This window comes from Papaver somniferum, unplaced genomic scaffold, assembly GCF_003573695.1.
Source record: "Papaver somniferum cultivar HN1 unplaced genomic scaffold, ASM357369v1 unplaced-scaffold_118, whole genome shotgun sequence".
NCBI lineage: Eukaryota > Viridiplantae > Streptophyta > Magnoliopsida > Ranunculales > Papaveraceae > Papaver > Papaver somniferum.
In genome coordinates, this window is record NW_020620825.1 from 7811709 (window position 1) to 7883797 (window position 72089).

Genomic DNA, 72089 nt, shown 5'->3' on the forward strand with positions numbered 1-72089 from the left:
GCTATTCGATTTTGTCTTGAACGAGGACTTTTTCTTGCGTCGATTATAGAATTCAAGCTTTCTCGACGACCTTTAGAAAAATTCTCTATGTGCGCGAGACATATGCTGGGTTTTCCTCGTGTTAGAGCCATGTTGGATAGAACGCAGGTGACCAGGGAAATCCAAGCATCTGGAGATTTGTTCATTTTCCATGATGCACGAGGTATTGTAGCTTTACTTGCTCGCTGGTGCATTCCAACTCATACCTTCATATGCATATGGGGAGAGTTTACTATTACTTTGGAGGATGTAGTTGCCTTGTTGCATCTCCCAATCACGGGTAACTTCCCTGAAGAGATTTCAGCAGAGGAGACAACAGTTTCCAACATCTTGACAGTTGAGATGGAGAGAATTAATAAGGCGTGTTGCAAAGGTTGTTACGCCCACTGGTTAACACACTGGTGGACACGAGATACCCCTCTTGACGAACCTGACGGTATGTTATCTATTGTTGCTTTCTTGTGTTTATGGCTGTCCAGGGACGTGTTTGAAGACCTCGGAACTTTGCTAAAGCCATTTGTAATCCCTTTTGCTATTAATATGGCTCAAGGTGAACAACTTCCTATAGGTAGTCTATTCTTCGGTTCTTTGTACTTTAACCTGGACTCCTTGGTTATAGACTCCATCGTTTCGAATGACTTTATGAATGTTGAATGCTACGCCAATACGATGTTTCTCCAGGCCTTGATGTGGGAGCGCTTCAAGAATTATGCACCTATTCCTCGTAATATTTTGCAAGGGCTGAATGCTGCTGATTCTCGTCGTATTTTTCCCGAGAAGTATAATGCCAGGATTATGCGCTGGTCTACAAAGAAACCCCAATCCAAGAAACGTCTCATCGATGTGTTAGACAATGAATCTAAGTTTAATTTACGCCCCTGGGTGCTAATTCCTTCTTATGTTTCTCAGTTGAAAACTTTCAATACTGAAGAAAGCATGACTTTGAAATCTGGTGTTGACTTGAACGATGATGAAAGATCCTTCATGTCGAGTTGTGCCCCAGGTCACTTGATATCATCAATATATGAAGACTTTTCAGTAGAGGAATACAAAATCGATAGAGCATCTCGTCAAATGGGTATGGATCAATGCGTCCCAACTTTTCGAAGAAGGAAACCATCAGTGGAATAACTTAAGACCTGCTTAGATCGCACACGTGTGGAAGGAGGTTCTTACTGGTTTCCTTGTTCTGAACGAATTACATATGTAACTCCAGGTTACATAGACTTCTGGGATCAACAGCTTGAGTGTTTACATGATTTTGTAATGGTTGGCCAACCTTTAGTGAAAGAGCCTCCTTCTGCTGATATGATTCCTCCTCGACCAAGATTGAAACATATTTCTGGCGATGATAAGCGAAAGGCATCTTCAGGATGTTCACCAGTAAGTATCTTTTGCATATTCTTCATAAGATTAAAATAACTGCTTTTGATTGTCGCATCAATTTTCTTTTGCAGAACGGTCGTGCTGTGAGACCTCGAATCGAAGAAAACTTCTCAGAAGCAGAAACAGTCATTCACCGTGGAGAAGGAAGGAACAAGAATTGTAAGTTGTTGCCTAACACCATAAAGTCCCCAGTTGTTTCCTTGGTGAGTTGTCAATACTTTTCCGCCGTGACTTTTTCCTACCCGTATTACTAGGATCGTAAACCAACATTCGTTATTTGGTTACAGAACTTTGCTCCATCAAGTATTGATGGTCTTCAATTTTCTGCTGCTAGGCAGACGGTTTCTGACTTGAGTGTTGAAGAAGAGAGTGATGTGAGTACTCTTCCACATAGCCAAATATGATGCTTCGTAGATAAAATGATAATTGTTTGAGAATATGTCCAGGAGGATGTTTCCATGGAAGTGGAGAGTGCTGATACTCGTTCATCCTCGGAGGATAGAGATAAAGAAAATTCCCAAGGTTCAAAACCGAATGGAAGTAATGAAACTCTTAATATTGACACGGGAAATTCCGATCCTGTGAACGTTTCAGAGACCACCAAAGTAAGTATTTCCCTTGAATTTTATCCATAGAAACATGAAATTGTTGATTTATGAATGAGTGAACGAGAACCCAAAACTTTGCTGAAATACGTCGCCAGAAAATTCTGAACTCAGTCTTTTAGCAAAAACACCATAAAATCTTCATCTGAAGTCGGATTTTCACAATCTGCATATGAATCTTCAAGCACGAAAAATTACCAAGCTTTGGCGAGAAGATTTTTAAGTTTTGAGCACGTTTAGGGCCTGAAAAAGGCGAAACAGTAAACTTCCAGGAGACTTTCAGAACTTTTTCAGACTGTACGTTGCCCAATGTTTTGACCATATCTCCTTGACCTCTTATCGGATTGCTATGAAATTTTGATATGTTGTAGAGAACATACATACAAATAAAATGGTATATAACTCATGCTCATATTCCTTGTAAATTGCTCCCAGTTTGTCATCTTGTACATGGAAGAGTAAAATCTCTTCAGATAAGCTTGCCGCAAAACGTGTTTTTATGACTTTCATGCTATTTGTTCGCATCTTGAGTGCATAATGATGAAATTTTATGATGTTGGACTGATTGTATGCTATAGTTATGATCCTACTTGGTTTCCATGTCTATATTGCTCTAGCCTCATGTAATCTTCGCATTAGGTATCAAATACCGAAGTTGAGGATACTGAAATCAATAATGATAACGCGAGCAGCCCTGAAGTTAATGATGAAGATACAACCATCCCTTTAATTCAATGCCATGAGAGGGTTGTCACTGAAGTTATGGAAACCTCGATTGTTGCTACTCCAGTAGTAGAAGAAACCGAGCTACAAGTAGAGGAAACTCAAGAAACTGTTGCCATGACCGTAGAAGTTGCTATAGTAATCGAGAACCGTATAGTGGTGCATGAATATCCAAGTGCGGGAGTTTCCTTTGATCCTCCATTTGATTCATCGCTCCCATATCATGAACTAGTCGGTGGGTTCAGCGTTCCCATTGGATATGCAGGCTTGTACGAGAAGATATGGAGGAAGTTTGGTCACATCATTGTTACCAGAGACCTTGGACGCGCTTATGCTTTAACAATGCAAGTAAGTGTCATCTTGCGTGTTGTAAGTGATAAATGCACTAGGGACAGAAATACTGTGACTCCAGATGTACTCTTTGATTGGGAGTTCAACTTTGAGAATTCTGAAAGACTTGGCTTCAACGTGAAGTGGCTTCATAAGAAAATAGATGATATCAAGAACTCGTGTGAGAATAACATACCCTTTTCCAATGATCCTGTGATGGAGAAAGAAAACAAGATAGCTAAGCTGACTGAGGAGTTGAACATGGAGAAGGCGGCCTTGCAAGTCTTGAAGGATGCAGAGGAGCGAAAATCTTTCTTTGCTGATTTTCTTTGATTTCCTTTTCATAATATCTTGAACTTCTGAACTTCTGAGAGATGTGAGGTTTTATTTTGGTTTTGATATTGATTGGTTTTGGATTGGTAGATGATTGAGGATTTTCTTTTGGATTTGATAGAGATTTTCTTTAAGCAAAATGAACTGAACTTTGATAAATTGTTGAATTCAAATACTGAACGCAAGTATTGCAAACGTTTTGGAGAAATTGAATACAATGAAAGAAAATCCTAAATGCCAAATCCTAGACGTCATGAATGCTCAAACGCCCAATACCTCAAATGCCCAATAATTTCAGGCGTCAAATGCCTTAAGCCAATTCTCATGGATCACCGGCATGATCCTGCCATATGTGTTGATCAGTTTGTAGTAGCCTCCCGTTAGGGATCATGCAACCATGAAAGGTCCTTCCCAATTGGAGCTCCTTGCAGAATGAAGATTACACTTAGTTTCCTTAAGAACTAAATCTCCTTCCTTGAATTTGTTAGGCTTGGTCGTCCGCGCCTTGAATATCTTCTGCTGATTCGGAATTCTTCGTGTGATGGAATTCCACGGTTGCGGCACATATGGACACTCGTGCAGAGGGGAATATCCAACGTACTGTCTGTCATGCTTTTCCATGTCTTCAGCAATAAATCTTTTGATATAATTCTCAGTTTGAAGAAACTCTATATTCAACCACTTGGTGTAATATTTTCGTGGAGAGGCTATCCACTCATAACACTTTGCGACAGCTAAGTTGTCAGTGGGAAGAAGTCCGCAGACTAGGGTAACATGATTAAACATTGGAAAATAAGTGCATGAAGGGGAATCAAAGTTGCGTGAGTACGGAACCTTTTGATGAAAGAGTGTTCGCTTTATCCAGGTTTCTGTGTAAGTTCTATCAGGGATTTAACTTCTTCCAGATTCTCAAATGGTGGAGCATCCTCTATTTCTTCCGAGTCAGAGTCTTCTTCAATAGTAGAGTGTGCTGAAGGTGTTAGAGCCATCTTTCCAGCATGAATCCAAGTTCGTCCAAAGATCATGTTGTATCCTGGATCTTCCCAGATTATGTAAAACTTGGTCTCAGTGCACACCGAACTTTCTTTGACCTTGAGGATGATATAGCCATATGCGTCTCTGGAAGTACCTTCGTCATCCCTGATTTTCATGGGAGCATGAGTAGCTTCTTGTCGAGTAATGCCAGCGGATCTGAGAGTTTTCAAAGGAATGATGTTGACGGCAGTGCCAACATCAACAAATGATCTCTTGAATTCATTTCCTTTAATATGCATTGTGGTGAGAAGTACCCAGTCATACATTTCCTTTTCAGTGGCTAGAGGTTCCGGAGGACTTCTGGAATCAGTAGATGTTTCCCAGAAACTATGTGGTTCAGAGCCATGAACATGTCTCCTCTATGCTCCTTCGACAGATAGAGCAATTCACATACATGCTCGATCAATGACTGAACTGCTTCTTTAACTGGTTGTTCAGAGATGGAGAAAGTCCTGACTGGGAGAGGATCTCTGTGTACTCCTTTAGTCCCCAAGTTAAGCTCTCCTAATTCAACATTTTTCCTGAATATGCGCTTTAAGACTCTGCAGTCACTTGTGGGATGATTGCCGAACCTGTGGAAGCGGCGGTAATGAGGACTTTCCATGTCTTCTCCAGTTGGTTCTTTATTGACATATGGCAACTTGATAGCACCATCTTGGATCCAAGTATCCAGGAGTTCGATCACCTCTTCAATGGAAAGGGGAAAGTCAGGTGCTTCTTGATCAGGAACTCCTGTGCGTTGGTCAGAGGCTTGTGTATCTTGCTTATCCTTCCTTTGTGTTTTCGAAGGAGCTGAGGTATGCTTGCGCGGTGGTTCGGATTTCCGTTTGCTCCCTTCTGCGAAAGCGTTTGTGGAAGGCTGGAGGTTGTACTTCTTGTTGATCAGACGTCTGCTACCTCGAGCGTCTCGCGGTTCTTCAGCCTTCGTAGATTTTGTTCTTTCTAGTAAAGAGGGTGTAGTAGTTGCCTATCTCTTCGCCACTTCATGAATCTCTGAGAAGGTATGGAAATGAAGATTTTCCAATAAAACTCTGTAGACCTGGATGTCGTTGATACACAAGTCTACAAATTGTTGTTCCGCGACATTTGGATCATGACAGTTCAGAGCCTGGACTCTGAATCTTTTCGCGTAGTCATTGGGATGTTCATTGTTTCTCTGAAACATTCTTCCAAGATTAGAGAGAGTAACTTTCTATGATACAAATAAATACTTTCTGTAGAAGGCGTTAATCATTTTTCCCCAATTGTTGATAGTTCCTAGTGCGATGTTGTTGTACCAGGTGTATGCCCTGCCTTTCAAGGATTTTGGAAATTCTTTGAGGAGAACAACATGGTTATGCTCATGTTCACCCAAGGCTTCCAGGAACCGAGAAACATGCTCCAGAGCATTGCCCGTTTCGTCATATAAAGTAAAGGTTGGAGAGGTATTACCTTTTGGAAGAGGAATCCATTGCATAGCAGCAGGGTATGGAGGTTGGTGACGATGGATATGTGACGTCTTTTCTTTTACATGATTCTCCAAGAGGCGTTCCAAATCTTCCCGAGTAATGAAATTTGATGATTCCTTCGCTGATGGATCATCTGTAGCTTTGCGGACTTCGCTGTCATCCACTGTATGAATTGGAACTACTTCAGGATCAGCATCTGAGGATTTTTCCTTTTCTTCTCCTTTTTCTTGAGTCTTCTCTGACATCTTGTCAGTGAGAGTCTTGAGATAATTGAATAGCTCATTCTGTGTTGCAGCCATGTCAGTTTGATTTTTTGCAAGAGTCTCTTGCACCTTGATGAGATCAGCCATGGTAGGTGGAGGATTCCCCCTGACTTCCTTAGGGTGTCGTCCGAACATGGGATGACCTTACATGTTAGCGTGAGGAGTAATAACATCACCACCATTAGTTTTAGAGGTCAGAATGGTTTCCGGGATATCCTCATTGTTGTTGTTGCTAGTGCTAGCGTCGTTTGTGTTGGAACCTGTAACTAACCCAGACCTAAGACCAGTCATCTTTGTGAATTGAGATTGCAACAGAGAGATTAACCTCCCATTGTGGTCGCCAATCTGTAGAAGGGGAAAAACAATTTGTTGGTTTTTACGGAATCGAGGAGATGACAGTGCAGAGGAGACTCCTTGAACCGAGCAAAAGCTCAACCTCACACAGATGCACTGCAAGAAGGGAGTGCTTTAAGTTCGAGAGATCAATCTGTAGGACTCCGGACTAAACCAAGATAATGGTCGTTCTAGAGTCAATTCGATCACAAGAGATGATGGGTCGATCTGTAGGAGGGAAGATGAGAAATGTGTGCGATCAATGGTGATCGAGATTGTAGAGGTATTGTGTATTCTGCATAAGAAAGTTCTGAATGATTGAATTTACTCAGTTGAGAGTGATTGCTCAGACAATGAGTTTGTGTAGACGAAAGATTTTCTTTATGAACTTTGTCGAGAAATTCTTGCCTGCTTCAATCCTGATTCAGAGACCTTTTATATTGCTGGAATTATAAATACCTTGATCCCATGAAGTGTGACAGTTTCTAAAGTCGAAGAGTGGGGAAGTGGAAAGTCGTGTCAAAACTAGTTGCTCATCGTGCGGAGACTTGGTTGATTTCCCATCCACTACTTTGATAACTCCTCCAACTGATTGCACGACTTGCTCACATTCTCGTCGTGTGTATGAACACACATGTCGTAGACCGTCAGAACAAAACCCTGGTTAATATCCCCCATGTGAAACGATTGACATCTCGTGATTGTGGAGTCAATTGCTGACCTTATAGGACGATGAGTTCTTGTATTGCTGAATTGAACGTGATTTGCAAATGTTCTGAGACTCATGAATTGACCATGCCTGCTGACACAAAAGTATATTGTCGAATAAATGTTGATAATTTTAAGGTGAACAAATGTTGCTGAATTGTTGAATATTGATAGTTGAACCAATATTCCTTAGTCTGAGCAAATATTGATCGAATGAGCAAGTGTTGCTAGTCTGATGAATTGTTGGTGTCAGGATCAGATAAAATAAAATATTAATTTAAGGTACTGGCAGCTAGGCCGAGCATAATAATAAAAGTGTTGATCACGGGATCATCATAAAATTATTAGTATTTGAATCTACTCAGAATTATGTTCTGCAGAGCTCTGGATTCGAAACCCTAATTTTCGATAAATCGATGATTTATTGAAAATCAACCATAGGGTGAAGGAGGGACCGACTACATGGGATGACGAGTCGACCATGTAAAGCCCAGATGCTCAAATGAGAAAAATACCAAAGTCTTCTGAAGACCAGTTGGTGAAAGGATAATTAAATGCTGGTTTAATCATTTAAAATAATGCTCGTGTGAGCGTTAGGTAGCGAAACCTGATTATGGAGAGATGAGGGACCGACCAAGGAGTCATGGGACCAGTTCAAGATGGTCGTTTAGGAAAACTCCCAGTTGTTTGAGAAAAGTTTGGACCCAATATGAGCAATTGAGAAAATTAGGTCAAGATTATTAAAACATATGGGACCGGATATTTGCAAGCCTTAGGGCCGGCCTTGGTCGGTCAAGGAGACATGCCCGCGTCACCATTATTTCCGTGTCTCAGTCCTGAGATCTTCGATATTTCCTGATGCGCGTTTGAAAATATGAAGGATTCAGGGTTTTGCTGAAACTGGGGAATCTTCATGAGATGATGAAATATAATTAATAAAATAGGGATTGCAAGGTGTGGGACCGACCACTGCTAGGGCATGGCCGGCCGTCTAGCAAGCTCGGTCCTGCAGCACCTTTCCCAATTTTATGTATTTTCCATGATGTGATGGAAATACCATGAAACTGAGGAATTTCATGAGGTTAGGGAATTTCCATGAGATTATGGAAATAATAATAATAAAATAGGGAGTCATGAAGTATGGGACCGGCTATGGCCAAGGCATGGCCGGCCGGCCGGCAAGGAGCCTGGTCCAAAGACACTTTCTCTAATTTTATAATATTTTTCATGATTTTAGAGAAATATCATAAAACCAAGGAGTTTGTTGAAACCAAGGAATTTGTTGAAATCAAGGAGTTTCCATGAGATGAGGGAAACATAAAAAAATAATAATAATAAAATAAGGGACGTGTGGGACCGGCTAGGGCATGACCGGTCTACTAGGGCCCGGTCCCACGAGTTTCCCTAATTTTATATTATTTTTCATGATTTGAGGGAAATTTCATGAATTTAAGGAGTTTTCATGAAACGAAGGATATTTGCTCAAATGAAGAGATTTTCATGAGATCAAGGAAAATAATAAAAATATGATAAAATATAAAATTGGGCGTGGGACTGGCCATGACACAACCGACCAGCCGGTGTGCCCCGTCCCTTGGCGCCTCAATTAATATTTTATTATTTTTTATTTCTTCCTATTTTGCATAGGTCCATCGTTCCTTTGTGTTTTGGAATGCTCGTTCGTGCATTCAGGTGCTCGTTTGTGTATTATTGCTGAGTACACTTGCACCATTTTGGTCGGGGCTTACTCGATAGCAGCTCAGATGCCCGTACGTTGAACATTTATCAATAACCCGTGGAATTCTGCTGGGAAGAACCACAAATTGAAGTGACGAAATATTACGAAGAATCGTAGAATATTGCTGAATATTCAGTTAACGATTAGAGATAATTAATTTATGGCTCTATACTAGCAGGAATGCTGTCTAGGAGCATTAATTATCTGAGAATTGAGAAATATGAGCTTGTTGAAACGTCATATCTCTTTTATATAGTCAGGGAAAACCTTGTTGCATCCTGAAGACGTTATTGCTCTATACTAGCAGGCAAACTGTCTAGGAGCCGTCCAATCTTTCGATTCTATATAGGAGTAATTACTGAAATTGCTCAGTATTTGTGAGATATGTCGTTGCCTCAGCTGAGAGACTGCACATCTACAGGTGCTCTGAGAGATAGGATTCTCAGTCAAAGATTTCTACAACACGAGCTTTCATGCTTTCGACGAGAGACATGAGTCTCAATACTCATCTGATTGCTGGATATTAAAATTGATCCTAGACATGCCAAATTTAAACTTGGGCATGTCTAATTTAATCTTCGGTATGGGCATGAAAGCACAAGCCTACGGTCTTGGACATCTCAAAATTGATCCCAGGCATGTTAAAGTTAAACTTTGACATGTCAAATTAAGTCTTGGGCATGTTTTTTTTTTGAATAATGGGCATGGGCATGAAAGAACAAGCCTATGGTCTTGGTCATCTCAAAATTGATCCTAGGTATGTCAAATTTAATCTTGGGCATGTTTAATTTAATCTTGAGCATGAGCATGAAAGCACAAGCCTACAATTTTGGTCATCTCAAAATTGATCCTAGGCATGTCAAGTTGAATCTTGGGAATGTGCATGAAAGCACAAGCCTACGGTCTTAGGCATTTCAAAATTGATCCTAGGCATGTCGAATTTAAACTTGTGCATGTTAAATTAAACTTGGGCTTGGGCATGAAAGCACAATCCTACAGTCTCTGGCATCTCAAAATTGATCCTAGACATGTCAAATTTAAACTTGGGAATGTCAAATTGAATATTGGGCATGGGCATGAAACCAAAAGCCTACGGTCTTGGGAATCTAGAAATTCATCCTAGGCATGTCAAGTTTAAACTTGGGCATGTCAAATTGAATCTTAGGCATGGGCATGAAACCAAAAGCCTACGGTCTTGGGAATCTAAAACTTCATCCAAGGCATGTCAAATTTAATCTTGGGCATGGGCATGAAAGCAAAAGCCTATGATCTTGTTCATCTCAAAATTGAACCTAGGCATGGACATGAAAGCACAAGCCTACGGGCTTGGACATCTCAAAATTGATCCTAGGCATGTCAAATTTAAACTTGGGCTTGTCAAATTTTGTCTTCGGCATGGGCATTAAAGCACAGGTCTACGACCTTGGGCATCTCAAAATTGATCCTAGGGATGTCAAATTTAAACATGGGCATGTCAAATTAAATCTTGGGCATGGGCATCATTGCACAAGCCTACCGTCTTGGGAATCTCAAAATTAATCCTAGGGATGTCAAATTTAATCTTGGGCATGGGCATGAAAAAACACAAGCCTACCGTCTTGGGAATCTCATAATTGATCATATACATGTCAAATTTAAACTTGGGCATGTTAAATTTAATCTTCAGCATGAGAATGAAAGCATAAGCCTACGGTCTTGGGCATCTCAAAATTGATCCTAGGAATGTCAATTTACACATGGGCATGCCAATTTTAATCTTGGGCATGGGCATGAAAACACAAGATTAAAGTCATTAGCATCTCAAAATTGATCCTAAACATGTCAAATTTAAACTTGAGCATGTCGAATTGAATCTAGGAGATGGGAATAAAAGCACAAGCCTACTGTCTTGGGCATCTTAAAATTGATCCTACGCATGTCAAATTTAATCTTGGGCATGGGCATAAAAGCACAACCCTACGGTCTTAGGCATCTCAAAATTGATTCTACGCATGTCGAATTTAAACTTGGGCATGTCAAATTGAATCTTTGGCATAGGCACGAAACCAAAAGCCTACGGTCTTGGGAATCTAGAAATTCATCCTAGGCATGTCAAGTTTAAACTTGGGCATGCCAAATTTAATCTTGGGCATGGGCATCAAAGCACAATCCTATGGTCTTGGGCATCTCAAAATTGATCCTAGGCATGTCAGTTTACACTTGGGCATGCCAATTTTAATCCTGGGCATGGGAATGAAATCACAAGCTTTATTTCTTTAGAATCTCCAAATTGATCTTAGGCATGTCAAGTTTAAACTTGGGCATGTCAAATTTAATCTTGGGCATGGGCATGAACAATTGAGAAAATTAGGTCAAGATTATTAAAACATATGGGACCGGATATTTGCAAGACTTAGGGCCGGCCTTGGTCGGTCAAGGAGACATGCCCGCGTCACCATAATGTCCGTGTCTCAGTCCTGAGATCTTCGATATTTCCTGATGCGCGTTTGAAAATATGAAGGATTCAGGGTTTTGCTGAAACTGGGGAATCTTCATGAGATGATGAAATATAATTAATAAAATAGGGATTGCAAGGTGTGGGACCGGCCACTGCTAGGGCATGGACGGCCGTCTAGCAAGCTCGGTCCTGCAGCACCTTTCCTAATTTTATGTATTTTCCCTGATGTGAAGGGAATACCATGAAACTGAGGAATTTCATGAGGTTAGGGAATTTCCATGAGATTATGGAAATAATAATAATAATAAAATAGGGAGTCATGAAGTATGGGACCGGCTATGGCCAAGGCATGGCCGGCCGGCCGGCAAGGAGCCCGGTCCCAAGACACTTTCTCTAATTTTATAATATTTTTCATGATTTTAGGGAAATATCATAAAAACCAAGGAGTTTGTTGAAACCAAGGAATTTGTTGAAATCAAGGAGTTTCCATGAGATGAGGGAAACATAAAGAAATAATAATAATAAAATAAGGGACGTGTGGGACCGGCTAGGGCATGACCGGTCTGCTAGGGCCCGGTCCCACGAGTTTCCCTAATTTTATATTATTTTTCATGACTTGAGGGAAATTTCATGAATTTAAGGAGTTTTCATGAAACGAAGGATATTTGCTCAAATGAAGAGATTTTCATGAGATCAAGGAAAATAACAAAAATATGATAAAATATAAAATTGGGCGTGGGACTGGCCACGACACAACCGACCGGCCGGTGGGCCCAGTCCCCTGGCGCCTCAATTAATATTTTATTATTTATTATTTTCTTCCTATTTTGCATAGGTCCATCGTTCCTTTGTGTTTTGGAATGCTCGTTCGTGCATTCAGTTGCTCGTTTGTGCATTATTGCTGAGTACACTTGCACCATTTTGGTCGGGGCTTACTCGATAGCAGCTCAGATGCCCGTACGTTGAACATTTATCAATAAACCGTGGAATTCTGCTGGGAAGAACCACAAATTGAAGTGACGAAATATTACGAAGAATCGTAGAATATTGCTGAATATTCAGTTAACGATTAGAGATAATTAATTTATGGCTCTATACTAGCAGAAATGCTGTCTAGGAGCATTAATTATCTGAGAATTGAGAAATATGAGCTTTTTGAAACGTCATATATCTTTTATATAGTCAGGGAAAACCTTGTTGCATCCTGAAGACGTTATTGCTCTATACTAGCAGGAAAACTGTCTAGGAGCCGTCCAATCTTTCGATTCTATATAGGAGTAATTACTGAAATTGCTCAGTATTTGTGAGATATGTCGTTGCCTCAGCTGAGAGACTGCACATCTACAGGTGCTCTGAGAGATAGGATTCTCAGTCAGAGATTTCTACAACACGAGCTTTCATGCTTTCGACGAGAGACATGAGTCTCAATACTCATCTGATTGATGGATATTAAAATTGATCCTAGACATGCCAAATTTAAACTTGGGAATGTCTAATTTAATATTCGGTATGGGCATGAAAGCACAAGCCTACGGTCTTGGCCATCTCAAAATTGATCCTAGGCATGTTAAAGTTAAACTTTGACATGTCAAATTAAGTCTTGGGAATTTTTTTTTTTTTGAATAATGGGCATGGGCATGAAAGAACAATCCTATGGTCTTGTTCATCTCAAAATTGATCATAGGTATGTCAAATTTAATCTTGGGCATGTTTAATTTAATCTTGAGCATGAGCATGAAAGCACAAGCCTACAGTCTTAGTCATCTCAAAATTGATCCTAGGCATGTCAAGTTGAATCTTGGGAATGCACGTGAAAGCACAAGCCTACGGTCTTAGGCATTTCAAAATTGATCCTAGGCATGTCGAATTTAAACTTGTGCATGTCAAATTAAACTTGGGCTTGGGCATGAAAGCACAAGCCTACAGTCTCTGGCATCTCAAAATTGATCCTAGACCTGTCAAATTTAAACTTGTGCATGTCAAATTGAATGTTGGGCATGGGCATGAAACCAAAAGCCTACGGTCTTGGGAATCTAAAAAGTCATCCAAGGTATGTCAAATTTAATCTTGGGCATGGGCATGAAAGCACAAGCCTATGATCTTGTTCATCTCAAAATTGAACCTAGGCATGGACATGAAAGCACAAGCCTACGGGCTTGGACATCTCAAAATTGATCCTAGGCATGTCAAATTTAAACTTGGGCTTGTCAAATTTAGTCTTGGGCATGGGCATTAAAGCACAGGTCTACGACCTTGGGCATCTCAAAATTGATCCTAGGGATGTCAAATTTAAACATGGGCATGTCAAATTAAATCTTGGGCATGGGAATCATTGCACAAGCCTACCGTCTTTGGAATCTCAAAATTAATCCTAGGGATGTCAAATTTAATCTTGGGCATGGGCATGAAAACACAAGCCTACCGTCTTGGGAATCTCAAAATTGATCATATACATGTCAAATTTAAACTTGGGCATGTTAAATTTAATCTTCAGCATGAGCATGAAAGCATAAGCCTACGGTCTTGGGCATCTCAAAATTGATCCTAGGAATGTCAATTTACACATGGGCATGCCAATTTTAATCTTGGGCATGGGCATGAAAACACAAGATTAAAGTCATTAGCATCTCAAAATTGATCCTAAACATGTCAAATTTAAACTTGAGCATGTCGAATTGAATCTAGGAGATGGGAATAAAAGCACAAGCTTACTGTCTTGGGCATCTCAAAATTGATCCTACGCATGTCAAATTTAATCTTGGGCATGGGCATGAAAGCACAACCCTACAGTCTTAGGCATCTCAAAATTGATTCTACGCATGTCGAATTTAAACTTGGGCATGTCAAATTGAATCTTTGGCATAGGCACGAAACCAAAAGCCTACGGTCTTGGGAATCTAGAAATTCATCCTAGGCATGTCAAGTTTAAACTTGGGCATGCCAAATTTAATCTTGGGCATGGGCATCAAAGCACAATCTTATGGTCTTGGGCATCTCAAAATTGATCCTAGGCATGTCAGTTTACACTTGGGAATGCCAATTTTAATCTTGGGCATGGGAATGAAAACACAAGCTTTAAGTCTTTAAAATCTCCAAATTGATCTTAGGCATGTCAGTTTAAACTTGGGCATGTCAAATTTAATCTTGGGCATGGGCATGAAAGCACAAGCCTGTGATCTTGGTCATCTCAAAATTCAACCTAGGCTTGTAAAATTGAATCTTGGGCATGGCCATGAAATCACAAGCCTACGGGTTTGGACATCTCAAAATTGATCATAAACATGTCAAATTTAAACTTGGGCATGTTAAATTAATCTTGGTCATGGCATTAAAGCACAGGTCTACGACCTTGGGCATCTCAAAAGTGATCCTAGGCATGTCAAATTAAATTTTGGGCATGGGCATCATAGCAATCCTATGGTCTAGGGAATCTCAAAATTAATCCTAGGGATGTAAAATTTAATCTTGGGCATGGGCATGAAAACACAATCCTAGGGTCTTGGCATCTCAAAATTGATCATACACATGTCAAGTTTAAACTTGGGCATGTCAAATTTAATCTTCAGCATGAGCATGAAAGCACAGGCCTACGGTCTTGGGCATCTCAAAATTGATCCTAGGCATGTCAATTTACACATTGGCATTCCAATTTTAATCTTGGGCATGGGCATGAAAACACAAGCTTAAAATCGGCATTTCAAAATTGATCCTAAACATGTAAAATTTAAACTTGGGCATGTCAAACTGAATCTAGGGCATGGAAATAAAAGCACAAGCCTACGGTCTTTAGCGTCTCAAAATTAATCCTACGCATGTCAAATTTAAACTTGGGCATGTCAAATTTAATCTTGGACATGAGAATGAACGCACAAGCTTAAAGTCTTGAGCATTTCAAAATTGATTATAGGCATGTAAAATTTAATCTTGAGCATGTCAAATTGAATATAGGGCATAGTAATAAAAGCACAAGCCTACGGTCTTTGGCGTCTCAAAATTGATCCTACGCATGTCAAATTTAAACTTGGGCATGTCAAATTTAATTTTGGGTATGGGCATGAAAGCACAATCCTACGGTCTTCGGCATCTCAAAATTGATTCTAGGCATGTCGAATTTAAACTTGGGCATGTCAAATTGAATCTTGGGAATGAGCATGAAAGCACAAGCTTACGGTGTCTGACATCTCAAAATTGATCCTAAACATGTCAAATTTAAACTTGGGCAAGTCAAATTGAATCTTGGGCATGGGCATGAAACCAAAAGCCTACAGTCTTGGGAATCTCAAAATTGATCCTAGGCATGTCAACTTTAAACTTGGGCATGTCAAATTTAATCATGGGAATGGGCATGAAAGCACAAACCTACGTTCTTGGGCATTTCAAAATTGATCCTACGCATATCAAATTTAAACTTGGGCATGTAAAATTTAATCTTGGGCATGGGCATGAAACCACAATCCTACGGTCTTGGGCATCTCAAAATTGATCCTAGGCATGTCAAATTTAAACTTGAGCATGTCAAATTGAATATAGGGAATGGGAATAAAAGCACAAACCTACGATCTTGGGCATCTTAAAATTGATCCTACGCATGTCAAATTTAAACTTGGGCATGTCAAATTGAATCTTGGGCATGGGCATCATAGCAAAAGCCTACGGTTTTAGGAATCTAAAAAGTAATCCTAAGGATGTAAAATTTAATCTAGGGCATGGGAATGAAACCACAAGCTTACGATCTTGGGGATCTCAAAAATGATCATAGGCATGTAAATTTGAAACTTGGGCATGTGAAATTTAATCTTGGGCATAGGTATGAAAGCACAAGCCTACGGTCTTGGGCATCTCAAAATTGATCCTAGGCATGTCAATTTACACTTGGGCATGCCAACTTTAATATTGGGAATGGGCAAACACAAGCTTAAAGTCTTAGCATCTAAAAATTGATCAGAGGCATGTCAAATTTAAACTTGTGGCATGTCAAATTTAATCTTGGTCATGGGAATGAAAGCACAAGCCTACGGTCTTGGGCATCTCAAAATTGATCCTAGGCATGTCAGTTTACACTTGGGCATGCCAATTTTAGTCTTGGGAATGGGAATGAAAACACAAGCTTAAGTCTTTAGAATCTCCAAATTGATCTTAGGCATGTCAAATTTAAACTTGGTCATATCAAATTCAAACTAGGGCATGGGAATAAAAGCACAATCCTATGATATTCGGCAAATTGATCCTAAGCATGTCAAATTTAAACTTGTGCATACCAAATTAAATCTTGGGCATGGGCATGAAAGCAAAAGCCTACGGTCTCTGGCATCTCAAAATTGACCCTAGACATATCAAATTTAAACCTGGGCATGTCAAACTGAATCTTGGGAACGACATGAAAGCACAAGCCTACAGTCTCTGACATCTCAAAATTGATCCTAGACATGTAAAATTTAAACTTGGGCATGTCAAATTGAATCTTGTGCATGGGCACGAAACCTAAAGCCTATGGTCTTGGGCATCTCAAAATTGATCCTAGGCATGTCAAGTTTAAACTTGGGAATGTCAAATTTAATCTTGGGTGTGGGCATGAAAGCACAAGTCTACGGTCTTGGGCATATCAAAATTGATCCTAGGCATGTCAAATTTAAACTTGGGCATGTTAAATTGAATCTTGGGCATCAGCATGAAAGCACAATCCTACGGTCTTGGTCATCTCAAAAATGATCACAGGCATGTCAAATTTAAACTTGGGCATGTTAAATTTAATCTTAGGCATGGGCATGAAAGCACAAGCCTACGGTCTTGGGAATCTCAAGATTGATCCTATGGATTTCAAATTTAAACATGGGCATGACGAATTGAATCTTGGGCAGGGGCATGAAAGCACAAACCTACGGGTTTGAGTTATCTCAAAATTAATCCTAGGTATTCCAAATTTAAACTTGGGCATGTTTAATTTAATCTTGAGCATGGGCATGAAAGCACAAGGCTACGGTCTTGATCATCTCAAAATTGATCCTAGGCATGTCAAGTTGAATCATGGGCATGGACATGAAAGCACAAGCCTACGGGCTTGGGTATCTGAAAATTGATCTTAGGAATGTCAAATTTAAACTTGGGCGTATGAAATTTAATCTTGGGCATGGGAATTAAAGCACAGGTATACGATCTTGGGTATCTCATAATTGATCCTAGGCATGTCATATTTAAACATGGGCATGTTAAATTGAATATTGGGCATGGGCATCATAGCACAAGACTACGGTATTGGGAATATCAAAATTAATCCTAGGGATGTGAAATCTAATCTTGGGCATGGACATGAAAGCACAAGCCTACGGGCTTGGGCATCTCAAAATTGAACTTGGGCATGTTAAATTAAATCTTGGGCGTGGGCATGTAAACACAAGCTTAAAGTCTTTAGCATCTAAAAATTGATCCTAGGCATGTCAAATTTAAACTTGGGCATTCAAACTATATCTAGTGCATGGGAATAAAAGCACAATCCTACGATCTTGGGCATCTCAAAATCGATCATAAGAATGTCAAATCTAAACTTGTGCAAGCGCATGAAAGCACAAGCTTAAAGTCTTGGGAAATTCAAAATTAATCCTAGGCATGTCAAATTTAAACTTGAGCATGTCAAATTGAATCTAAGGCATGGTAATAAAAGCACAAGCCTACGGTCTTGGGCATCTCAAAATTGATCCTACGCGTGTTAAATTTAAACTTGGGCATGTCAAATTTAATCTTAGGCATGGGCATGAAAGTACAAGCCTACGGTCTTGGGCATCGCAAAATTGATCCTAGGCATGTCATATTTAAACATTGGCATGTCAAATTGAATTTTTGGCATGGGTTTGGAAGTAAAAGCCTACGGTCTTGGACATCTCAAAATTGATCCTAGGCATGTCAATTTTAAACTTGGGCATGTCATATTTAATCTTGGGCATGTGCATGAAAGCACAAGCCTACGGTCTTGGGAATCTCAAAATTGATCATCGGCATGTCGAATTTAAACTTGGGCATGTAAAATTGAATCTTGGGCAAGGGAATGAAAGCACAAGCCCACGGTCTCTGGCATCTCAAAATTGATCCTAGACATGTCAAGTTTAAACTTGGGTATGTCAAATTGAATCTTGGGCATGTATATTAAACCAAAATCATGCGGTTTGGGCATCTCAAAATTGTTCCTAGGCATGTCAAGTTTAAACTTGGGCATGGGCATAAAAGCACTAGCCTACGGTCTTGGGCATCTCAAAATTGATCCTAGGCATGTCAAATTTAAACTTGGGCATATTAAATTGAATTTTTGGCATCGTCATGAAAGCACAAGCCTACGGTCTTGGTCATCTCAAAATTGATCCTAGGGATGTCAAATTTAAACTTGGGAATGTTAAATTTGATCTTGGTCATGGTCATGAAAGCACTAGCCTACGGTCTTGGGAATCTCAAGCTGATCCTAGGGATGTGAAATTTAAACATGGACAAGGCAAATTGAATCTTGGGTATGGACATGAAACCACAAACCTACGGGGTTGGGCATCTAAAAATTGATCCTAGGTATGTTAAATTTAAACTTGGGCATGAAAGAACAAGCCTACGATCTTGGGAATCTCAAAATTGATCCTAGGCATGTCAAATTTAAAATTGGGCATGTAAAATTGAATCTTGGGCATGAGCATGAAAGAACAAGCCTACAGTTTTAGGAATCTCAAAATATTTACTAGGCACGTCAAATTTACGCTTGGGCATGTCAAATTTAATCATGGGTATGGGCATGAAAGAACAAGCCTACGATATTGGGCATCTGAAAATTGATAATAGGCGTATCAAGTTTAAACTTGGGCATACCAAATTGAATGTTGAGCATGGGCATGAAATCACAACCCTACGGTCTTGGGCATCTCAAAATTGATCCTAGGCATGTCAAATTTAAACTTGGGCATATAAAGTTTAATCTTGGGTATGGGCATGAAAGCACAACCCTACGGTCTTGGGCCTCCCAAAATTGATCATAGGCATGTCAAATTTATACTTGAGCATGTCAAGTTGAATCTTGGGCATGGGCATGAAAGAACAAGCCTACAGTCTTAGGAATCTCCAAATTGATCCTATACATGTCAAATTTAAACTTGGGCATGTCAAATTTAATCATGGGCATGGGCATGAAATTACAAGCCTACGGTATTGGGCATCTCAAAATTGATCCCAGGTATGTAAAATTTAAACTTGGGCATATCAAATTGAATTTTGGGCATGGGCATGAAAGCAAAACCCTACGGTCTTGGGCATCTCAAAATTGATCTTAGGCATGTCAAATTTAAACTTGGGTATATCAAGATTAATCTTGGGAATGGGAATGAAAGCACAACCCTATGGTCTTGCGTATCTAAAAATTGATCCTAGGCATGTCAAATTTAAACTTGGGCATGTCAAATTGAACCTTGCGCATGGGCATAAAAAAATAAGTCTACGGCCTTAGGTATCTCAATATTGATCCTAGGAATGTCAAATTTACACTTGGGCATATCAAACTGAATGTTGGGCATGGGAATGAATGCACAACCCTACGGTCTTGGGCATCTCAAAATTGATCCTAGGCATGTAAAATTTAAACTTGGGCATATCAAGTTTAATCTTTGGCATGGGCATAAAAGCACAACCCTGCGGTCTTAGGCCTCTCAAAGTTGATCCTAGACATGTCAAATTTAAACTTGGGCATGTCAAATTGAATCTTGGGCATGGGCATAAATGAACAATATAACGGTCTTAGGAATCTCAAAATTAATCCTAGGCATGTCAAATTTAAACTTGGGCATATCAAATTGAATTTTGGTCATGGGAATGAAAGAACAACCCTACGGTCTTGGGCATCTCAAAATTGGATCCTAGGCATGTCAAATTTAAACTTGAGAATATCAAGTTTAATCTTTGGCATGAGCCTGAAAGCACAACCTTACGGATTAGGTTATCTCAAAATTGATCCTAGGCATGTCATATTTAAACTTGGGCATGTCAAAATTGAATTTGGGCATGGGCATGGAAAAATAAGCCTACGGCTTTAGGAATCTCAAAATTGATTCTAGGCATGTCAAATTTAAACTTGGGTGTGTCAAATTGAATCTTGGACATCGGCATGAAAGAACAAGCCTACGGTCTTAGGAATCTCAAAATTGATCCTAGGCATGTCAAATTTTCACTTGGGCATGTTAATCATGCGCATGGGAATGAAAGTACAATCCTACGGTATTGAGCATCTCAAAATTGATCCTATGCATGTCAAATTTAAACTTGGGCATATCAAATTGAATGTTGTGCATGGGAATGAAAGAACAACCCTACGGTCCTGGGCATCTCAAAATTAATCCTAGGCATGTCAAATTTAAACTTGGGCATATCAAGTTTAATCTTGAGCGTCGGCGTGATGGCACAATCCTACGGTCTTGGTCATCTCAAAATTGATCCTAAGCATGTCAAATTTAAACTTGGGCATGTTAAATTTAATTTTAGGCATGGAAATGAGAGCACAAGCCTACGGTCTTGGGAATCTCAAGATTGATTCTAGGGATTTCAAAATTAAACATGGGCATGACAAATTGAATCTTGGGCATGGGCATGAAAGCACAAACTTATGGGTTTGAGTTATCTCAAAATTAATGCTAGGTATTCCAATTTTAAATTTTGGCATGTTTAATTTAATCTTGAGCATGGCATGAAAGCACAAGCCTACGGTCTTGGTCATCTCAAAGTTGATCCTAGGCATGTTAAGTTGAATCTTGGGCATGGGTATGAAAGCACAAGCCTACGGGCCTGGGAATCTCAAAATTAATCCTAGGAATGTCAAATTTAAACTTGGGCATGTTAAATTGAATCTTGGGAAAGGTCTTAAGTTGAATCTTAGGCATGGGAATGTAACCAATAGCCTACGGTCTTGGGCATCTCAAATTGATCCTAGTCATGTCAAATTTAAACTTGGGAATGTCAAATTTAATATTGGGAATGGGCATGAAAGCACATGCCTACGGTCCTGGGCATCTCAAAATTGATCACAGGAATGTCAAATTTAAACTTTGGCATGTAAAATTTAATCTTGGGCATGGGCATGAAAGCACAACTCTATGATCTTGTGCATATCAAAATTGATCCCAGGCATGTCAAATTTAAACTTAGGAATGTCAAATTGAATCTTAGGAATGTGCACGAAACCACTAGCCTACGGTCTTTGGCATCTCAAAATTGATCCTAGACATGTCAAATTTAATCTTGGGCACGGGCATGAAATCACAAGCCTACGTTCTTGGGCATCTGAAAATTGATCTTAGGTAGGTCAAGTTTAAACTTGGGCATATAAAATTTAATCTTGGGCATGAGCATGAAAGAACAAGCCTACGGTCTTGGGCATCTCAAAAAATTGATCCTAGGCATGTCAAATTTAAACATGGGCATGTCAAATTGAATCTTGGGCATGGGCATGAAATCAAGAGCCTACGGTCTTGGGCATCTCCAAATTGAACCTAGGGATGTCAAATTTAAATTTTGGCATGTCAAATTGAATCTTGGGCATGGGAATGAAAAACAATCCTACGGTCTTGGGAATCTGAAAATTTATCCTAGCCATGTCAAATTTAATCTTGGCCATGGGCATGAAAGCACAAGCCTACGGTCATGGGCATCACAAAATTGATCTTAGGCATGTAGAATTTAAACTTAGGCATGTCAAATTGAATCTTGGGCATAGGCATGAAAACACAAGCTTATGGTCTTGTGCATCTCAAAAATGATCCTAGGCATGTCAATTTTAAACTTGGGCATGGCAAATTGAATTTTAGGCATGGGCATGAAACCACTAGCCTACGGTCTTGGGTATCTCAAAATTGATCCTAGGCATGTAAAATTTAATATTGGTAATGGTCATGAAAGCACAATCCTACGGTCTTGGGCATCTTAAAATTGATCCTAGGCATGTCAAATCTAATCTTTGGCATGGGCATGAAACCAAAAGCCTACGGTCTTGGGCATCTCAAAAATAATCCTAGGCATGTCAAATTTAAACTTGGGCATGTCAAATTTAATCTTGGACATGGGCATGAAATCACAAGCCCACGTTCTTGGGCATATCAAAATTGATTCTACGTAGGTCAAATTTAAACTTGGGAATATTAAATTTAATCTTGGGCATGGACATGAAAGCACAAGCCTACTGTCTTGGGCATCTCAAAATTGATCTTATACCTACCAAATTTAAACATGAGCATGTCAAATTGAATCTTGGGCATGCTCATGATAGCAAGAGCCTACGGTCTTGGGAATCTCCAAATTGAACCTAGGGATGTCAAATTTATAATGGGCATATCAAATTGAATCTTGGGCATGAGAATGTAAGCACAAGCCTACAGTCTTGATCATCGCTAAATTGATCCTAGGCATATAAAATTTAAACTTGGGCATGTCAAATTCAATCTTGGGTATGGACAGGAAAGTACAAGCCTATGATATTAGGCATCTAAAAATTGATCATAGGCAATGTCAAATTTAACTGAAAATAATTAGGATATTCAACTGAAAATAAGAAATCTGGCCTTCCTTCAAAATTACTCCCTTCCCCCTTAGGAAAAAAACAACCTTTTTTCGCCATCATCCGCTGAAAAATTAGCTTCACGGAAGGTATGTTCATAACTAATAGTGTCACAAAGAGAACAAACACCAATCCATATCTGACGAACATACCAAGGAACCATGTTTCGTGAAAATACAATTATAGCACTTTTTGAATCTGAACGAACCAAGATTCTTCTAACACCCCACTTTGATGCCCATTCCAAACCAGCAATACTGCATACAACTCCACAAGGTAATTAGTTGTTGTACCCAGCCCCAAGCACATCGCAATCACTATCACGCGTTATCACACACCGCACCGTCTACACCCGGGTTTTCCCTAGACGCATCATCACCACATAAAAGAATTTCTCCCACATTCAGAGGATTCCAGCTACATTCATCTTGATCAAACAACTTAATTCTTCTATGAGCTACCCGGAAAAAGTTAAAAATAACAATTGTATCATGCATAAAACCATGTAATATGATGGAATATTCATGAATTAAATGAAAAACCCTCTTCTAAAAGAAAAACCAGTTTGCTTTCTTATTATTATAAACAATATCATTTCGTGTTCTCCATAATTCTGATCTAATTACAAGAATTGCAAGCAACCACAGATCCTTGATCATTAGGCTCTTTCCTTTTGCTGCTTTGTATGAATGAATTAAACTTATGTAAGGATGAAGTTTGAAAATACCTGAAATCCATTTCCACGCCTTCTTTGCAAAGTTATAATGCCATAGAAATTCAAAGGCGACAAAAGTAAAATTCCTAAAAGTAGAATTCCGAAAAGTGAGTTTCTACCGAAATTCAAAGGCGAGAAAACAACAACAATAATAGGAGAGGATTTTTCTCACCAAAAATTTTGGCGATTCTTTTCTTTTACAGTTTCAAACTTTTTCACGTTTTTCCTTCATCCTTGATTATCTTTTGGTGATTTAGAACGGGGGAAATATTGTTCCAACTATGAATCCTCATGGGGTTAAAACCATGAGTTTTGCTGATTTGGTTAAGGGTAAAAAATCCTATATGTTAACAGATTCAGATTTATTATCTCTTCCTGAGGCGTCTTCCTATCTTGAAGAACCAGCATTGGAATTACCTATAGATCTTACTCAAGAGGGGTGTGATATATTTCAGTTCAGTCTCATTGGGAGATTGAACTTTAAGGGTTTAAAAATTGTTGATGTTCAAAAAAGTTTGGAAGAACAATGGAGGTTTTGGTGCTGGAAGATGCAAACTGGTTCCAATGACAAAAGGGTTTTTCATCATAAAGTTAACGTCAGCTGATGACAAGGAACGGGTATGGCATGGTGAAACTTGGATGATACTATTTTTTTTGGTAAATCCAAATTGTATTAACAAGTAGCAACATGTACAATGAGATTACAAGAAAAAGAGGACAAGAGACCCTAAAAAACTCATAAACTACTTGAAATGAAAATAGGATACATTAGGATATCCGATACTTGAAAGGAAAAAAGGTCTTTCAGCGTAGATTAAGCCTTCTCCATTTCTCAGCAAACAGCCTCTTTTATCCATAGCATCTGCACCAAAATTCGCCTCGCTATAAGTATGTTCAAAAGTGATTGAAACATAAACACTTTAAATATGATCCCAACGCTGTTTGATTAACCAATGGACTGAAGAATTAGTGAAAACCTCAACAACACTGATAGAATCTGAACGAACTAAAATATGTTGCATTCCCCATTGAGTAGCCCATTCCAAACCAACAAGGATACCAAAAACTTCTTCCATGAAATTGTTTGTGATGACCATCCCTATACTCATTGCTCCAACCATATTACAATTAGCATCTCTAGCAACAACGCCCGCACCAGCTCGCCCCGGATTGTTTCTAGAAGCTTCATCACAACAAATGAGCAAAACGTTCCTTGGAGGAGGATTCCAGAAACATTTAATTGGCTGAATATATTTAACCATCTTGTGTCGCACTCTAAAAAAATTCAGAATGCTCAAGTCGGACACAGTATTATATATATATCTCTTAACACGAACTGAGTGTTCATGCACCAGGTGAAATACTCTCTTCATGAAGAACTCCAGGTTGGATGACTTCTTATCATACAAAATTTTGTTACGAGTAAGCCACAACTCAGCTCAAACAATCAAGTTTTTTATTAGACAAAGATCTTTGATAATTTTACTCTTTCCTTTAGCATCCTTATAAGAAGTAATAAAATTAAGATGTGTAGTTAGATTAAAAATATGAGAAATCCAATCCCAAACCTGACCAGCAAAAGCACAGGACCATAAAACATGGTCTAAAGATTCTTCCTCCATCTTGCACAGATAACATTTCTTCACCGGACTAATTTTGAAACGACTTTGAACCTTGTCAAGTGTTGCACAAACTCCTCGCTCAGTGTTCCAATTTTGAGCCGCAAGGTTAGGGTGAACAACCTTACGCCATAAAAGAGAGTAAACATCTGTCACTGCGTACTTATTTCGAATTAAACATTTGGCTAAACTAACTGAGAATTTACCTTTCAAATCTGGCATCCAAACCCTAAAATCATCTCCAGCCAAAGGTCTTGGCAAATCATCCAAGTTAACACCAGCATTAAGTAAATTTTGGATATGAGAATCAGGGATAACCCATTCATTGTTAACAAGTAAATCATTGACATTATTGTGCTGTCCAAACCAACTTCACCAAGAGTTTCGGCTATTGAATCATATCCATACCAAATATCAAAATAAAGAGAAGTAGAGCGACCATCACCAAGCAAAACTTTAGTGTTCCTATCCACCTCTTTATAGACTTGCTTAATACCTGGAAGAATGGAAGACTTGACACCATACTCCTTAATTCTACCCTTCTTATTAGTGTATTTATCATAAAGAAAACGAGCCCATTTCTTCTTAGAAGAACGAATGTTCCACCACAGCTTCATAAGAAGAGCCTTATTAGTAACATATAATTTTGTAATGCCTAATCCACCTTCCTTCTTTGGGAAGGAAACTTTATCATAAGAAACAACAAATTTACGACTTACCTCAGCATCCCCTGACCAAAGAAAATTACGAATAAATCCCTCACGTTGATCAATAAACTTACGAGGCCATTTATAAACAACCATGTTGTGAATGGAGTAACTATCAATCACCGAGTTAATAAGAACCACTCGATCTTGTAAAGAAAGTAATTTTCCCCTCCAAACCGAAAGTTGATTCTTAATTTTGTCGATCACATTCCAAATTTGACGATACTTCACACCCCTTGGAATGATTTGAACACCCAAGTAACGATCCGGAAAAGTTGAGACTTCCATACCCAATAAATCCGTGATAGTTCTACATCGGCTCAAAGAATTTCCACCATAATAAACTTTGCTTTTTTGACGACAAACTGTCTGCCCGGAAGCCGCTTGATATTTACCAAGTAAGTTCAGTAAACTATGAAAGCTCTTCATGTTGCCCTTGCAAAAAATCATGATGTCGTCAACAAAGAAAAGATGAGTAGGAGAAATACCTTTTATCGACAACATAGGAGTCATAATCTTGTTGAAGAAAAACTTGGTGAGGTTTCTACTAAGAACATCTTCAATCAGCACAAAAATAAGAGGAGACAGAGGATCGCCTAAACCTTCAGGACTGCCATTTAGAAGAACTGAAATACGGGCTGAGCTGAGAATAGCCAAATCCAAGAGCACTAATTTTCAGAAAAACCATACCTTCGAAAAACCTCCAAAACAAAGGACCAGCTGACCGTGTCAAAAACTGGAGAAATATCAAGCTTAAGACCCACATTTCCATCCTTCCGTTTGTTTTTCAACTCATTTACCATTTCAGAGACCACACTAATAGTCTCATGAATGTTTCTACCCTTCATGAAAGCAACTTGTTCTTCCGAAACAAGTCTATCAAGAACACCACCTAGTCTTGTAGCAAGAATCTTAGTAAAAATTTTAAGAAAAAATTGCTAAGACCAATGGGATGAAAATTACGAAGTGTGTTAGCACCTCTTACCTTAGCAAGAAGAATCAAAAGACTCGAATTAACTCCCTGATGAATAATTTTATGCATCCAACAATAAGAAATCGCATTGAAAATGTCTTGATGAATCACATCCCAACAATGTCTATAGAAACAACCTGAGAACCCATCAGGCCCCGGAGCACTATCAGCACCCAAGTCAAGAACAACGGTTTTAACTTCCTCCATAGAAGGAATCGCATCCATCACCATACCCTCCTCCACATAAATGCTCTCATGATCATAATGAAAAAGACTATCATCAATATGTTGCTCTTCCCATTGAATTTAGATTTAAAAAATTGAACCGTATAGTTCTTAAGCTGTTCATAACCCGTAATGGTAGTATTATTCTCATGAACTAATTCAGAAATCACATTACTACTCCTACGAGTCTGAATGTTAGCATGGAAAAAAGCAGTATTACTCGCAACCTCAACCAACCACTTATTTCTTGATTTCTGTTTTAGCATAATGGCATGTTGCATACAAACATTCTCAAGAGAAACTGAAGCCTCCTTCACATAATTCAGCTTAGTTTCATCTTCCAGATCTTCGTCAGAGGCATTTTTTTTTTTGGTAAATCCAAACTGTATTATAAATAGCAGAATTACAAAACAAAATAAGAAACAAGAAAAGAGGTCAGAGTAACCCCAAAAACTTGCTACTTATTTGAAACGGAAATAAAATACATTTGGGTATTCAACAGAATTTAAAAAATCCGGTCTTCCAGTATAATGTCTACGTTCCTCATTAGGAAGGTCACAACCTCTCTTTGCCATATTATCCGCAGAAAAATTAGCTTCCCTAAAAGTATGCTCAAAACGAATAGCCTCAAAGTTTGAAGAAACCTCACTCCAACGTTGCCTAACGAACCACGGAAGAGATGAAGAATTAAAAGACATACTGCGCTCTTAGAGTCTGACCGAATGAAAATTCTTAAACTTACCCACTGAATCTCCCATCCAACCACTCCCGGATTCCCACGAGCCGCTCCATCACATCACAACAACAATTCATCCAAAGCCGGAGAAGACCACCTATATTCAACTGGTTCATGAAACTTCACCTGCCTATGCGCCACTTTTAAGAAATCCAGTACTTTAAGATCTTCCACAGAATTATGCATGAACCTCTTGAAACGCCTTGAATAATCCTGCACTTGATTGAACACACTTTTCTGAAAGAAAATCCATCAAACCTTTTTGTTCTCATAAACAAATCGGTTTCTTGTCTGCCAAAGCTTCGATCGACTTTCATTCTCAACTTTGCTTGTTTTAACCGAGCATGAACATTCCCAAAAATTATCAAATTTCAATCCTTAATAGCATCCTTAAGCCTTTTCAATTTATAAGAAAAAATATAATAAGGAGACATCACCATGTTCATGAAATCAGGACGTGTAAACCACATCTTTTGAATTCTGAAGGGAGCACGCCTAGGTCTTGAATGACGAAAAGGATAACCAACAAGAGTAGAGCGGTAGGAAACTTCCCTTGGAAAAGTTTTACACCACCAATTCTCAAACTTTGCTAGCCAAGCCTCATTAATAATAACACGATCAAGTTTACAAAGAATTCTGCGAACACCAGATTGACCATTGGCCCAAGTGTATTTAGAACCCAAAGAATCAGCTTCGAAAAGGTTGTTGTCATCCATCCAATCACTAAAATCAGTAACGACTGAAATTTTTGGCTCGCGACCTCCTTTTTTCTCATCATTGCGCAAAACACAATTAAAATCACCCATAACTAACCATGGAGTATTATTATCAAAAGAAGAAAGTTGTTTTCATAATTTTCTTCTAGTAACTTGAAAACAGCTTGCATGGACAAAAGAAATAAGCACTCCCTCTGTCTTAATTGTAATAGCTTGTCTACTAGAGTTTACAACCACCGGAGTAGCCATATCATTGGACCAAAAAATCCAAATATTACCCTTGGAAGACCCTTCAGAATTATGAATAACATCTTTTTTGTAACCATCTACATGAAGATTTTGCATGAAACGAAAATTATAATGTGCCTTAGGCTCGGCCAAGCAAAAAAAAAATCAGGTTTAAACTCATCAATCAACTCCTTTAATTTGCACTGAGCATTAGCTCCTGCAATTCCATTGATATTCCAGAATAAGACACGCATTAAAAACCAGGTTTGGAAGTTTTATTATTTAACTTCGAGTGCTCACCAGGCTTCAAACGTGGAGAATTTCCTTTTGAAACTCAGTTTCCCAAAACCGTATCTTCAGTTTCCTTATCCTGACGAGACTGAGAAGTTGGATTCCCATTCTTCTTATTACCAGGTTTGAAATTTTTTTGTAAAGATAACATCCTATCCACTACCGTGTCAGTTAAGCCTCCAGAATCCGCAACACCAACAGCCGCACCATTAGTTGAAAATTGGAGAACATCAAATTTATTTTTTGATAACACTTGGGCAGCCAATAATGCATCACAATGAGGAGTCAGAGCTGAAGCAAGCGTCCTATCAGGATTAGGAATCTTAGTTCCAACCAAACCTGACTTACTTAGAAGTATTCTAGTTTCACCCACCAAACCACTTTGAACTAAAACTATGTTTGAATCTGACATCTGTTTAGTTCCCGCCAATTCAACAGATGCAGCTTCAAAAGCAACATTGGACTTTTCAAACTCCAACTGCTTAGTTTTCACCAACTGAGCAGTATACTCCAAATCAACAACTTCAGTTTCATCCACCCTGTTTGTAACAACTTCAGGCACCACAGGAATGAGTGGCGCAGTCTTCCCTTTCTTGCGTTGAGCTACCTGCCAATCCAGCTGGACATCGTTAGCATCACCAGAAGTATTCTTTTCACCAATGCGTAACTGTTGATTTTCACCTCTATTATGGCGAACATTCCCCATCGGTTTATTAGCATTATTCTGTTTCTTTCTGCATCTCCACCATTATGGCCAATGATTTTACTATGAGAACAGAATTTAGGCCTCTTATGGATATATATAGCTTGCCAGAAATCCAAACCTCCAACTGTTACGTGAATAGCTTCAGTATGTTGTTCAGCAAAATTTATATCAATCAAAACAGAAGCGTAATAACCATATTCATGATCCAGCGTACGTTTGTCCACCACAATAGGCGTGCCTAGGGTTTTTGTCATAGCCAACAACGTTTTTTCAAGCCAAAATTCCATTGGTAGTCCAGGAAACTTCACCCACACGGTAGATGGTAGCGATTTTTTTCCCATTAGTTTTTCAGCATATGTTAACGTTTTTGGTTGGGATGGATCAGGTTGATCCCCCATCTCGAATCACCAAGAGATGATCGAGTAGAATCAAAAGCAAAAAAAGTTTTGAAAAACCCTAAACTTTTTGCCAGAGAGAGAAAAAATTTAGGAGAGAGAAAAAAGTGAGAGTTCTCTATAATAAATGTCACCCAAACTTGAATGATACAGACTCAACAACTTAGGGTTTTCAACTTTTACCCCAACTTTGATCCGGAAAGATAACATACTACACACACTACTGTTTGGGTAAGTTTTCCTAGTTTATACATACAGTTATGGACGAAGAAAATTCTTTTATCCATTGCTAAAATTCTTGGGAAGCCGATTGCTATTGATCAAAAAACTTTGGATCATGATGTTGGTAACTATGCTGTTATGCTGATAGATATGATTTTGCTAAGCTGATTCCTAAAAGAATTCGTTTGAAAGCAAATGGGGTAAGGAATTCTGGCAGTATGTTGAAATACAAGACTTGGAGAACATCAAGTTTTGTACTCACTTTAAGTTTATGGGTCAAAATTTTGAGAATTGTCTTGTTGCTCGTAATATTTTAGGAGGTTCTAATGTTGAAAAGAAATCTTCTATTGAGAATATCAAGAATGGTAAAGAGGATAAAACTATTAAATATGCTTGGAAGGAGGTGCATAAAAGTCCCCATGAAGATTATGTAAATAACGTAAACAAACCTATTGTTTCTGATTCAAACAGTAGAGATGTTATTGCATCAAGGGAAAATGTTCAGTCTGGGAAAGGAAATATGACATAAGCAGCAACAAATATGATTGTGTCTAGAAGTAACATCGTTTCCTCCAGTTCAAGAGTGGGCTAATGATAAACAGTTGGAGGAAGATCTTAATAACTCTTTTATAAAATATCGGGAAGCACAGCTCAAATTAATCAGGTGTAAGAATGCTATTGCAGCGAAAGCAGCCATTGCTGCACGAAAAATTGACTAGTCCGGTGCCAACACAAACTCTGAAGTTGCGGAAAAATTTAGGGAAGACAAGTCCAACCCAAACTCTGATTTGGAAACGTCCATGCCCAAGCCAATCTCCGTGAATAACTCAAAATTTGGCAAGCAGTCCGTGCAGAATTTGGAAATGTCTAGAAGGCAATCCGTGCAAAATTTGCCAATTCATCCAACGTCCGTGACCAAGAATAATTCTGAGAATATGTCGTGTCCAAACAAACTACTAATCAGGCCGTCACTAATTCTCAGGGTTTTAATACAAATCCAAAGCCAGGGTCCGTGTTAAAGACACTCAGTTTTGGAAACTACTTCCGTGCTAATTCAAAGCCAGGGTCCGTTAACACTTCTAAAGAGGTTTGGACAACAGTAAAGGGTAAGAACTCCCCTGACAAAGTACTTCTTTTAAATTTAAACCTTTTGAAACTCCTTTTGTGGATGAGCTTTTAAGAACAAAATTAGTGGTGAATAAAGCGTATGATGTCCTATCATCTGAGTTAGGCCTTGCTAATGATTCTAGTGAGGTTATGGTGGACGAGGAGGAACAAGATGATTCAAGTGACTCAGACGATAGTATGGGCCCGAAAGATTGGGGTGAAGTTGATGCAGATATTCTAGCTAGGAAACAATCTAGGAAAATGGCCAAGCAAGCTGCTAAAATCATGGCTACGCGTTATTTGCAATCTGATGCTAGCTTGGATTCATCTAACAAGGATTCCAAGTTCAATGAGGAAGATCCAAGACAGGAAACTGATCCAAACAAGAAAACTGAAACCGGGTTGGAGGATAATGTGTTGGATATGAATAATATTTTGACAAATGAGGAACTTGAATAGGCAAGCAACATTCAAAATGATGATGTGCGTGCTAATTTTATTCGAAATCCAGCCTTTAGACGAGACGATTTCAATGAAAAAAGGAGCTAATGGATAGAATGTCAACTAAGAAAAAAATCCCAATCTCCTATTAAGCTTGTTCCTGATGGGAATTATGCTTCAGATGAAGATGAATATGAATATGCTGATATATAGGAAGATGAATACAAGGAGCCTTACGGAGACCCTGATTTGACACATATAATTGTTGGACTTCTTCCCAAGAAGAGGAATTTTAGAGTTGGAAATAAGGGGCGCAAACGATACTAATCTTCCTAGTTTTCCTCTTTATGTTATTTATTTGTGTTTAGGAGTTTCTTTTATGAGCTTTTTAGCATTTTTTGTCCCTTTGATTTATGGGGATGGGGAGGCCTTGAACCTCCCATTTTGTAATTCTTGTAGTTACGTTTTTTTTTGCTTCGATAAACCATTTTGACCTAGGAAAGAAAACAATGCCATAGAATATGATCTAGAGATTCCTCGTCATTTTTACATAAGTAACATTTGTTAGCTTAGACACGTTTGAATCTACTTTTAACTTTGTCAAGAGTAGCAAAAGCACCCTGTCAAAGTTTCCAGTTTTGAGCAGCTAATGAAGGATTAAATTGGCATCTCCACAAGAGTTTTGCTTCCTCAAAAATAGGATATTCATGACGGATGATGTTTCTAGCAGTTGCTACAGTAAACATGCTTTTAGAATTTGACATCCAAACTCTTACGTTAGCTCCTCCCATAGGTTTTGGCAGATTTTGCAAGTCCACTACATGCAGCGTCTAATAAAGTTTGCTGGTGTTCCACAAAAATGGTCCACTCATTATTAGTCAACAGATCACTAACTAGTTCCGTATGTTCATTTCTAGCCGAATCTGGAATCCCCAAAATGTCAGCCAGTCTTGTATGCCCATGCCAAACATCAAACAACAAAGAAGTAGAATGCCCATCACTAATGAGAATTTTCGAGTGGTTCTTATACACCCAACGGATACCCGGAAGAATAGAGGACTTCTTGTAGTACCCAACAAGATCCCCATTTCGCTTACAAAATTTAGTTTTAAAGAACCTAACCCAAACCTTGTTAGAATTTTTAATATTCCACTGAAGTTTCATATGAAAAGCCTTATTCATATCAACCATTTTAGTTAAACCCAAGCAACCTTCCTCGTAAGAGCTGCAAACTTTATGATAAGCAACCATAAAAGCTCTACTAAGGAGAGAATCACCGGTCATAAGAAATTATGAATTGTCTTTTCACATTGATAAACGAACTTCAATGGTCATTTATAAACAGTCATGTTGTGAATAAAATTACTCGCAATGACTAACTTAACAAGAACCACCCTATCTTGAAATGATAATAACCTACCTTTCCAACCTGCTAGTTGATTATTTAATTTCTCCACGACATTGCTAATATGATGATATCTAATTATACCTGGCATCACTTGAACACCCAAATATATGTCCGGAAAAGAAGCAATACTCATACCCAAAAAATCAACAATGGTACGTCTTCTACTTAAAGAACCACCCCCAAAATACACTTTGCTCTTAAGTCTACTAACTGTTTGACCCGAAGCACGCTGATACGAATCAAGTAAATCAACCAAATTCCTTAAACTCTTCATGTTTCCCTTGCAAAAAATTATAATGTCATCAACAAATAAGAGATGAGTAGGGGAAATATATACCGTCTCTTTGAATCGTAGGAGTCATCTTGCCCTTCTTACAAAGTTTAGTGATGTTCCGACTGAGGATATGTTCAATCAAAACAAAAATTAGAGGAGATAGAGGATCACCCTGATGAAGGCCTCTATCAATTTTGAAAAAACCCTCTGGGCTACCATTAACCAAGACCGAAATTCTTGCCGACCTCAGAATTTTTAAAATCCACAAACACAAAGAATTAGAAAAACCATATCTTCGAAAAACTTCTATAATAAAGTTCCAACTCACTGTGTCAAAAGCTTGAATTATATCCAGCTTGAAACCAACATTTCCAAACTTCCTTTTAATCTGTAACTCATTAACCCTAAAAAAAAATCCCTGGCGATTATTTTAGGGTTTTTCAAATTTTTCATTTTTTCCTTTAACTCTTCACTCGATCATCTTTGGGTGAATCGAGATGGGAGATAGTTTTCATACTCCTCAGTTGAGAACGCTCACTTATGCTGATCAAGTGAAAGGAAAGCAACAACTTCCAACGACAAGTGCAGACCTAAGTTCGTTACCTTCTCCGACCGTGGAAGATGGAAAAACAGCAGTGGTTCTTCCGGAATTATTATATTTAGAAGGATGTGATATATGGAAGTTTAGCCTTATAGGGAGTCTGGATTTGAAGGGTATTAACTTCCAAGATGTAAAAAAAGACCTAGAGCTGTAATGGCAGTTAGGTCAAGGTTGTGTTCAATTCATCCCCATGAGCTGAGGTTTTTTCATCATTAAACTTCAATCATAGGGTACAAAAGATAAGTTACTGAATATTGAGGCTTGGTTTTTTGAACAGCAAAAACTAAACCTAATTGAGTGGTTCCCTGGATTTGACGCTAAAAAACAGAAAACTTCAAAAGCTTCCGTGTGGGTTACATTTTCAGGATTACCAATAAAACTCTGTATTGAAAAAACTTTGCTTTGCATGGAAAAATCTTTGGGTACTCCAATAGTGGTTGATAGGCGTACTCTTGCTCATGAGTATGGTCACTGCGCTTCAGTTCTCGTTGACATTCATTTTGCCGAACCTGCTACTGATTCTATTCATGTTACTGTTGGTGGCTTGGATTTCTGGCAGGCAGTGGAGATTCAAAAAGTTCCAAAATTTTGTTCTAAATGCAAGATTATTGGTCATTCTGATCAAGAATGCAGAAAACTTTCAAAAGTTACTTCTGATAGACAACTGGTTGTTGCTCAGCAAACCAACAATATTTTTCAACCTCAAACTGTTGGAGACAATAGAAATACAAACGCTGGAGGTAACAAAGCTGGTAAGGAATGGCAGGTTGCACAGCGTAAGAGAAAGGGTAAAAAGGCTCCCAAAATACCAGTAGTTCATGAAGTTGCTAATAATAAGAATGAATCACATGGAAACTTGGAGTATACTGCTAAGCTGGTGAAAGCTCAGAATTGGAGGAAATTTATGCAAAGTCCAAAGCTGACTTTGAGGTTGCTTTTGTTGAATTGGAAATAACTAAACAACAGTAGTCCTCAGCTTCAGTTTTAGTTACGAGTGAAAAAGTGGGTGAAACTATTTCACTATTAACTAAGACAGGTGGCTGGAATTAAGATTCCTAAACCTGTTAGGTATTGTGCTATTCCTACAACTCCTCTTTGTGATTAATTAACGGAAGGTGAATTAAGCAAGAAGCTAAGCGAAATAGGTTACTTTCTATGCAGAAGATAGTTAACTCTACGGCTGGTCATGATACTTCACAGGGTCCTATTTCAGAATCTGTCTCAGATTTGGAATTGGATGTTTCTAATTTAAGTAATCGTGTTGTTAAAGGATTTTCACCAAGATTAAATTCTGGTATCGCTCCCAAGCTGGTTAATAATTCCTCCAAGCCAAGTTTATAATGCGTGTTCTATACTGGAACATAAACGGTATTGCACGAGCTGAGGCTAAGTGCAAATTAAAAAGAGTTACTTATTGAATTCAAGCCGGATATTTTTTTTCTCGCAGAACCTAAAGTGCGTTGTACTGCTCAGTTTTTGCAAGGCTTATTTGTTGAGGGCTTTAAAAAAGAGGTAATCCATAATTCTGTTGGTTCGTCTAAAGGAAACTTATGGATTTTTGGTCTATCGATTTGACTACTCCTATAGTTGTTAATTTTAGTAGACAAGCTATTACTATTGATGTGGAGGGTGTCTTGGTGTCCTTTGTTCATGCTAGTTGTTTCCAAGTAACACGAATAAGGTTATGGCAGCAACTTTCTTCAGTTGATAATAATACTCCGTGGTTAGTCATGGGTGATTTTAATTGCGTCTTACGTAATGAAGAAAAAAGGGGTGGGCGTGAACCACGTACTTCAGTCATTAATGATTTTAGTGATTGGTTGGATGATAATGATCTCTTTGAAGCGGATTATTTGGGTTTAAATTTACCTGGGCTAATGGTCAATCAGGCATTCATAGAATTCTTTGCAAGCTTGATAGAGCTATGATTAATGAAGCGTGGCTTACCAAGTTTGATAATTGGCGGTGTATAGCTCTTCCTAGGGAAGTTTCTGACCATTCTACTCTTATTGGTTTTCCTTTTGTTAACTCTAGACCTAAACGTGCTCCTTTTAGGGTTCAAAAATGTGGTTTTTACATGCTGATTTTATGTGTATGGTAATGGAGAGTTGGAATGCTACAGTCTCTGGATCTCCGGCTTTTATTTTTCCTTTCAAGCTCAAGAAATTAAAAGATGCTATGAAGGAATGGAATTTACGTGTATTTGGTAATGTGCATGCTAAACTCAAACAAGCTAAACTGACTATGGAAGTTGCCCTTTGTATTTCGAATGAGAATACTGAAGATATAGCTAAGCTGAATTCTGCCAAAGAAGCTTCAGTTATTCTTCAAGAGATTAGAAATCAAAAATCCATTATGTTTAAGCAAAAGTCAAGAAATAATTGGCTTAAAGATGGTGCTAGTAATACCTCTTTTTTTCACTCTAATATTCGAACTCGCAGGAGCAGTAATATGATTTCGGAATTGGGGTGATAATGGAGTTGTTCTCTCTAATTGTGACCAGATTAGAGACTACATGGTCTCTTTTTTTGAGACTAAATTTAATGGGGACGAAATGCCCATTGATGATCAATTATTTCTTTATGATCATGGCAATATTTCTATGGAGGAAAGTCAAAATATGGCCGATATTCCTACTTTTGAAGAGATAAAGGCGGTTGTTTATGATCTTGGAGCTGATAGTGCCCCAGGCCCTGATGGTTTCTTGGGATGTTTCTACAGGTATTGTTGGGAGATTATTGAGCATGATCTTTTCAATGCAATTACCTTTTGTTGGAAGCGGCAAATGTCTCGGAGGAGCAAGTAACGTTCATGAAAGGTAGAAACATTCATGAAAACATCAGTGTGGCGTCGGAGATGGTAAATGATTTAAAAACTAAGCGTAAAGATGGCAATGTGGGTTTGAAGCTAGATATTTCTCAAGCTTTTGACACGGTTAGTTGGTCTTTTTTCTTAAAAGTTTTTCGAAGGTATGGTTTTTCTCAAAATTGGTGTTCCTGGATTTACACGATTCTTAGCTCGGCTCGTATTTCTATTCTTCTGAATGGTAGTCCAGAGGGTTCTTCGAGATTAATAGAGGTATAAGGCAAGGTGATCCGCTTTCTCCTCTTATTTTTGTTTTGATTGAAGATGTTCTTATTAGAAATCTCACCAAGCTTTTTATTGAGAAGAAGATGACGCCAATGCTTTCTAAAAAAGGTATTTCTCCCACACATCTTTTCTTCGTTGATGACATTATGATTTTTTGCAAAGGAAACATGAAGAGTTTGCACAATCTTCTTGATTTGCTTGGAAAATATCAATTGGCTTCTGGGCAAACTGTTTGTCGTCAAAGAGTAAGGTTTATTGTGGTGGTAGATCTTTAGGTCGTTGTAGAACTATCATGGATCTTCTGGGCATGGAGGTTTCTACCTTTCCGGACAGGTATTTAGGTGTTCAAATTATGCCTGGAGCTGTCAAATATCGTCATATTTGCAATGTGATTGATAAAATTAAAAAGCAACTTGCAGTAAGGAAAGGAAAAATGCTTTATTTTCAAGACCTGGTTGTTCTTATTAATTCTGTGATTGCCAGCTATGCCATACATAATATGGTTGTTTACAAATAGCCTCGTAAATTTATTTTGCAATATGAAAGAGTCATTTGAAACTTTATTTGGCCCCGGGATGCTGATGTCGCAAGGAAGTTTGTTGTGGGTTATGATAAGGTTTGTTGTCCTGTCAAGGAAGGTGTTTTGGAGATTACTAGTATGGAAGTGACAAACAAGGCTCTTCTCATGAAGTTCTGGTGGAGTATTAGATCTTCTTAAAAGATTCTTATGGGCTAAATATACTACTAGGTATGGAAGGATTAAGCAATATGGTGTAAACTCTTCTATACTGCCGGGAGTTAAGATGGTTCATTCTCTTGTTGACAGGAATGCCAAGGTGTTGCTGGGTTATGGGAGGGCAACTTCACTTTATTATGATGTTTGGTATGGCAATGAATGTATAACAGACGTTCTAGGGGAGTATGATCTGGACAGCTCAGTACTGGTCAGTACTATCTTTACCGATAATGCGTGGCAACTTCAGGGGGAGCATGTGCAAAATCTGGTTCGTGCTGGAGTGGACTTAAACAACCTGCCAATGCCGCAAGGAGGTGATGATTATAAAGTCTGGATGCCTGAGATAAGTGGTAAGTTCTCTGTTAGTTCAGCTAAGCAACTTATTAGGAAAAAACACGCAGTTTTGGAGGTTTACGGACTGATATGGAGGAGTTGTATTCACCCAAACCTAGCATCTCAGAATTGGAAATTAATAAGGGGTGCTTGTGCAACGTCTGACAAAATCAAGAGAAGATTTACGATCAACCTAGCGAACAAATGCTACCTGTGCAAGTCTGATGAAGAATCTTCGGATCATATTTTATGGGGCTGTTCTTTTGCGTCTCACATATGGGATTGTATTTCTGGTATCTTTTCCTTGAATGCTCATCCTGATTTGGTTACTTCTTATAAGGCAGCTATGGGGAAAAGCCGTATTATCAAAGATCTTTGGTTGTTGGCGATCATAGTTGCTCAATCTGAGCTGTGGCATTCCAGAAATACTTCATACTTTCAAAATAAGTCAGTTTCTCTTCACTTTTTTAAGCAAATAGTGTTTCATCTGATACATGATTACTCGATTCGTTTGAACAGCTGTATGTACAACACGGCAGCTGACTTATAAATCCTTAACTTCTTCCGAGTGGCTCATAGACAGGTGAAATCGTCTCAGCCTGTTGAATGTTTTTAGATCCCTCCTTTTAGAGATGAAATGGTTCTTTGTTGCGACGATGCTGCTAAGGGTAGCCCTGGAGTAGATGGAGCATGAATGGTCGTTAGTGATGCAGAGTGCGACTTTATAGGCGCTATGAGTATTGGTATGGGCTCAACCAATAATTTCTTAGCAGAATTATATGGTATTATGGTGGGCTTGGAATGGGCTTCAAAATGGGAGGTGCGCAAGGTTTTAATTCGGTCAGATTCAATGGAGGCTAGCACGGCTCTTTCTGCTTCAAATGTCCCTTGGTTTGTTCGTCAACGGTGGAGAGCTATTCAAGACAAGTATGATTCTATTCGTTTTGTCCATACGTATAGAGAAGCCAATTTTGCTGCTGATACTATGGAAAAAAAAGGTTGTTTGCTGCGAAATGGTGAAGGCATGATTTATGATGAAAGACCTTATTTCCTAAAGGCTTTAGAATATCCCAATGTTTCTTATTTCAGATTTAAGTAGTTTATAAGTTTTTGGGGTTTTTTGACCTCTTTTCTTGTAAACTCTTCGTTAAAATCTTTGTACATATTTGATATTCATTAATACAATTTGGACTTACCAAAAAAAAATGCAAATCATTAACCATCTCAGAAACGAGCTTTCCAAAAACTCCACCCAATCTTGTAGCTAAGATTTTAGTGAAAATCTTGAAGAAAAAATTACTGAGACCAATCGGACGAAAATCCCTTAGAGTATTTGCACCTCTTACTCCACCTTTCAAGTGCAAACCAAGGGAACGAATCCTCTTCCAAAGATGTAATCACACTAGAAGAATTAGAACGAATCACAATTTTTCTATAACCCCATTGAACTGCCCATTCCAGACCAACAAGAATTCCATAGAGTTCCGCCATATAATCTGATGTTATGCCCAGGTCAATGCACATAGCAGCAAGAACTTCACAGCTCACATTCCTTGCCACTACTCCAGCTCCCGCCACCCTTGGATTTCCCCTTGAGGCACCGTCAGAACATAGCATCAGCACATTTTGGTTCGGAGGCGACCAATAACACTCTTTAGGATCATAAATCTTCACCTTTCAATATCTCACACGAAAGAACTCCAACAGCCTCAAATATTCTATAGTATTGTGCATAAAATTCCTTATCCTAACTAAGTATTCATGAATCAAATTGAATACTCGTTTTTGATAAAAAGACCAGTAAGGATTTTTCTTCTCATACACCTTCTTATTTCAAGTAAAACACAATTCTGATCGCACCACCAGCTTGGCCACCAGCCACAAATCTTTAACTATACCACTGCGTTGCTTAGCCACTTTGTTAGAAATAGTCAAATTATGATGAGGCTTAATATTGAAAATGCCTACCAACCATACCCATGCCTTTTTCACAAAACTCTAGTGCCAAAGAACATGCTCTAAAGATTCTTCAACATTTTGACAAACACAACATTTATAAGCAAGAGAGATTTTGAACCTTCTGCGAACTTTGAATCTTGGGCATGTCAAATTGAATCTTGGGCATGGGTATGAAAGCACAAGCATACGGTCTTGGAATCTCAAAATTGATCCTAGCCATGTTAAATTTAATCTTGGGCATGAAAGCACAAGTTTGTCTTAGGAATCTCAAAATTGATCCTAGGTATGTCAAATTTAAACATGGGCATGACAAATTGAATCTTGGGCATGGGAATGAAAGCATAATCCTACGTTCTTGGGTATTGCAAAATTGATCATAGGCATGTAAAATTTAAACTTCGGCATGTCAAATTTAATATTGGGCATGGGTATGAACGTACAAGCCTACAGTCTTGGCATCTCAATATTGGTCCTAGGCATGCCAAATTTATACTTGGGCATGCCAAATTTAATCTTGGGCATGACCATGAAAGCAAGATCCTATGGTCTTGGGAATCTCCAAATTTAACATAGGCATGTCAAATTTAAACTTGGGCATGTCAAATTGAATCTTGGGCATGAGAATGAAAACAAAATCCTACGGTCTTGGGCATCGCAAAATTGATCCTACGCATGTCAAATTTAAATTTGGGCATGTCAAATTTAATCTTGGTCATAGGCATGAAAGTAAAAGCCTACGGTCTTGGGCATCTCAAAATTGATCCTAGGCATGTAAAATTTAAACTTAGGAAAGTCAAATTTAATCTTGGGCATGGGTATGAAAGTATAACCCCACAGTCTTGGGCATCTCAAAATTGATCCTAGGCATGTCAAATTTAAACTTGGGCATGCCAAATTTAATCTTGAGCATGGCCATGAAAGCAAGATCCTACGGTCTTGGGCATCTCCAAATTGAAACTAGGCATGTCAAATTTAAACTTGGGCATGTAAAATTGAATTTTGGGAATGGGAATGAAAGCACAATCCTACGGTCTTGGGCATCTCAAAATTGATCCTAGGCATGTCAAATTTAAACCGGGGCATGTCAAATTTAATCTTGGGAATGGGAATGAAAGCACAACCCTACGGTCTTGGGCATCTCAAAATTTATCTAGGCATGCCAAATTCATACTTGGGCTTGTCAAATTTAATATTGGGAATGTGCATGAAAGCACAAGAGCTTGTGCATCTCAAAATTGATCTCAGGCATGTCAAATTTAAACTTGGGCATGACCATGAAAGCAAGATCCTATGGTCTTGGGAATCTCCAAATTTAACATAGGCATGTCAAATTTAAACTTGGACATGTCAAATTGAATCTTGAGCATGAGAATGAAAGCACAATCCTAAGTTCACGGGCCTTGCAAAATTGATCCTAGGCATGTAAAATTTAAACTTGGGCATGTAAAATTTAATCTTGGGCATGGGCATGAAAGTACAATCCTATAGTCTTGGCGTCTCAATATTGGCATGTCAAATTTAATCTTGGGCATGGGCATGAAAGCACAACACTACGGTCTTGGGCATCTCCAAATTGAACCTATGAACGTCAAATTTAAACTTGGGCATGTCAAATTGAATCTTGGGCATCTTAAAATTGATCTTAGAGATGTAAAATTTAATCTTGGGCATGGGCATGAAAGCACAAGTCTGTCTTAGGCATCTCATAATTAATCCTAAGCATGTCAAATTTAAACATGGGCATGTCAAATTGAATCTTGGGAATGGGCATAAAAGCATGAGACTACGGTGTTGGGCATCTACAAATTGAACCTAGTGATGTCAAATTTAAACTTGCGCATGTCAAATTGAATTTTGGGCATGAGAATGAAAGCACAAGCCTACGGTCTTGGGCATCTCAAAATTGATCCTACCCATGTCAAATATAATCTTGTGCATGGGCATGAAAGCACAAGCCTACAGTCATGGGCATCACAAAATTGATCTTATGCATGTAGAATTTAAACTTGGGCATGTCAAATTGAATCTTGGGCATAGGCATGAAAGCACAAGTCTATGGTCTTGGGCATCTCAAAATTGATCCTAAACATGTCAAATTTAATCTTGGGCATGGGCATGAAAGCAAAATCCTATGGTCATGGACATCTACAAGTTTTAAATTTTGGCATATGTTGTCTGCTAAACAGCGAGACGGATCCGCTAAACAGCAAGACCGAGAGATGTCTGCTAAACATCGAGACGGATCCGCTAAACAGCGAGATCGAGAGATGTCTGCTAAACAGCTAGATAGAAAGAACCGCTAAACAGCTGGTCATAGAAAATATTCTAAAAATAATTTATTTATTTTTATGTAGACTCGCTAAACAACTAGTCATTTTTTTTGTAAGACCCGCTAAACAGCTGGTCATAATATGCAAATTCTTTTAATATGCAATTTTTTTAAATATTTTTAAGCCTAACGAAAATGCCACTCCCCCACACTTAAACATTATATTTTCCTCAATGTAATTGAGTCATCCAACGTAGAAATTAAGATGGAAAATTCCTACAAGTAAAAGATAGAGGAAAGAAAACAAATTTGATGGGTTGACTCCCATAAAGCATAATCTTTGTATCCCTGCTTCAGCACATAAAGAACCTTAAACAAGGTGAGGTTCTCCAAAGTCAGCAGCAAACCATATATATAAAGTCTGAAAAGTTGGGGATCAATCCAACAAATCAGGTCAGCCGCCAAAATGAACCTGGAAACACTATAAATCTCCAAAAAGATGTGTAAATCCATTCCCAATAGAATGTAAGTGATACTCAAATAATGTATGGTCAGGATAAGTAAATCACTCCCATAAGCAACAAGTTCAAATTGTTTAACAGTTTCTATTCAGGAAGCACGCTCTAAATCAGGGGAAATACATTCGGTCGACACATTATCTTCACTAGAAATCATAGGAAGCAATGCATTGACAATGTAAAAAGGAACTGAATCAACAAACACAACACAATGATTTAAACCTATATTTAATGATCCAAGTTTATGAAAATCAGTAACTCCTAAATCTGGTTCTAAGTCCGCGGATATAATTTCCATAAATGAGTTACCTTGATTAATCATTGGAGGACACAATTAATTGATAACATTAATAAGCATAGGGTCATCGGAATCAGCAAAGTGAGATGTGCAAACAGAATAAGGTTCAAAATCAGCAGTGCAAGTTACCTGATCAGTATCAATCGGCTCCACATTCACATCAGCAATCAGGAAATCATAAGATGGGTCAGCAAAATAAGGGCTCAATGGAGCAACAATATCATGAATAATCGACTCATTATCATCTGTAGCCAATTGACCTATAGGAATCTCAGAATTCAAATGACTAGAAGGTATCTCATTATGAACGTCTACTGTCTCGTCATTAGTCTCAACAATAGTATCTTCTATATAAAGAGGTTCTTCTAAGTCATCATCTGCATATAACCTCTGCCATTCAAGAATTCTTAATCTTTGTTCCAAACTAGGCAGTGTGTGTTTATAATACTTCTCATATATCGTTTTAAGTGATTCTTCACTTACCATATGTGGAGCAAGAACTTCCTTATGCCGTGACCCATGCATATACTCACCAAGCGTCATATCAGATGACGTCTCCTGATAATGTGAACTTCAACGCATATATTCTCTAAGCGTCATCTTAGATGACGTCTCCTGAGAAGAAGTTATCATCCTCAAAAAGTACCTGAAATAAAGTTCTAAAACACAAAACAAGTCAAAAGGAAAAAGAAATCATAAAATAAAATAAAATAAAAATAATATACAAAAATAAAAATAAAAACCTAACTATTTACAAATCAAAAATACTAATTACAATATTCCACAGCCGCTCCACGGCAATGGTGCCAAAAATTGATAGGCTTTCGGGATTTCCTATATAATAAACCGCAATCGCACGACGTCTAACTAGTAGAAAACGACAAGTACGGGTCGAACCCACAGGGAGCGGTGGAAATACCGTAATCAATATTCCTAATTGACTAACCAGAGATGATATTTTGGATTTTTAGAAAAGAATAAAAAAATGAAGAAAATAAACTAAACTAATAGAATGAATCCAAGGGAAATATCGGTAACCAGGGATGTGAAGTGTTAAGGATCCGGGAATCCGTTGTAGGCGAGTTACTTGCATTCAATCACAAAGGGTCTCAATTTTACTCATGTTGAATCGCAAACCTATCTACTCATACATGGAAGATATTTCGTTAAAATCGTTGACAAGAATTACTAAAACAATTGTTTGTTCTCACCTTAAAATAGAATTTCTAAGCACTAATCATACATGGCATGAAGGGTCAAGGAATATTCATAAATCAATTATCGCTAAGGTTCAATGAGTTCTTCTACTAATCTAACTATGGACTATACATGGCATAGAACATGAAAATATAGCTAGAAGATAAAACATTGATAGAGAGACAAAACATTAGCATTAAGTTCAATTGGTAGAAAACCCTTGTTCAAAAATACATAATATTCAACCTACAAGTTCATCCTTTCACCCTAACATGGATTAGCTAGACATGACAAGAAGAGAACAATAAAATTGCAAACCCTTGTTTCCTTGTTCACGGCTCTGTAGTCGCAGCCCCTTTTCGTCTCCAGAACCGCCTCCCTCTTCTTTTGTTCTCTGTTCAAACATATAGTGTGTTGCGAGACTAAACTAGACCTAGCAAAATGATTGACAGGCCCAGTCCAAGACCCGACACCAGTTCAGCATTTCCAAATTTAGACTTTCACCAAGTCCGGCCACAGCTCCGATAGAACTAGTTTATCCGTCTGTTGCCCAGCCACACTTTCAACTACTACTTGACCGGCTACTCCAACAGTTCAGCCAAGTACCCTTTCAGCATAATCAAATTAGCCAAAACGCAGGACACAGACCCAGTTTCTTCTCAACTGAATTTCAGCTCAAGATCAACAAACTCCATGCGTTGTTGCTGCCAAACATTCTCCATCTCGGAATCTTCTCACTTGGTTGCGAAGTACACCAATTATCCTACACATCCATAAACCAATTTCATCTGTTTGTCTTGGTAACGGCAGATGAAATCCATCACCGTCAACGACTGCAGCCATCTCAGCCAACATGCCTTCAAATTCCACCGGCAATACCATCTTCTTCAACTGGCCGAGCAGTCATTACATCACTTCTCTTCAGCTCTTCATTATTACTAACCCAGACCATCAGCCAACATTAACCCACACCAATTCATCCGTGTCTCATTAATTGATCAATTCAGTGCCTCCTTCTCGAGCTCTTTTTCTGTAGCTGTTATTTTAGGGCTCTAGAAAGACCACCATTTCTCCATCTTCTGTTCTTTCCGTTCTCAGCCACACACCCATTACATTTTTACTTAGAACCTGTAGAACCCATCTCTGCCAGCAATCATCTACTCCACTGACTGCAATTAACTCGGCCGTCGCGTGAATTCGAAAACACAATATTTGGGTGAAGCCCATCACTGCCAACAGCACCAAGGACGTACAACACCACCACTGATTTAAGAATCCAAAATCCCTGAAATTCACCATTACCAACTGCATAGCTAACCCAGTGACCCTTGAAACCGATTCACAAACACAGACTCCATCTTCATTCTCGCCTACGAACTATCTCAGCCAACCCATCTTCTTCTTGGTGTCATCTCGGTTCGCTGCCAGCATTTGATTCATCCATTTGCATCTGGATGACTGCCCATACGACCACCAGAAGCTTCACTTAGTCACCTGAATTTCTCCATAAAGTTTCGATCTCGTCTCGCATCATGAATATCGTTTCAGCTCCCACCAACAGAAGAGAAAAGAGTTACAGAAAAATAACGGCAGCTACTTGGGAATCTTCCCTGGCGATAAGCACATCACCAGCTTAATAAGAAGTGAAGAGCAGAGATCCCTTTCTTTATAATTCATATTGAAATGTGTGGAGTTGCCACATCATTGAGAGTAAAAATATTATCTCGTAGCTCTTAGGGGATTTGAGGTGCTTGAGTGCGTTAACAAAGGCGACTCCTTTGTTTCCTTCAGTTCTCTGACCGTAAGCTTGTTGTAGGGTGCCACTAACTTGAGTAGCCAGTTCTGGCAGCCACAATCTCAATAATTACACTGTCTCCTTCTGTTACCATCCCTCACATTGGTGATCTTTATGGCAAACGGTATTTAAATGTTCATTGAGCCATTTATCCTCCCGATGGTAGGAATTGTTTGTACTTTTTACAAAAGCATTAAAATAGTATTATTAGTTAAAATATCGAGTCATACCTAATATAAATATGGGTATAAAATGTAACATATACGTGCTTATCAACATATCAAATTTAATTTTGGGCATGGGCATGAAAGCACAAGCTTACAGTCTTGGGCATCTTGATCCTAGGCATGTCAAATTGAATCTTGGGAATGGGCATGAAAGCAAGAGCCTACGTTCTTGGGCATCTCCAAATTTAACCTAGGCATGTAATTTGAACTTGGGCATGTCAAATTGAATCTTGGGAATGAAAGCACAATCCTATAGTCTTGGGCAACGCAAAATGGATCCTAGGCATTTCAAATTTAAACTTCGGTATTCGAAATTTAATCTTGGGCATCTCAAAATTGACCTAGGTGTTTTGGGATAAAAACTGATTCTGCTGGTTTTGGTAAATTTGGGTGCGTCTCTGAGAAACGAATTTAAACCCTAAACAAATGCACTACACGGGAGTACTTTTAGATTTGAGAGATCAATCTGTACAATCCTTGCCTAAACCAAGAAATGGCCGTTCCAGTCTTGCTTCGGTCACAAAGTGAAGGAAAATGGTTGATCTTAGGGAGGGAAGCGAAGAAAGTGTAGAGATCAAAATATTGAATTATGAAGGTGTGGCTGTTTTATGACTTATATCAGAATATGGAACTGGCATGCGGAATGTAAGCTATCAGTTCTTGGTGTTTTCTGGATACTTGTGTTGATAACACTTGTGTTTTTTCAGAATAGGTCGAAAACCTATTTATATAAGTCATGATTGAGCCCCCTGATCTCGTAGGAAGTGGAGACAGTTAAGTAGTGGATAAGTGGAGTTGTGTAAAAAGTGGTGACTATCATGTTTCCATCACGAGGGAAGACTGGTCAGCTTACACCCATTACTCACTTACTGCTCATTAACCATCCACCCTTTCCTGACACTTTCTCGTAATGGACGTGTTGCACGCTGCACGCAGTAAACCGCCATACCAATACCCCTGTGAGCATCCCCCAGTTTGTGACATGTTTGATGTCTCGAGTATTTTCGTGAAAAATATGCAGCAGATTGTTGAGTGGGTCATGTGTGCAAGACCTAGTTATTCTGGCCAATCGCGCACAAACTAGGCGGCGGGTGAGTAGTGTGGCGAGCTAAGTCATGAGACTTGCCGCAAAAAATAGCGTGTGACGCTATTAAGTTAGTCTTGGTTGGTCTCCTGAGATTTAATCTAGGCCGCGAAGTTGGACGGCCGAGATTGTAATTTATGGAAGAGGGTGGCCGTTGATTGTGGCCACATCTTGTTGGCGCCTGCCAGTGGCATAGCGGCATAATTGGCACCTGCCAGTGCCGTAGTGGCATAATTGACGCCTACCAGTGGCATAATTGACGCCTACCAGTGGCATAGTGGCGTAATTGGCACCTGCCAGTGGCGTGGTGGAGTGGCGCCTGCCTGGCGTGTCTGCGGCAACTATATCTTGGCGTATACTACCGTGTCCATGTTGAATAAAAAAATTATGGCAAGAAAATAATGTGGGGACGATCATGGGTGGCCATAATATGGCGCGGGCGCCATTCTTTCGGGTCTTCGGGGTCCAACATGGCTCGTGGCATGTTGTGGGTCCGAAGTGGCATAATTTAGGACATGACTAAGAATTAGGGTTTCCTCTTGATTTGAACAATGCCGTTAAAACAAGAGCTCTATTCTGATCAGAATACCTTGGTTAGAGTTTGTTATGGTATTGGCCACGAACAAAAAGTGAGATAGTACGTGATTGCGCTGTTATGGCACATTGCCATATTGTTGCCGCAGAATAGCATGGCCTGCCAATTAGCATGTCGGCGCTATTTGGCAGGTTGATTAGCTAATTGGCATGGAGACCATGTTGACGCGACGACCACTAAGTGTTAGCGCATTTTGGCTTTATTTAATGTGTGTGGCGGGTTTAGAGCGACCTGGTTGGTCGATAGGAAAGGGGGCCGGCAAGCAGCATGGTCCCGGCCACATTCCAAGTGCGTGTAGCGCATTTAGAGCAACCTGATTGGTCGATGTGAAAGGGGGACGACAAGCATCATGGGCCCGGCCACATTCTAAGTGTGTGTGGCGCATTTAGAGCGACATGATTGGTCGATGGAAAAAAAGGGAGCCTACAGGGGTAACATGGGGCGTGGCCACTCGGCTACTGGTGGCGCTTTCTAGGGGGAACTGGCCGGCCATGTGGCGTGGCAATGCCTCCTCTTGTTGCTTCTCCTATTTTCTGCGGATCCTCTTTTATTTCTTGTTTTCTGATTTTTGGGTAGGATTTTGCTCCTACTAGTCCATGGAGGATTAACTTTATATCTTACCTAGGTTTGGCCTCGACCAAGAGGGTTCGAGATATAGCGCAGGGCGCAAAAAACCTAATTTTGCAAATTAATTAGGCCAAAATTTGAATTTTGTGAGTTATCACAAAATTGAGCAAATTTGATAAATTATGTGTGTTCGACACAAAAATTTGTAACTTTATCTTCAAAGAATAGTTAACGCGTCTTCTGACTGAGTACTTTTATGCAGATCTTAATCTTGATACTTCGAGAAATTCATGCTACTGAGCTGCGAGTGAACAATAATTATCATGTCATACCAATATCAAGGGTTCAGCCAGGGAACATACCATATGAAAAATACTCAATAAACCATACATTAATGAACAATGAAGGCGAGAGTTTACAGAATGTTTGGGATTGTTGCTAGATGTACTATTCTGAATAAATATACTGAGTTGCTCAATACATGTATAAGTAGAGAGGCCCGGGCACGCATCACTTTTACATGGCTCAGTTTCTTTGCAGAACAATGGCGCATTAAATACATGGTTTTACAATTTCAGCCCTGAACTAAAAACCACCATCAACATTAAGTCCACTGCTTAGCACGTAACAGTGGCATTGTTGCGGGATAAGCACTAGATGGTGACAGACGAAGATAAAAATCGAAAAGGCAAGACATGTAGAGATTACCAGGAAAAGTTTGATTGACCCTTGGCGATAGATATGAGCGGTCGGTGATCTTTGTACTGGCGCGTTGTTGGTTCTGCCATGGGGCACTGCAGGTCTGAGCGTTGGCGCTTTGAGCCCAACTGCTTTCCTCCGGCTGATGGTCTTCGTACTGGCACAATACTAATTTGTCCGTGATATTTGGCTCAGCAGGCCCAGTTGCCCTCGTTCGTCCCTGAATCCAAGGTGGGTTCCTTTTTCTACTCGAATTCTCAAAACGCTACGTGTATAAAAGGTGTTAGAGCATTTCTCGGTCGAACTCGCATGCGTTGCTATCTCAAGCATGTTTGTCAATGTTAGTGATCAAAACTATAAGTCTTGATTTCTAGCCTATTTATAGATGTCTCAGACTAGGACATAGATAGTGTAGTTGAGTTTACATCTCTCAGTGTTCATCATTTGAAGACGAAGAACTACTAAGGGGATCTTGTGGAACTTCATCAACAAAAGGTATGTGGAGACTGAAACTCATCTATCACTTGGAAATTCTATTTCTTCTCTATCTCCTATATTGAGACATAAGTCGTGTTACGATATAGTTTTCAATTATACACATTTGAGATTTCTAGCTGAGTTTATCTCACTTATATATTTCTCGAAATATGGGTTGGCAAGCTTTCGCTTTATCCATGTTCATCTTACATTCGTGATGAAAGTCCGAATAAGATCATATGAAAATTGCCGAGTTACATCTAACATGGTTTCTGTGATACAATCATTTGATGTTGCCTTCGAATGTTTCATTATGATAATTTCAATAACTTGAAAATCGCTTTGACGAAAAATAGTTTGTGAACAACAACTATATAACGTCCTCTAAGAAAGTTTCAATGATTGAAATTAAGAGTTGATGAGATAACCATCCTTGGATATAAGCATATATATAATGTGTTCGCACATTAGTGTATAAATCCATAAACCGGGAACCAAATGTATGCATATGTGTGTATACAAAATTGGTAAAGGGGACAAGATAAGTATGCGTACCCGTACGCATACTGGTAGAAGTTTTTGAACCGAAAATAACTGCCGGGTTTAGGAATTACAAACTCCTAAACTAGTCACCTTAAGTATGCATACCCGTACGCATACTGGTAGGAGTTTTCAAACCGAAAGTATCTGCTGAGTTTGGGAATTACAAACTCTTAAACTGGTCACCTTAAGTGTGCGTACCCGTATGCATACTGGCGGAAGTTTTCCAACCGATCTGCTGAGTTTGAAAACTTAACAAACTCAAATCCGGTTGCTTAAGTACGCATACCCGTACGCATACTTAAGATGGTTATTTTGTTAAATCGGTCAGTTCATGAACATAAACATTTAAATCTTAAGGAATGCAATCTTTAGAAACCGTGGGTATAATGTTCATGATTGATTCAAGTGAATCAAACCGATTTGATCTCGATTGTATCTTCTATGCAATTAAACAACTCTTTAACTAGTTTCAGTTGAGTCATTTGAACTAGTTATGGATAAGATGAATAAGGTTAATATGAGAGTAACCATGTGTCTAACCTCGGTTAACTATTTGATGAGCCAACATGAGTGTACACGTTTGGGTACGGTTCATAAACCTAAATGAGGGTACGTTTTATTTGTGTGTAACAATATAAGTTCGATCTAACGGTTGAAAGATATTAGCATGGGTAAATCAGGTTTTTCATCTAATGGTGATTATTGAATGCTTTGTTACCAAGGGAACTTGGATTGCAAACCCTGATTTGAAAAGTATATAAAGGAGAACTCTAACAACTGGGAAACCTAATCCCCAAACCTCCTGTGTGATATTGGTTGTATATCTAGAGTCGACTCTCCTTTAACCTTAGGTTTCTTCTCGATACCCCGTAGGTTAACGACTTGAAGACTTCATTGGGATTGTGAAGCCAGAACGATACTACTTCTCATGTAGTTGTATGATCTGGTCTTGTTGTTTCTATCGTACGAGTACAATTGTAAAATTGTCTTGAGATTTATTTCTATGATAGCAAAGATGGAAAAGTAGTCACAAACAAACTTCTTCTCATCGTTTGTGATTCCACAATATCTAGTTTCGCCATCATACGATTTAAATTATTGTGAGGTGATTGATAACACTAGGCTGTTCTTCGGGAATATAAGTCTGGTTTATCAATTGGTTCCTGTTCACCTTGATTTATCAAAAGACAGAACAAAAACTCTTGGGTGTTTATGTGGGAGAAAGATTTATTCGTTCCTATAGACTTTTCTGTGTGAGACATATTTGTTTATTAAGTCTTGGTTGTGGGTGAGATCAGCTAAGGGAATCAAGTGTGTAGTATCCTGCTGGGATTAGAGACATAAGGAGCGCAACTGTACCTTGAATCGGTGTGAGATTGATTAGGGTTCAACTACAGTCCAGTCCGAAGTTAAGTGGTAGTAGGCTAGTGTCGTTAGCGGATTAATACAGTTTGGTGTTCAAACTGGACTAGGTCCCGGGGTTTTTCTGCATTTGCGGTTTCCTCGTTAACAAAATTCTGGTATCTGTGTTATTTCTTTTCCGCATTATATTTTGTTATATAATTGAAATATCACAGGTTGTGCGTTAAGATCAATCAAGTAGAATATCCAACCTTTGGTTGATGATTTACATTGATTGACACTTGAACATTGGTCTTTGGTACCGTTCAAGTTTAGTATTTTATATTCAATCGGGCTCGCAGATTTCTATTTGTTGATTGCGGATTGAATTGAAGAGTTAGAGATATTATACTCTTTGATATACTTTACTCTATATTGAGTCTGACTGTCTAGTTGATTCTCTAGAAAGTGTATTGGAGTATGTCCTCTCAGATTTCCAAACGAATTGTTGGGTGTGGTTGTTAGACCTACGTATTTTCAATTGGTATCAGAGTATGCAAACACGTTAAAGACCTTATAAGTCTGTGTTTGTAGCGATTTGATATGGACAAAGGTGATATCTCTATAAACGTACCACCAGTCTTCGATGGCTCTAATTACTTATGGTGTAAAATTGTTATGCGAGCGTTTCTTCAATCACGTGATTTTCAATCATGGGTGTATGTTGTTAATGGCTATGATGCTCCCGTTGTTGCAGTGATAAATGCGACCGTGCCTAAAACCATTGATGCATATGACGCTGCTGAGATACTTGATGCAAAGAAAAACTCTGATGGTTTGAATGCCATCATACATTCCATTACCCCAGATATTCAGCACCATGTGACTACGTGCACTAGGTCAAAAGATGCTTGGGATATCTTGGAAACCGTATTTGAAGGTAATACCAGTAAAAAGGAAGCTAGGATTCAAAACCTTAATTTCGATTGGGGAAACCTTCGTATGGCAGATGAAGATTCATTTGATGAGTTTAATCACAAAGTGTCTGAAATTGTTAATGCATCTTTTAAATTGGGTAAGACTATTCCTGAAAAGGACATTGCTGAAAATTCTCAGATCGCTGCCATCTAGATACAATTATAAGAAGCATTCCATCGTTGAGGGAAATAACCTTGATACGCTCTCCAGAAATACGTTGGTTGGAAAGCTAAAGATCTTTGATCATGAGCATACATCCAAAGCCGGAAAGGATGTTTCCTTCAAAGCACAAAGAAACATTAAGTTACTTGACAAGGGTAAAAAGTGTTTGCGTCTCCGAGCATGATGTTTCTGAGACTGATTCATCAGATGAAGATCTTTACAAATCAGTCTCGATAATCACAAGACATTTTAGATATCTTCTATTGAAGAGAAGTAAACGGTTTTCCAGAGACAAACCTAGGTCACCAGTTAAACCTCATAATTGCATTCCTCCGAAAAACAGGGATGTTGACGAGGCTGATGCCGAGGACATGCCACGGTGATTTAAGTGTAAGGGTTTTGGTCATTTTGCAAATGAGTGTCCAAACCGTAGAAAATACACTAGGAACAAAGGTTTTGCTGCAACTCTTGATGAAATGTCGGATCACTATAATTCTGATGAAGAAGGAAAATCAAGTGTTGCACTTCTTTGTGAAGATATTAATTTTGATAATTGTAGCAATACATACATCAATATTGATATCCTTCCAGAAGATTCAACCAATCTGGAAGAAAAAATTAACCCTTCTTTTGGAAACTTTTTATTTGATTTTTCAGGTACCAGTCTGTGTCTAGCCGCTTGCACATCTCGGGGATCTGAATCATCTTATCCATTGACATGCTCTTATTGTTCACTCAAAGTTCATGAACTTTCTAAGTGTTTCAAGTACAAACACAAGATGAGATATTTCAATGAACTTCAACGAAGAGCAAATCGCCTGGCAGACAAGCTTAAACTTGTTCAAAAAACCGCTGAGGTATGTAAAACTTTGTCGTCTTCAAAGAAGTTGGTTTCCAAAGATAGGTCAAGACCACTAGAGAAAAGAGTATGGTCTAAACAAGTTTATAGACAGGGGTCTATGAATTCCTCTCAAAAAGGGCATGGTGGAAAAATTGTTGTTCACCATAGCACAACTTGATTATGTTATTTTTTGTGCATCTTGTCTCATGTGCCTGATTAAAAGAGACAAGATTGTGCACACCTCAGGCTTAAATAGATATACTTGTTTTTTTTCTTATTTTTTGAGATTGGGATTCTTTCATGTTGGAAGGGACTTCCCTGTTGAATCAATAAAAGAGGGTTATTCTCGATAATTATACTCTCTTTAGGGTTGTGATTGTGCGTGCGTGAACCTGTGTGGATAAAGGTTCTGTAATCCTACATTACTTTTCCTTCTTTGAAACTCTTTTCATCTTAAGATTTCCGGTTTAGTTTGTATTGTTATTTACTCTCACAAACCCATACACGTATGGATACTCCAAGCATGATGTCTTCTGATGGAAAAAATGTTAATATGATTGTTAAGCCATCAATCATGAAGGAAAAAGAGAAATCTCAGTTGCCTCCAACTTTTAAAATAAAAAGAAGGAATGTGAGGAAACCAAGAGTCGTTCCTTCAAATTCTCAGAAGTTTTCTGGTGTTCTTGAAGAGTTGAAGGAAACAAGGAAGGAGATTCAGCAAATAAAGGTTCTTGTTATGAGAACTCTTGAAATTCAGAAGGCCCTGATTCGACATCATCAGCCTAGAAGGTTTGTTGGAATTGACTCCTTTCTCCACGAACCTTATGTTCCCATGGCTATTAACGACAAGGAGTTCGGGGACGATAAAGAATTATTCAGAGGTATCAATATCAAGTAAATCTTCTTATGAGAATTTTTATTCTTGTTTTTGTTTAGAAGAATAACTAGGATTTGGAATATTCATTATTGTAATTACACATAGCTAGTTCCAAACGTTTTCATCTTCAATGTTTTTAGATTTATTAATTTAAATTCTAAGTTATTTGGAAGATGATGTTTGCAATTTATTTTAATCTTTATGGTTTTATATATTATTGTATGGGATATGTGTGTTTGCATCCGTGAACTATGATTGTCCCATACTCGTTTAAAAGTTATCTCTATTATGTTGATATGAATGTATTGATAAAAAATAGAATGAACTTTTGACTTACGAAAGTTAAAAGCCTTTTTGTCATTGTTTTGATAAAAGAAAGGATAAAACTTTTGTTTCACAAGGACTAAAGTCTCCTATATGTCATTATGCAAATAGTGATGAAAGATAGAATGAATCCTTGTATATTCTGTAGTATTGGTCGATCTCCAATCCATATTTTTTATGTAAGTACTATGTTGCTCCATAAGTTTACTTCTGATTGAGCATAATCAATTGAATGGATCATTTCCATGATTCGTTTAGTTGTGTTGCTCCGCAAGTTCTCTTATGTTGAGCATGACCGATTAAATTGATCACTTTCATGTGGTTAATTTAGTTGTGTGATTCCGGTTGAATTAATTATGAGTTTTCTTGTGATTAATTTAATTGTTCTTTTCGATTGGATTAATCATGAATTCTTTTATGGATAATTCAATTGGATACTTTGGATTCAAATTCGTGTTTTCATGTGATTTGATTTTGTCCAAAGAAATCCTTCTTTTCTTATGAAAGTAAGGTCACCTCTGTTGGGGGAGAGTTCTTTTTGAACTTGTGATTAATCGCCGTATATTTGTGGGGAGTGCGGCTGTGGAATATTTTAGGAGTTATCTTGTATCTTTATAAACTCCTTGATGAATGCATTTAGCTTCGGCTTTATGATTGCATCTAAACTTGTTGGTATGTTAATACAACTTTGGTCTTGAAGTATCTCCGTGAAAATTTCATTAGGATCTCACTAATTTTCGTACCTTTGCCAATTTTATTGACAAAAAGAGGGAGAATTAATGTGTAGTTCATATTAAAAATACATATGGTTTACGGATCATTATGTAAGGGGGAGTGGTTTTCATGTTGAGATAAAGTATTGACTAAGGGGGAGTGATACATATCACCATAGTATTGTTGTCAAAGTTGTGATATAATTGAACTTTGATTTTGTGTAATAATACTATGACACTGTATAACAATGATTGAGAGCATTTGTTTTCTCATTTTTATAGCTACGGATCCTCAACAACGATGATACTAAACTTACAACCTTTGGAATCATTGGAGTACTTGGAAGTGACGAAGATTTCGAGTCTGTTGAAGATGCCAAGGATATCAAGCATGTGGATGAGAAGCTTCAAGATTTATTTATTTTGTAATCCATATGTATTGATAGTTTTGTCACTAAAATTGACAAAGAGGGACATTGTTAGAGCATTGCTCGGTCGAACTCGCATGCATGGCTATCTCAAGCATGTTTGTCAATGTTAGTGATCAAAACTATAAGTCTTGATTTCTAGCCTATTTATAGATGTCTCGGGCTAAAACATAGATAGTGCAGTTGAGCTTAGATCTCTCAGCGTTCATCATTTGAAGACGAAGAACTACTAAGGGGAGCTTGTGGAACTTCATCAACAAAAGGTATGTGGAGACTTAAACTCATCTATCACTTGGAAAGTCTATTTCTTCTCTATCTCCTATATTGAGACATAAGTCGTGTTACGATATAGTTTTCTATTATACACATTTGAGATTTCGATCTGAGTTTACCTCGCTTATATATTTCTCGAAATATGTGTTGGCAAGCTTTCGCTTTAACCATGTTCATCTTACATTCGTGATGAAAGTCCGAATAATATCATATGAAAATTTGTCGAGTTACATCTAACATAGTTTCTATGATACAATCATTTGATGTTGCCTTGGAATGTTTCATTATGATAATTTCAATAACTTGAAAATCGCTTTGACGAAAAATAGTTTGTGAATAACAACTATATAACGTCCTCTAAGAAAGTTTCAATAATTGAAATTAAGAGTTGATGAGATAACCATCCTTGGATATAAGCATATATAGTGTTGATTCTGACTCTTTAATATACTTTACTCTTGATTGAGTCTGACTGTCTAGTTGATTCTCTAGAAAATGGATTAGATCATTCTCTAAAACATCTAATAATAAACTAAAACTGGTAAATTTAAGAGGATGGTTCGAAAGAATACACAAACGTATACGTAATTGCTTAGTTTCGTACTAGGCTTATTATCAATAACTCATAGTTCTTTAAGATCAAAGGTTTAATAGATGTCAACTGGACCGCTAGAAACTGTTTAAAACATCTAATAAAATACTAAAACTGGTAAATTTAAGAGGATGGTTCAAAAGAATACACAAAAGTGTAGGTAACGGCTTAGTTTCGTAGTAGGATTATTATCAATAACTCGTAGTTCATTAAGATTAAAGATCTAATAGATGTCACCTGGACCGCTAGAAACTGTTTAAAACATCTAATAATAAACTAAAACTGGTAAATTAAAGAGATGGTTCAAAAAAAAAGAGGATGGTTCAAAAGAAGACACAAAAGTATAGGTAGCTGCTTAATTTCGTAGTAGGCTTATTATCAATAACTCATAGTTCGTTAAGATTAAAGGATTAACAGATAACACTTGGACTGCTAGAAACTGTTTAAAACATCTAATAATAAACTAAAACTGGTAAATTTAAGTGGATGGTTCAAAAGAATACACAAACGTATAGGTAATTGTTTAGTTTCGTGGTAGGCTTATTATCAATAACTCATAGTTCTTCAAGATTAAAGAATTAATAGATGTCAACTGGACCGCTAGAAACTGTTTAAAACATCTAATAAAATATTATCACTGGTAAATTTAAGAGGATGGTTCAAAACAATACAAAAAATTGTAGGTGCCGGCTTAGTTTCGTAGTAGGCTTATTATTAATAACTCATAGTTCATTAATATTAAAGAACTAATAGATGTCACCTGGACAACTAGAAATTGCTTAAAACATCTAATAATAAACTAAAACTGGTTAATTTAAGAGGATGGTTCAAAAGAATACACAAAAGTAAAAATAGTTGATTAATTTTGTAGTAGGCTAATTATCAATAACTCATAGTTCTTTAAGATTAAAGAATTAATTGATGTCACCTGGACCGCCAGAAACTGTTTAAAACATCTAATAATATACAGAAACTGGTAAATTTTAGAGGATGGTTCAAAAGAATACAAAAAATTGTAGGTGCCGGCTTAGTTTCGTAATAGGCTTATTATTAATAACTCATAGTTCATTAATATTAAAGAACTAATAGATGTCACCTGGACAACTAGAAATTGCTTAAAACATCTAATAATAAACTAAAACTGGTTAATTTAAGAGGATGGTTCAAAAGAATACACAAAAGTATAAATAGTTGATTAATTTTGTAGTAGGCTAATTATCAATAACTCATAGTTCTTTAAGATTAAAGAATTAATTGATGTCACCTGGACCGCCAGAAACTGTTTAAAACATCTAATAATATACAGAAACTGGTAAATTTTAGAGGATGGTTCAAAAGAATACAAAAAATTGTAGGTGCCGGCTTAGTTTCGTAATAGGCTTATTATTAATAACTCATAGTTCATTAATATTAAAGAACTAATAGATGTCACCTGGACAACTAGAAATTGCTTAAAACATCTAATAATAAACTAAAACTGGTTAATTTAAGAGGATGGTTCAAAAGAATACACAAAAGTATAAATAGTTGATTAATTTTGTAGTAGTCTAATTATCAATAACTCATAGTTCTTTAAGATTAAAGAATTAATTGATGTCACCTGGACCGCCAGAAACTGTTTAAAACATCTAATAATATACAAAAACTGGTAAATTTCAGAGGATGGTTCAAAAGAATACACAAAAGTATAGGTAGCTGCTTAATTTCGTAGTAGGCTTATTATCAATAACTCATAGTTCTTTAAGATTAAAGAATTAATAGATGTCACTTGGACAGCTAGAAACTGTTTAAAACATCTAATAATAAATTAAAACTGGTAAATTTAAGACAATGTTTCAAAAGAATACACAAACGTATAGGTAATTGTTTAGTTTCGTGGTAGGCAAATTATCAATAACTCATAGTTCTTTAAGATTAAAGAATTAATACATGTCAACTGGACCGCTAGAAACTGTTTAAAACATCTAATAAATTACTAAAACTGGTAAATTTAAGAGGACGGTTCAAAAGAATACACAAAAGTGTAGGTAACAGCTTAGTTTTGTAGTAGGCTTATTATCAATAACTCATAGTTCATTAAGATTAAAGAACTAATAGATGTCACCTGGACACTAGAAACTGTTTAAAATATCTAATAATAAACTAAAACTGGTAAATTTAAAAGGATGGTTCAAAAAAATATACAAAATTATAGGTGGCTGCTTAATTTCGTTGTAGGCTTATTATCAATAACTCATAGTTTTGTAAGCTTAAAGAATTAATCGATGTCACCTGGACCGCTAGAAACAGTTTAAAACATTTAATAATAAACCAAAACTGGTAAATTTAAGAGGATGGTTCAAAAAAAAGGATAGCTCAAACGAATACACAAAAGTGTAGGTAACGACTTAGTATCGTAGTAGGCTTATTATCAATAACTCATAGTTCATTAAGATTAAAAAATTAATAGATGTCACCTGGAAGACTGGAAACTTCTTAAAACATCTAATAATAAACTAAAAATGGTTAATTTAAGAGGATGGTTCAAAAGAATATACAAAAGTATAGGTAGTTGCTTAATTTCGTAGTAGGCTTATTATCAATAACTCATAGTTCTTTAAGATTAAAGAATTAATAGATGTCACCTGGACCGCTAGAAACTGTGTAAAACATCTAATAATATACAAAAACTGGTAACTTTAGAGGATAGTTCAAAAGAATACACAAAAGTATAGGTAGCTGCTTAATTTCGTAGTAGGCTTATTATCAATAACTCATAGTTCTTTAAGATTAAAGAATTAATATATATCACTTGTAAAACTAGAAACTGTTTAAAACATCTAATAATAAACTAAAACTGATAAATTTAAGAGGATGGTTCAAAAGAATACACAAACGTATAGGTAATTGCTTAGTTTCGTGGTAGGCATATTACCAATAACTCATAGTTCTTTAAGATTAAAGAATTAATACATGTCAAATGGACCGCTAGAAACTGTTTAAAGCATCTAATAAATTACTAAAACTGGTAAATTTAAGAGTATGATTCAAAAGAATACACAAAAGTGTAGGTAACGGCTTAGTTTTGTAGTAGGCTTCTTATGAATAACTCATAGTTCATTAAGATTAAAGAACTAATAGATGTCAACTGGACGCTAGAAACTGTTTAAAACATCTAATAATAAACTAAAACTGGTAAATTTAAAAGGATGGTTCAAAAGAATACACAAAATTATAGGTGGCTGCTTAATTTCGTAATAGGCTTATTATCAATAACTCATAGTTCTTTAAGATTAAAGAATTAATCGATGTCACCTGGACCGCTAGAAACTGTTTAAAACATCTAATAAAATATTAAAACTGGTAAATTTAAGAGGATGGTTCAAAAGAATACAAAAAAATTTAGGTGGCGGCTTAGTTTCGTAGTAGGCTTATTATCAATAACTCATAGTTCATTAATATTAAAGAACTAATAGATGTCACCTGGACAACTAGAAATTGCTTAAAACATCTAATAATAAACTAAAACTGGTTAATTTAAGAGGATGGTTCAAAAGAATACACAAAAGTATAAGTAGTTGCTTAATTTTGTAGTAGGCTAATTATCAATAACTCATAGTTCTTTAAGATTAAAGAATTAATTGATGTCACCTGGACCTCCAGAAACTATTTAAAACATCTAATAATATACAAAAACTGGTAAATTTTAGAGGATGGTTGAAAAGAATACACAAAAGTATAGGTAGCTGCTTAATTTCGTAGTAGGCTTATTATCAAAACTCATAGTTCGTTAAGATTAAAGAATTAACAGATGTCACCTGGACTGCTAGAAACTGTTTAAAACATCTAATAATCAACTAAAACTAGTAAATTTAAGAGGATGGTTCAAAAGAATACACAAACGTATAGGTATAATTGTTTAGTTGGGTAGGCTTATATCAATAACTCATAGTTCTTCAAGATTAAAGATTTAATAGATGTCAACTGGACCGCTAAAACTGTTTAAAACATCTAATAAAATATTATAACTGGTAAATTTAAGAGGATGGTTCAAAGAATACAAAAAATTGTAGGTGGCGGCTTAGTTTTTTAGTAGTAGGCTATTATCAGTAACTCATAGTTCATTAATATTAAAGAACTAATAGATGTCACCTGGACAACTAGAAATTACTTAAAACATCTAATAATAAACTAAAACTGGTTAATTTAAGAGGATGGTTCAAATGAATACACAAAAGTATAAGTAGTTGCTTAATTTTGTAGTAGGCTAATTATCAATAAGTCATAGTTCTTTAAGATTAAAGAATTAATTGATGTCACCTGGACTGCCAGAAACTGTTTAAAACATATAATAATATACAAAAACTGGTAAATTTTAGAGGATGGTTCAAAAGAATACACAAAAGTATAGGTAGCTGCTTAATTTCGTAGTAGGCTTATTATCAATAACTCATAGTTCGTCAAGATTAAAGAATTAACAGATGTCACCTGGACTGCTAGAAACTGTTTAAAACATCTAATAATAAACTAAAACTGGTAAATTTAAGAGTATGGTTCAAAACAATACACAGACGTATAGGTAATTGTTTAGTTTCGTGGTAGGCTTATTATCAATAACTCATAGTTCTTTAAGATTAAAGAATTAATTGATATCACCTAGACCGCCAGAAACTGTTTAAAACATCTAATAATATACAAAAACTGGTAAATTTTAGAGGATGGTTCAAAAGAATACCCAAAAGTATAGGTAGCTGCTTAATTTCGTAGTAGGCTTATTATCAATAACTCATAGTTCGTTAAGATTAAAGAATTAACAGATGTCACTTGGACTGCTAGAAACTGTTTAAAACATCTAATAATAAACTAAAACTGGTAAATTTAAGAGGATGGTTCAAAAGAATACACAAACGTATAGGTAATTGTTTAGTTTCGTGGTAGGCTTATTATCAATAACTCATAGTTCTTCAAGATTAAAGATTTAATAGATGTCAACTGGACCGCTAGAAACTGTTTAAAACTTCTAATAAAATATTATAACTGGTAAATTTAAGAGGATGGTTCAAAAGAATACAAAAAATTGTAGGTGGCGGCTTAGTTTCGTAGTAGGCTTATTATCAATAACTCATAGTTCATTAATATTAAGTAACTAATAGATGTCACCTGGACAACTAGAAATTGCTTAAAACATCTAATAATAAACTAAAACTGGTTAATTTAAGAGGATGGTTGAAAAGAATACACAAAAGTATAAGTAGTTGCTTAATTTTGTAGTAGGCTAATTATCAATAACTCATAGTTCTTTAAAATTAAAGAATTAATTGATGTCACCTGGACCGCCAGAAACTGTTTAAAACATCTAATAATATACAAAAACTGGTAAATTTTAGAGGATGGTTCAAAAGAATACACAAAAGTATAGGTAGCTGCTTAATTTCGTAGTAGGCTTATTATCAATAACACATAGTTCTTTAAGATTAAAGAATTAATAGATGTCACTTGGACAGCTAGAAACTGTTTAAAACATCTAATAATAAACTAAAACTGGTAAATTTAAGACGATGTTTCAAAAGAATACACAAACGTATAGGTAATTGCTTAGTTTCGTGGTAGGCATATTTATCAATAACTCATAGTTCTTTAAGATTAAAGAATTAATACATGTCAACTGGACCGTTAGAAACTGTTTAAAACATCTAATAAATTATTAAAACTGGTAAATTTAGGAGGACGGTTCAAAAGAATACACAAAAGTGTAGGTAACGGCTTAGTTTCGTAGTAGGCTTATTATCAATAACTCATAGTTCATTAAGATTAAAGAACTAATAGATGTCACCTGGACAACTAGAAACTGCTTAAAACATATAATAATAAACTAAAACTGGTAAATTTAAAAGGATGGTTCAAAAAAATATACAAAATTATAGGTGGCTGCTTAATTTCGTAATAGGATTATTATCAATAACTCATAGTTCTTTAAGATTAAAGAATTAATAGATGTCACATGGACCGCTAGAAACTGTTTAAAACATCTAATAATATACAAAAACTGGTAAACTTTAAAGGATAGTTCAAAAGAATACACAAAAGTATAGGTAGCGGCTTAATTTCGTAGTAGGCTTATTATCAATAACTCACAGTTCTTTAAGATTAAAGAATTAATATATATCACTTGGACAACTAGAAACTGTTTAAAACATCTAATAATAAACTAAAACTGATAAATTTAAGAGGATGGTTCAAAAGAATACACAAACGTATAGGTAATTGCTTAGTTTCGTGGTAGGCATATTACCAATAACTCATAGTTCTTTAAGATTAAAGAATTAATACATGTCAACTGGACCGCTAGAAACTGTTTAAAGCATCTAATAAATTACTAAAACTGGTAAATTTAAGAGGATGGTTCAAAAGAATACACAAAAGTGTAGGTAACGGCTTAGTTTTGTAGTAGGCTTATTATCAATAACTCATAGTTCATTAAGATAAAAGAACTAATAGATGTCAACTGGACGCTAGAAACTGTTTAAAACATCTAATAATAAACTAAAACTGGTAAATTTAAAAGGATGGTTCAAAAGAATACACAAAATTATAGGTGGCTGCTTAATTTCGTAATCGGCTTATTATCAATAACTCATAGTTCTTTAAGATTAAAGAATTAATCGATGTCACCTGCACCGCTAGAAACTGTTTAAAACATCTAATAATATACAAAAACTGGTATATTTTAGAGGATGGTTCAAAAGAATACACAAAAGTATAGGTAGCTGCTTAATTTCGTAGTAGGCTTATTATCAATAACTCATAGTTCGTTAAGATTAAAGAATTAACAGATGTCACCTGGACTGCTAGAAACTGTTTAAAACATCTAATAATAAACTAAAACTGGTAAATTTAAGAGGATGGTTCAAAAGAATACACAAACGTATAGGTAATTGTTTAGTTTCGTGGTAGGCTTATTATCAATAACTCATAGTTCTTAAAGATTAAAGATTTAATAGATGTCAACTGGACCGCTAGAAACTGTTTAAAACATCTAATAAAATATTATAACTGGTAAATTTAAGAGGATGGTTCAAAAGAATACAAAAAATTGTAGGTGGCGGCTTAGTTTCGTAGTAGGCTTATTATCAATAACTCATAGTTCATTAATATTAAGTAACTAATAGATGTCACCTGGACAACTAGAAATTGCTTAAAACATCTAATGATAAACTAAAACTGGTTAATTTAAGAGGATGGTTCAAAAGAATACACAAAAGTATAAGTAGTTGCTTAATTTTGTAGTAGGCTAATTATCAATAACTCATAGTTCTTTAAGATTAAAGAATTAATTGATGTCACTTGGACCGCCAGAAACTGTTTAAAACATCTAATAATATACAAAAACTGGTAAATTTTAGAGGATGGTTCAAAAGAATACACAAAAGTATAGGTAGCTGCTTAATTTCGTAGTAGGCTTATTATCAATAACACATAGTTCTTTAAGATTAAAGAATTAATAGATGTCACTTGGACAGCTAGAAACTGTTTAAAACATCTAATAATAAACTAAAACTGGTAAATTTAAGACGATGTTTCAAAAGAATACACAAACGTATAGGTAATTGCTTAGTTTCGTGGTAGGCATATTATCAATAACTCATAGTTCTTTAAGATTAAAGAATTAATACATGTCAACTGGACCGTTAGAAACTGTTTAAAACATCTAACAAATTATTAAAACTGGTAAATTTAAGAGGACGGTTCAAAAGAATACACAAAAGTGTAGGTAACGGCTTAGTTTCGTAGTAGGCTTATTATCAATAACTCATAGTTCATTAAGATTAAAGAACTAATAGATGTCACCTGGACAACTAGAAACTGCTTAAAACATATAATAATAAACTAAAACTGGTAAATTTAAAAGGATGGTTCAAAAAAATATACAAAATTATAGGTGGCTGCTTAATTTCGTAGTAGGATTATTATGAATAACTCATAGTTCTTTAAGATTAAAGAATTAATAGATGTCACATGGACCGCTAGAAACTGTTTAAAACATCTAATAATATACAAAAACTGGTAAACTTTAAAGGATAGTTCAAAAGAATACACAAAAGTATAGGTAGCGGCTTAATTTCGTAGTAGGCTTATTATCAATAACTCACAGTTCTTTAAGATTAAAGAATTAATATATATCACTTGGACAACTAGAAACTGTTTAAAACATCTAATGATAAACTAAAACTGATAAATTTAAGAGGATGGTTCAAAAGAATACACAAACGTATAGGTAATTGCTTAGTTTCGTGGTAGGCATATTACCAATAACTCATAGTTCTTTAAGATTAAAGAAATAATACATGTCAACTGGACCGCTAGAAACTGTTTAAAGCATCTAATAAATTACTAAAACTGGTAAATTTAAGAGGATGGTTCAAAAGAATACACAAAAGTGTAGGTAACGGCTTAGTTTTGTAGTAGGCTTATTATCAATAACTCATAGTTCATTAAGATAAAAGAACTAATAGATGTCAACTGGACGCTAGAAACTGTTTAAAACATCTAATAATAAACTAAAACTGGTAAATTTAAAAGGATGGTTCAAAAGAATACACAAAATTATAGGTGGCTGCTTAATTTCGTAATAGGCTTATTATCAATAACTCATAGTTCTTTAAGATTAAAGAATTAATCGATGTCACCTGCACCGCTAGAAACTGTTTAAAACATCTAATAAAATATTATAACTGGTAAATTTAAGAGGATGGTTCAAAAGAATACAAAAAATTGTAGGTGGCGGCTTAGTTTCGTAGTAGGCTTATTATCAATAACTCATAGTTCATTAATATTAAAGAACTAATAGATGTCACCTGGACAACTAGAAATTGCTTAAAACATCTAATAATAAACTAAAACTGATTAATTTAAGAGGATGGTTCAAAAGAATACACAAAAGTATAAGTAGTTGCTTAATTTTGTAGTAGGCTAATTATCAATAACTCATAGTTCTTTAAGATTAAAGAATTAATTGATGTCACCTGGACCGCCAGAAACTGTTTAAAACATCTAATAATATACAAAAACTGGTAAATTTTATAGGATGGTTCAAAAGAATACACAAAAGTATAGGTAACTGCTTAATTTCGTAGTAGGCTTATTATCAATAACTCATAGTTCTTTAAGATTAAAGAATTAATAGATGTCACTTGGACAGCTAGAAACTGTTTAAAACATCTAATAATAAACTAAAACTGGTAAATTTAAGACGATGTTTCAAAAGAATACACAAACGTATAGGTAATTGCTTAGTTTCGTGGTAGGCATATTATCAATAACTCATAGTTCTTTAAGATTAAAGAATTAATACATGTCAACTGGACCGCTAGAAACTTTTTAAAACATCTAATAAATTACTAAAACTAGTAAATTTAAGAGGACGGGTCAAAAGAATACACAAAAGTGTAGGTAACGGCTTAGTTTCGTAATAGGCTTATTATCAATAACTCATAGTTCATTAAGATTAAAGAACTAATAGATGTCACCTGGACACTAGAAACTGTTTAAAATATCTAATAATAAACTAAAACTGGTAAATTTAAAAGGATGGTTCAAAAAAATATACAAAATTATAGGTGGTTGCTTAATTTCGTTGTAGGCTTATTATCAATAACTCATAGTTTTTTAAGATTAAAGAATTAATCGATGTCACCTGGACCGCTAGAAACAGTTTAAAACATTTAATAATAAACCAAAACTGGTAAATTTAAGAGGATGGTCAAAAAAAAGGATAGTTCAAAAGAATACACAAAAGTGTAGGTAACAGCTTAGTATCGTAGTAGGCTTATTATCAACAACTCATAGTTCATTAAGATTAAAAAATTAATAGATGTCACCTGGACAACTAAAAACTGCTTAAAACATCTAATAATAAACTAAAAATGGTTAATTTAAGAGGATGGTTCAAAAGAATACACAAAAGTATAGGTAGTTGCTTAATTTCGTAGTAGGCTTATTATCAATAACTCATAGTTCTTTAAGATTAAAGAATTAATAGATGTCACCTGGACCGCTAGAAACTGTTTAAAACATATAATAATATAAAAAACTGGTAAACTTTATAGGATAGTTCAAAATAATACACAAATGTATGGGTAGCTGCTTAATTTCGTAGTAGGCTTATTATCAATAACTCATAGTTCTTTAAGATTAAAGAATTAATATATATAACTTGGACAACTAGAAACTGTTTAAAACATCTAATAATAAACTAAAACTGATAAATTTAAGAGGATGGTTCAAAAGAATACACAAACGTATAGGTAATTGCTTAGTTTCGTGGTAGGCTTATTATCAATAACTCATAGTTCTTTAAGATTAAAGAATTAATTGATGTCACCTGGACCGCCAGAAACTGTTTAAAACATCTAATAATATACAAAAACTGGTAAATTTTAGAGGATGGTTCAAAAGAATACACAAAAGTATAGGTAGCTGCTTAATTTCGTACTAGGCTTATTATCAATAACTCATAGTTCGTTAAGATTAAAGAATTAACAGATGTCACCTAGACCGCCATAAACTGTTTAAAACATCTAATAATATACAAAAACTGGTAAATTTTAGAGGATGGTTCAAAAGAATACACAAAAGTATAGGTAGCTGCTTAATTTCGTAGTAGGCTTATTATCAATAACTCATAGTTCGTTAAGATTAAAGAATTAACAGATGTCACTTGGACAGCTAGAAACTGTTTAAAACATATAATAATATAAAAAACTGGTAAACTTTATAGGATAGTTCAAAATAATACACAAAAGTATGGGTAGCTGCTTAATTTCGTAGTAGGCTTATTATCAATAACTCATAGTTCTTTAAGATTAAAGAATTAATATATATAACTTGGACAACTAGAAACTGTTTAAAACATCTAATAATAAACTAAAACTGATAAATTTAAGAGGATGGTTCAAAAGAATACACAAACGTATAGGTAATTGCTTAGTTTCGTGGTAGGCATATTACCAATAACTCATAGTTCTTTAAGATTAAAGAATTAATACATGTCAACTGGACCGCTAGAAACTGTTTAAAGCATCTAATAAATTACTAAAACTGGTAAATTTAAGAGGATGGTTCAAAAGAATACACAAAAGTGTAGGTAACGGCTTAGTTTTGTAGTAGGATTATTATCAATAACTCATAGTTCATTAAGATAAAAGAACTAATAGATGTCAACTGGACGCTAGAAACTGTTTAAAACATCTAATAATAAACTAAAACTGGTAAATTTAAAAGGATGGTTCAAAAGAATACACAAAATTATAGGTGGCTGCTTAATTTCGTAATAGGCTTATTATCAATAACTCATAGTTCTTTAAGATTAAAGAATTAATCGATGTCACCTGCACAGCTAGAAACTTTTTAAAACATATAATAAAGTATTATAACTGGTAAATTTAAGAGGATGGTTCAAAAGAATACAAAAAATTGTAGGTGGAGGCTTAGTTTCGTAGTAGGCTTATTATCAATAACTCATAGTTCATTAATATTAAAGAACTAATAGATGTCACCTGGACAACTAGAAATTTCTTAAAACATCTAATAATAAACTAAAACTGGTTAATTTAAGAAGATGGTTCAAAAGAATACACAAAAGTATAAGTAGTTGCTTAATTTTGTAGTAGGCTAATTATCAATAACTCATAGTTCTTTAAGATTAAAGAATTAATTGATGTCACTTGGACCGCCAGAAACTGTTTAAAACATCTAATAATATACAAAAACTGGTAAATTTTAGAGGATGGTTCAAAAGAATACACAAAAGTATAGGTAGCTGCTTAATTTCGTAGTAGGCTTATTATCAATAACTCATAGTTCGTTAAGATTAAAGAATTAACAGATGTCACCTGGACTGCTAGAAACTGTTTAAAACATCTAATAATAAACTAAAACTGGTAAATTTAAGAGTATGGTTCAAAACAATACACAAACGTATAGGTAATTGTTTAGTTTCGTGGTAGGCTTATTATCAATAACTCATAGTTCTTTAAGATTAAAGAATTAATTGATGTCACCTGGACCGCCAGAAACTGTTTAAAACATCTAATAATATACAAAAACTGGTAAATTTTAGAGGATGGTTCAAAAGAATACACAAAAGTATAGGTAGCTGCTTAATTTCGTAGTAGGCTTATTATCAATAACTCATAGTTCGTTAAGATTAAAGAATTAACAGATGTCACCTGGACAGCTAGAAACTGTTTAAAATATCTAATAACAAACTAAAACTGGTAAATTTAAGAGGATGGTTCAAAAGAATACACAAACGTATAGGTAATTGTTTAGTTTCGTGGTAGGCTTATTATCAATAACTCATAGTTCTTCAAGATTAAAGATTTAATAGATATGAACTGGACCGCTAGCAACTGTTTAAAACATCTAATAAAATATTATAACTGGTAAATTTAAGAGGATGGTTCAAAAGAATACAAAAAATTGTAGGTGGAGGCTTAGTTTCGTAGTAGGCTTATTATCAATAACTCATAGTTCATTAATATTAAAGAACTAATAGATGTCACCTGGACAACTAGAAATTTCTTAAAACATCTAATAATAAACTAAAACTGGTTAATTTAAGAAGATGGTTCAAAAGAATACACAAAAGTATAAGTAGTTGCTTAATTTTGTAGTAGGCTAATTATCAATAACTCATAGTTCTTTAAGATTAAAGAATTAATTGATGTCACTTGGACCGCCAGAAACTGTTTAAAACATCTAATAATATAAAAAAACTGGTAAATTTTAGAGGATGGTTCAAAAGAATACACAAAAGTATAGGTAGCTGCTTAATTTCGTAGTAGGCTTATTATCAATAACTCATAGTTCGTTAAGATTAAAGAATTAACAGATGTCACCTGGACTGCTAGAAACTGTTTAAAACATCTAATAATAAACTAAAACTGGTAAATTTAATAGGATGGTTCAAAAGAATACACAAACGTATAGGTAATTGTTTAGTTTCGTGGTAGGCTTATTATCAATAACTCATAGTTCTTTAAGATTAAAGAATTAATTGATGTCACCTGGACCGCCAGAAACTGTTTAAAACATCTAATAATATACAAAAACTGGTAAATTTTATAGGATGGTTAAAAAGAATACACAAAAGTATAGGTAGCTGCTTAATTTCGTAGTAGGCTTATTATCAATAACTCATAGTTCGTTAAGATTAAAGAATTAACAGATGTCACCTGGACTGCTAGAAACTGTTTAAAACATCTAATAATAAACTAAAACTGGTAAATTTAAGAGGATGGTTCAAAAGAATACACAAACGTATAGGTAATTGTTTAGTTTCGTGGTAGGCTTATTATCAATAACTCATAGTTCTTTAAGATTAAAGAATTAATTGATGTCACCTGGACCGCCAGAAACTGTTTAAAACATCTAATAATATACAAAAACTGGTAAATTTTATAGGATGGTTCAAAAGAATACACAAAAGTATAGGTAGCTGCTTAATTTCGTAGTAGGCTTATTATCAATAACGCATAGTTCGTTAAGATTAAAGAATTAACAGATGTCACCTGGACTGCTAGAAACTGTTTAAAACATCTAATAATAAACTAAAACTGGTAAATTTAAGAGGATGGTTCAAAAGAATACACAAACGTATAGGTAATTGTTTAGTTTCGTGGTAGGCTTATTATCAATAACTCATAGTTCTTTAAGATTAAAGAATTAATTGATGTCACCTGGACCGCCAGAAACTGTTTAAAACATCTAATAATATACAAAAACTGGTAAATTTTAGAGGATGGTTCAAAAGAATACACAAAAGTATAGGTAGCTGCTTAATTTCGTAGTAGGCTTATTATCAATAACTCATAGTTCGTTAAGATTAAAGAATTAACAGATGTCACCTGGACAGCTAGAAACTGTTTAAAATATCTAATAACAAACTAAAACTGGTAAATTTAAGAGGATGGTTCAAAAGAATACACAAACGTATAGGTAATTGTTTAGTTTCGTGGTAGGCTTATTATCAATAACTCATAGTTCTTCAAGATTAAAGATTTAATAGATGTGAACTGGACCGCTAGCAACTGTTTAAAACATCTAATAAAATATTATAACTGGTAAATTTAAGAGGATGGTTCAAAAGAATACAAAAAATTGTAGGTGGAGGCTTAGTTTCGTAGTAGGCTTATTATCAATAACTCATAGTTCATTAATATTAAAGAACTAATAGATGTCACCTGGACAACTAGAAATTGCTTAAAACATCTAATAATAAACTAAAACTGGTTATTTTAAGAGGATGGTTCAAAAGAATACACAAAAGTATAAGTAGTTGCTTAATTTTGTAGTAGGCTAATTATCAATAACTCATAGTTCTTTAAGATTAATGAATTAATTGATATCACCTGGACCGCCAGAAACTGTTTAAAACATCTAATAATATACAAAAACTGGTAAATTTTAGAGGATGGTTCAAAAGAATACACAAACGTATAGGTAATTGCTTAGTTTCGTGATAGGCATATTACCAATAACTCATAGTTCTTTAAGATTAAAGAATTAATACATGTCAACTGGACCGCTAGAAACTGTTTAAAGCATCTAATAAATTACTAAAACTGGTAAATTTAAGAGGATGGTTCAGAAGAATACACAAAAGTGTAGGTAACGGCTTAGTTTTGTAGTAGGCTTATTATCAATAACTCATAGTTCATTAAGATAAAAGAACTAATAGATGTCAACTGGACGCTAGAAACTGTTTAAAACATCTAATAATAAACTAAAACTGGTAAATTTAAAAGGATGGTTCAAAAGAATACACAAAATTATAGGTGGCTGCTTAATTTCGTAATAGGCTTATTATCAATAACTCATAGTTCTTTA

At 36.4% G+C, this 72089-nt stretch overlaps 1 protein-coding gene and 1 long non-coding RNA gene across 2 annotated transcripts; both read right to left on the reverse strand.

The window, feature by feature from the left end:
- Positions 1-22848: 22848 nt before the first annotated feature.
- On the reverse strand, positions 22849-23947 carry LOC113330425. Its single transcript, XR_003350281.1, has 3 exons — positions 23829-23947; positions 23669-23742; positions 22849-23398 (listed from the first exon to the last, which is right to left on the reverse strand). It is a non-coding gene; the product is annotated as an uncharacterized LOC113330425 (long non-coding RNA).
- A 629-nt stretch (positions 23948-24576) lies between these two features.
- On the reverse strand, positions 24577-28722 carry LOC113330473. The gene is made up of 10 exons (XM_026577282.1): positions 28354-28722; positions 27987-28129; positions 27666-27840; positions 27282-27563; positions 26968-27189; positions 26673-26893; positions 26471-26625; positions 25749-26365; positions 25225-25632; positions 24577-24900 (listed from the first exon to the last, which is right to left on the reverse strand). The coding sequence occupies exons 1-10, from the start codon at positions 28720-28722 to the stop codon at positions 24577-24579; spliced, it is 2916 nt and encodes a 971-aa protein (XP_026433067.1).
- Positions 28723-72089: the final 43367 nt, after the last annotated feature.

Excerpts from the sequence above, each read along its gene's own strand:
- LOC113330473 (XM_026577282.1), bottom strand. The coding sequence starts at position 28,722 with ATGGGTGATTTTAATTGTGTTTTGCGCAATGATGAGAAAAAAGGAGGT. Across the intron at positions 25,633-25,748 it reads TTAAGCAAGTCTATAAAGAG|CACAATAATGTCAATGATTT; the intron begins GTGGATAGGAAC and ends TGGTTTGGACAG. Across the intron at positions 24,901-25,224 it reads CCTGTGCTTTTGCTGGTCAG|CCAATTAAATGTTTCTGGAA; the intron begins GTTTGGGATTGG and ends AAATATATTCAG.